This window comes from Chelmon rostratus, chromosome 6, assembly GCF_017976325.1.
Source record: "Chelmon rostratus isolate fCheRos1 chromosome 6, fCheRos1.pri, whole genome shotgun sequence".
Lineage (NCBI taxonomy): Eukaryota > Metazoa > Chordata > Actinopteri > Chaetodontiformes > Chaetodontidae > Chelmon > Chelmon rostratus.
The window spans coordinates 18,071,741-18,136,304 of record NC_055663.1 but is presented as its reverse complement, the minus strand read 5'-3'; the positions used below and the strand labels follow the sequence as shown (position 1 = coordinate 18,136,304).

At 42.5% G+C, this 64,564-nt stretch overlaps 4 protein-coding genes across 6 annotated transcripts; 2 read left to right on the top strand and 2 right to left on the bottom strand.

Moving 5' to 3' along the window:
* The first annotated feature begins 14,839 nt into the window (after positions 1–14,839).
* On the top strand, positions 14,840–17,843 carry ppp1r32 (protein phosphatase 1, regulatory subunit 32). The gene is given in 10 exon segments (XM_041939808.1): positions 14,840–14,952; positions 16,192–16,348; positions 16,444–16,489; positions 16,670–16,770; positions 16,907–16,972; positions 17,071–17,157; positions 17,232–17,297; positions 17,383–17,485; positions 17,598–17,688; positions 17,766–17,843. Coding segments are annotated over 10 exon segments (849 nt in total). The 3' UTR covers positions 17,785–17,843.
* A 2,716-nt stretch (positions 17,844–20,559) lies between these two features.
* On the bottom strand, positions 20,560–21,747 carry LOC121608523 (leucine-rich repeat-containing protein 10B). The gene has a single exon (XM_041939831.1). It carries the CDS (start codon positions 21,745–21,747, stop codon positions 20,560–20,562), a length of 1,188 nt encoding a protein of 395 aa, XP_041795765.1.
* Positions 21,748–36,823: 15,076 nt separating this feature from the next.
* Positions 36,824–41,971, top strand: fads2 (fatty acid desaturase 2). The gene is made up of 12 exons (XM_041939229.1): positions 36,824–37,075; positions 37,926–38,036; positions 38,399–38,596; positions 38,678–38,779; positions 38,988–39,113; positions 39,229–39,289; positions 39,370–39,446; positions 39,629–39,726; positions 40,420–40,516; positions 40,608–40,687; positions 41,549–41,674; positions 41,920–41,971. Exons 1-12 carry the CDS (start codon positions 36,866–36,868, stop codon positions 41,969–41,971), a joined length of 1,338 nt encoding a protein of 445 aa, XP_041795163.1. The 5' UTR covers positions 36,824–36,865.
* Positions 41,972–42,533: 562 nt separating this feature from the next.
* On the bottom strand, positions 42,534–64,243 carry eps8l2 (EPS8 like 2). Of its 3 annotated transcripts, none has more exons than XM_041938889.1 (21): positions 64,031–64,243; positions 60,493–60,543; positions 59,968–60,023; positions 54,648–54,712; positions 52,830–52,991; positions 51,740–51,889; positions 50,811–50,890; positions 50,530–50,630; positions 50,335–50,399; positions 50,099–50,225; positions 48,827–48,915; positions 48,655–48,729; positions 47,415–47,563; positions 47,060–47,234; positions 46,928–46,962; positions 46,735–46,840; positions 46,358–46,471; positions 45,379–45,454; positions 45,115–45,286; positions 44,311–44,443; positions 42,534–43,465 (listed from the first exon to the last, which is right to left on the bottom strand). In XM_041938889.1, exons 2-21 carry the CDS (start codon positions 60,525–60,527, stop codon positions 43,388–43,390), a joined length of 2,043 nt encoding a protein of 680 aa, XP_041794823.1. In that variant the 5' UTR covers positions 60,528–60,543; positions 64,031–64,243; the 3' UTR covers positions 42,534–43,387. The 3 variants fall into 3 exon arrangements, with proteins under 3 accessions (XP_041794823.1, XP_041794824.1, XP_041794825.1); XM_041938890.1 differs by lacking the exon at positions 64,031–64,243 and adding an exon at positions 62,279–62,307; XM_041938891.1 differs by lacking the exon at positions 64,031–64,243 and adding an exon at positions 61,891–61,915.
* Positions 64,244–64,564: the final 321 nt, after the last annotated feature.

Here is a 64,564-nt window from a genome sequence, read left to right as displayed (position 1 = left end):
AGCGAAAAAAACCCCCAAACAAATCCCCTGCGATACGATGATGTCATTTTTCACAGCATCACCAACTGAGGAAACCAATTGAAAATCTTCTTCCAATGTTAAGATGAAAACAGAAGCAAAAGGCAGAGTTTGTGCTGTTTGTGCACATGCATTCGGCTGTATGTGCACACTTCTGTCTGTTTATTGATGCTATGAATTCTCTGTGCTGCCCTGTGCTCTTGTTCTGTGCTGATGGGGGTCCAGCCCCACCAGCTTGGACTGTATGGTGTGCTGCGTTATAATGTGTGCCTGTTGCTGTGTGTGTGTGTGTGTGTGTGTGTGTGTGTGTGTGTGTGTGTGCGTGTGCGTGCGTGTGTGTGTGTTCACAGGAGCAACAAGATTCAGACTCGGCAGAAATCTTCTTCTCTTTTCTCTTTCTCATCTTGCGCTCTTCTTGCTCTTCTTACTGCCATTGTTTCCCCATCCTCCTTTACTGCCCTGCCTTCTGAACGAGGGCACGGGGAAGTTCTATCTGCACTTTTTGAAAATGTAATAACAATAATAATGATGATGATAGTTTTGATGATGATTATAGTACTGGTGAAAATTAAGGGAGGAGTATCTGAAGGGGTGAGCAGCAGCTGGGGAGAGGAGACGTCTGCTCTGTGATTTCAGGGTTTGGAGATGAAGTGGAGGACACGGAGGATGGATGCAGGGCTCTCATCCTCCTCTTCTTGTTCCTCTTTTCCCCTCATTTCCCTGTGTGTGTGTGTGTGTCAGCTACCAGGCTCCTGGTGGCAGGCTGCTCGTGTCTGAAATGTCAGGCGTGAATGGAGAGATCAGACTCGTCTGCTCGTCACATGGAGGCCGGCCAACACAACAGCGCTATCACACAGCGTGTTGATCAATAGCGAGCATGTTCAGCATATCTGGAAACACTGAGATGTGCATTTTGGCTTTGGCGCTCAAAGACAGAGAAGATAACAAGGTGGAGTTTTTGTTGTCGTTCACAGAATGAACGATGGTGTATCGCAGACAGTGGGCGTGATATTAGATGATGGCCTGATCTGCCACTGTGAGATATTGTAGAGGCAGATTAGACATTATCTCTTCCCTGAGTGCTTGAGAGCACCACAGAGTGTACTGGTAGCCGCCCCGCTTGTCAGGCACATTCAGCTCAGCTCGAGATTTCTCCAGCGTAAATAAAACAGTCATAAAGCAGCAACGTGAATACTGCCAGCCATTAAGAGTTGCTCACACAGACTCTTTCTCAGTGTACTCTCTACTGTACCTGCCTGCCTGCCTGCCTGCCTGTCTGTCTGTGTTTTTACATTCATAAAGTCCTGTGAAGCATAATCCCGTCAGCTACTCAGAGTTTGTTTTACTGGAGCTGCTTCTGAATGAGGATCCACCTTTTAAATATCGCTCCAGTTAGACGGACTTAGCAAGCAAATATGATCACTTGTTTGTTGTGTGGTTGAAGTCTCTCTTCTGTTAATGCAGCATTTTTAGTTCCTACTAACTCTGGCCCCTTAAAACCCATGCTTAACATGCTGTGGGCCTTATTGTGGATTTTATTTTCTCTTATCGTGCAGTAATTTGATAGTATCTCATGCTTTTGTTCATGTTTTGGTTTAAGATGACAATAACCTGATCACCGCGGGAAAGGCTGAAAGATTATTTAATTGTAGCCTAATCTGCACCAGGTTTGTCCTCGTCTAGCGTTTCTGTAAGCCGGTCTGGGCTGCACACTGCATGCTGCGAGTGTGTTCTGGGCAGTGTGCTTCGTGTGAGACTCGGTGCTGGCTGCTGTGATGCACTGATCCAGTCCAGCACCCTTCAGAACAATTGGCCAGCCGTGGAACAGGGCCCACTGTTTTGACAGCCACTGCCTGCAGTGTCACAGCACATTACACTCCCATTAGGTGGTCAGAAAGGAGCAATATCTGCTTCCTTGGACCAGTGGGAGTCACTGTTTGCAGAGGTAATGCTCGCTAAGAAGAATACAAAAACATGGAGCACTCTCGTTAGTAAGCACGAAGTCGACGGACAGGGATAAACGCTCGTCAGTCAAAATGAGGAAAATAATCAGGAGGCGATCCCCGCCGAAACGTGGCTTGAATGTGCAGGTGATGAGTCAACACAATACCTCTTCCAGTTCCTTTCACCAAGACTACATGTTGCTCAAGGAGTGATAAATTGCTGGGCTACACGGGTTTACAAAGCTTAGTCATCAGTGACCCTGTAAACTGGGGAATGTGGCTTTATTTTTAGCAACATGAGGCACAGAGTGATGCAGCTGATCCTCGACGGTAGACCGAGGAGGCCGGAGGGCTACAGGGTTAGGCTTTTAGATCTTAAAGCACTCAGTGCTTTTGAATACAGGCTACTTCTTAAAGTTAAATCCAATGCACGATATTTTCTACTTTTGAAAGTTACTTAAATATGTCATCAAATGATTAGCCAGTGACACAACCTTTAGGCAAAGGCCGGAGGTAACCTGAGCTAAATGTGCAGTGAAATGCTAGAAAACGTGTTCCTAATGTGTGTTTGTGTTCGTAATTTTAGTAGCCATTGTGTTTGGTTGGCATTGGCTTTACATCCTTGTTGTTTGGAACCTACTGCTGTGCATGTAAGAATAATAACAATTGCAAAAAATCTGAAAGCAGCTAATTGATTTTTTTTAAATGGAGCATTTAACAGCTAAATAGACTGATAATTTCTTCAGGGGTTGGTGGAGACCAAAACAGAGCTGAAAGGCCAAAGAGAATAGTGGACTTACACTCATCAGGTGACCAGAAACAGAAGTCCAAATGAATTATAATGTTGCTTATCAACCACCATATCAACTTGAACTGTGATTGGTTGTGTTGGTCAGTTGCAGTTTTGAATCTTTTCCTTTTCTTTGGCCTTAACAAAACCTATTATGTACAAGTAGTTAAATATTAAACTGGTCAGCCTTTCCTTTGAAATATTTTATGTTTTATATGTAATATTGGCTATACATAAAACATAATGTATCAATTTTGTTTGGCTGAAAAACAAAAACAAAGAAATATACAGTACATTATCCTCCATGCCATAGTGATGCTGAGAAGCTGAACACAAGTGATTCTGAAACATATTAGTCCAAAGTCATGATTATTAGTAATTCAGGATAAGTCAGAAAGTATTGAGCTGATTAAACAATGTTCAGTAGAGTATGTTTTTTTTAGCTGTTAAATAGGGCCCTGGCCCCTAAACAGAGCATCAGTGTTAAAGGAAGAATTGGCTACTTATGAGCTCTATGCAGAGATAAATTCAGCTAGCATTTACCTTAATTAATCTAAATTAAAAGAGACTAAGAGACTTTACATGCTCAAGGTCACAAACTTAACTATTACCTCTAAAAATGGCAGGAAAAAGGGACTCAAATATGATTGTAGTATTGCACTAAATTTAAATTATTTACTTTAGGAACCACAACACAGTGGCTTATAATTCGTCACAGAGTATCCAGACAGTTGCAAACATCGTAAAATAACCAGGAGCACCAAACATTATGTTCTGTCATCGCCGGCAGTCAAACAGCAGCACCATTAAAATGGATGGTAAGCTCAGAGCCAAGCAGTATAAAGGAGGAAGCAATTTCCAAATCCCAGTTTTATTACACTGCCACCTGTCTCACATCTCTAAAACGTATTGCATTCTGTTGGCGCAAGCACTGCCAGCAATGACCTTCAACTATCCTGAACTTATATGAATATAGCACTGCGGTGTTGCAGATGCTCCCAGTCAAGACTTTTTGCAGACTAACTCCACTCAGTGTAGCTGCTTTCCCTGTGTTCGGCCTCAGCTCTGTCTTTCATCAGTGCTTCATTCCCTGGCAAAGCCAACTGGTCGGTGCAGGTGTGGATAATTACTGTTTGATTAAAAAGGTTTAGTTCAAGACGACAGACGCAGCCAACACTGTCTCTTGAAAGTGACTTTTGAGTTATCCGAATAAAAAAATCTTACCATGTGTATTTTGATTTGATTTTGATTTTATTTGACAAACCAAAAATATTGTGTTTGACAGGTCATACACTAAGACAAATTCATTGGAGATGTCAAGAATAACAAAATAAAGTTAAAGGATATCTGATTTCCATTGTGGTTCTCTTTCCAGAAAGAAAACATTGCATGGATGATTTAGATATACAGTAAAATCAGGTTACATTAAAAACAATACATCCCTATATATAAATCCACTAAGTAAAAGAAACAGATTATATATGTATCTACCCATCAAAGCTGTGTTTGATGTGTTCTGTAGTTAGTTTTTGTCGTTAGTGATCAGTATGCAGGGTATTTGAATGCTTCTCTTTTCTTTAACATTAAGAACAGTCACACCACTGCAATTTCCCAGCATGGGATAAATAAAGTATACCTACCTACCTACCTACCTACCTACCTACCAGCATCGTGGCTCAAAGGAGGTCAGTCTGTCATTTGGTCCAGACTGAAACTGAGACGTTCATGTTCTCCTGAGGATGAGGTTTAATAACGTTTGTGATCCCCAGACTTCTCCTCTAGCGCCTCAGTGACATTGTTGGCTTTTAGTGAAATGTCTCGACTGGATAGATGTGAATTTTTGTACAGACGTTCGTGTCTTCTAGAGGATGAATTGTAATGACCTTGGGAAAGCAGAAAACTTCCTACCTGCAAAAACTTCTGACATTCCCATCAGCCTGAGCTACAGGCTGTTAGGTTTAGCAAATGTTAGCATGCTAATACTCTGAACTAATGTCCAAATTCATTCCTGCATTCACTGCTCCTTATATAACAAACAGTCAGTGGTTCACTCAGTGACTTTGGCTTGTCACAAACATGTGTTGTTGTTAGAAGATGCAGAGTATTGCACTGTGGCATTGTTAGCAAAAGAGTAGTGGATAAATGCAAACACTCAGAATTCAGACACAAATGGTGGAGGGTAAATACAGTTCGTCATGTCGTAAATACAGAGTAATTAATAAACATGATACGTGCTAAACATCAGCATGTTAGCATCATGACATTAGCATTTAGCTCAAAAACCTGCAGACAGCTGCCATCTTGGATGTTACGAGTCTGTCCAGCTGCGTATACAGAAGCAGGAGATCCTGGACTTTCATCGTCTCTAAGGTGTTTATTCATGGGCGTGTCCCCCCAAATTTATCATTGTCACCGGCAGCCTTCCCTTCTGTGTTTGCTTTCTAAATAACTCAAAAGCTTTATTGGCTGAAGGGGTCACACCTGTTTGCCAAGGGATTAGCGAGATATTCTTCCCAGCCTGATGATATTGTTTGTCCTTGTCATACTCGCAGCCCCTTCCTTACTCTGCGACACAAGTTTTCCTTGATGGATATGGCTTTCTTAAGATGAGCGTCAATGACTCACACTGTTGGAAAGGTGCCTGCTTTCCTGCGGTTTGTGCAATATTGAATTAAGGGCACATTTTGCTTTATGTCTTGGAGAACTTTAGGTGTGCGTGTGTGTGTGTGTGGATTAAAATCAGGCTGTAGTAAGCTCGTCCTGGAGGGACTGCAGCTGATGTTTTATTCTGCTGAATCATATTATGACGGCTGAGTCAGCCCGCAAGTCTTCTTGGTCACCTTTGTCATTTGTCCAGTCAGCCTGTGTGTGAGTCTCGCCCTGCGCAGACAGACCTCGCCTCCCCTAACTCACCCCTTCAATTGTTTTAAGCATCTGGTGAAAACCAATGTGACTTCTCCCAATCAGGGTTCAAGTAAGCATTATTTGAATGGTAACAAAATGAATATGAAAAACAATAATGAGTAATAATATCTTTTATCTTTCTGTTCACATGACTGTTGGTCAGTGTGTACGTATGTGCGTGCTTGGTGTTCTTGTGTTGGGTTTATTTCTTTACAAAAACGTGATAAGAAAATCCTTCTGTTTTTGAAAACTTTATGTAAATATCGTTGGTGAAAATTAACATTTGTTGTACGCCAAGTTTTCATTTGTCACTTGAAATGATGAAGAAAACAATGATATTCATGAATAACAGTGGTGATGTTGATGATGCTGAAGCTGATTATACCTGCCCTTCTTGAATAAGGGCTTTTGATGTCCGCTGTATTTTTGTTGGAGGTGTTGTGAGGTCGGGGCAAGAGAAACAAAGGGAAGGAGTGATACCCAACACATCCCAGGTCCACTGTAGCAACACTGCCGCATACCTTTTACCCCCCTACACCTCCAGGAAACACACTGAGCGATGTGTGGCACAAATTGTAGCCTGTGTTAATTATGCCATAAAACATCTTTTGTATTTTTATTACAAACATGAACAGAGTGCTTCTTGGCTGTGTGAGAGGACCGTTCACCTCCCTGTGGAGCCAGTCTGCCCCGGTCGCTTGGCATCAAATCTCACCCTGTCTGCTTATGGGCTTGGGGATTTACTGTAATACCATTGTGTTAGACGGGATTGGCCCTGTACTGACACTGATGATGCCTTCCTCATTGAATTTGGAGTCATTATTGCTCTGCTGGAGGCCATACATGAGGACGGGCATGTATGGAGGAGGGAGTGGATTCCAAGTGGAAGGATGTGCATCATCTGTCTGACCCTGTAAAGATAATTAGCATGCTTGTGATTCAGCCTCTTTATTTGGGGTTAGACTCATGCTTAAGCACAACTGACTGCCGTGAATTCGCCACATAATATGCCTGTCTCCTGCCTAGTCAGAAATTTGGAAGAACTCTGAAACTCCAGCAAGAAAACCCCAGGATTAGCGCAAAGTACAAGCAGCCTATGGCAGACGGAGTCGGAATAAGGAAGGGAGAATAAACTTGACCTTTCCAAATGTCCAAAATGTGCCCTGTGCCTTCTCAGCAGACATATATTCAGCCCACTGCTGAATCCAAAAAATAAAAAATGCACAGGCCTGTAGTCCAGTTAGTTTCTCTGCAGGTGCCTGTGAACCCATGTCCCTGTTTTCAATATGCCACAGCCTGAGCATGTGTCTGGCTGCGTCTGTGTGCAAAGTACAGGAATGGAGCTTATCAGTGCCATATTAGTTTTAGGACTGTCTCCGCCACAGACATGATATGGTACAGCAGATACTCCCAGCAGCAGCTGCAGGAAGGACAGTGGATACAGTCCTGCCTGCATTTGTAATACCATCCTTTGGAGAGAGTCCCACTGGGAGCTGGAACACACACACACACATACACACACACACACACACACACAATCTGCCGTTTATCGATGCGCTGAAAATAAATTCTGACTTTTTTCCCTAAACCCAGATCCTTCAGAGTCTGTGTATTTTCCTTTCCTCGCTGCTTGTAAATAGACTTTGTGATTCGGTTAGAGCAGCCTCTAACTCCTGCCATAACGTGGACATTTTAATCAGGTAGGTAATAAGCAATACACTCAATTGATCTAACGCCATACACTGAAATCTTGCTCGCCGAGTCTGACGGCGACTCCTTTGCTTTAAGGGATGTCGAGGGTAGCACTCCTGTTTCTTCTCCTCCTTTCTCAACTTGCCATGGCCCACCTCTTCAACAAAGAGTGCTCTAACTTAAAACACACAATTGTGATATGTACAATCTAATTTAATGTATTTATTTATGTATTTTTGCCAACTTTGTATAGTGTATAAATATCTATAAATATATGAAAAATGACAGTACTGTATAGATTTTAGCTGCCTGGTAAGGTTAATAGTATATACTTGGTAGACTAAAAGAAAAAGCGTAGAGCTGTTCAAAAGCCAGTCATCGAGAAAATGCTTTCTGTAAAACCTGGTGCCACTGGCTCTTTTTATATAATCTAGGTTTCGTTTCTGGTTTATTTTTTTATTATTGCCAGTGGGATCCAAAGTGTGTGTTGTTCTTCTTTTCGTCCGTTCGTTTGTTAATGGGTTCGTTTGTTGTTTTATTTTTTCTTGACAAGACACAGCGAGGTTCTGGCAGCCAGGAGAGTGCAGTGGAACGCAGACTGGGACCCTGTGCAGTAGTGTGTGTGTGCGTGTGTGTGTGTTAGGTGTGTGTCCGTCCATGGTAGTGCTAGTGCTCTCTGTGCAGTGCCTCCCCCCTCCCTCCCCTATCTCTGATGTAGTTTGTCATGTGATGCAGTGTATGTTAAGATGCAGGATGACTGTGTCCGCTGAAGCTGGCAGATGCCCTCTCTCTCTCTGTCTCTCTCTCCCTGTCTCTCTCTCTCTCTGTCTCTCTCTCCCTCTCTCTCTCTCTCTCTGTCTGTCTCTCTGTCTCTCTCTCTCTGTCTCCTCATGTCCACTCTGCTTCTTCATTACAACGATTCATTTTAATCCTCCACCAAGTATAGATTTCCACTTCCTCTGCCCGATTGTTCATTTACTCTCCCATTCAGCTGGTAATGCATACACCACCAGAGTCTAATTTCCCAGTAATCCATGCTTCCTCATCTATCTGTGATTCTTTGTCCATTAGCAGCTCTCATCAGTCACCCTCCACATTGCTTTCGAGCACCTTGTTTTTCCCCTCAGAGCTCTGTGGACCAGAGAACGATTTAACACTAAAAAAAGAGCAGATCCACGCACCTCATCCCTGTTTTTTTTTTTTTTTTTTTTTTTTTTGCTTTTCACAGCATTGGACTTCTAGCCTCCTCTGTGTACAGTCTTTGAGAAGAAGGGCAGCTGCTAGCTTGGCACGCAGAAACACAAAGCAGCCATATTCAGATGTCAAGCACAGACCTGTGACTCAAATCTATGTTGTGGCGGCTCCTCGGCCGCCCCGTTTGTAGCAAGAGCAAGAGAATAGCCTTAACGATTGGACCAACTACACAAAAAAAAGTAGTGGGATATGTGCATTTGTAGTGGACTATTATTACCTTCCCTTTCCCACACCAGATTTATTACTCAGTATTCCGATGTGTTGCTTGGTTGCTCTGTACATATCTGTGTAGTACTTCTGTTGATGTCCCTGTATTAGGATAGTAACGGGTTCTTACTGGGTGGCCTCTGCAGACGTCCTCTCCCTCCTGTCTCGCCCCATTTCCTCAAAAACTTCAAACATTCCATCTGAATCTCAAGTAAGCAACATTTTAAAGATGATTAGATTTTGCGTAGGCTGAAGGTGAAAACAGGAGAAAGACTGAACCGCAGACATTACAGCTGGAGCCATGATAATAACCAAGACGTCTTGTCTGTGTTCACGTCCCTCTGAGAACCACAAGCTGACAGCAGACTCGGCATAGAGACCATCGCACATGCCCTCTCTGCTCCTCCAAACCCGCCCCCCACGCTGACCTCACCTGGCTCGGACAGGTCAGAGGGTCTACGACTGGTTTGAGGAGCCACTGACCTCCAGGGGGTGAGAGGGGTGAGGCAGGGGAGGAGGTGGGAGAGCCCTGGGAGGCGGCAGAGAGGCCTGTCCGTGTGGTCACGTCCTGGGTCAGGAGGGAAGGGAGCGAGGGCGTCTTGAGGCCAAACCCGGTAGCACTTTGGTTTTGCGTTCCATGTTTTTTTAGCCTCTCCTGTTTTTTGGCCGAGCGGACTGTGATCTTACTGGTTGATTTTCTCGTTCTCCTCCACCCATCAGTGTTACAGAGTGTGTTGGGTGGATGGAGCCATGGAGCTGAGCTCTGATTTTGTTCCATATTAAAGAATCATTTTTACTACACCTGTGTCCAGCAGTTTAGTGGTCTTTCTTTCTATGATTCTTTTTGCAGTAATTTCAAGAGTGATCGCCACTGACACTGGAGACACAAGACATGGCCAAAAGTATGTGGACAGCTGTACATTACAATTGCATGTGACACCTACAGCATGCTGCTGTAACTAAAATGATTTGTTGACCAACGGGAAATTAATCTACAACAATTTTCATTGTCAGTTAATGGTTTAAGTCTGTTTTAGCGATGTAAGTGGCTCCTAACATGACTCCTGACCGAAATATCTTGACGGATATTTGATGGATTTCCATGAAATTAGCAATAGATATTCAAGGTCACTAAAGGGTGAATTCACATAACCTTGGTTGTTCTATAACTAGTCATTTATCATCACCTGTCAAAAATGTAATTGGTCCAGTGCTTTGGTTTATGACCTAACTTGCAAAACTAATGACATTCCCATCAGTTTAGACTGTACTTTAGTGCTAATTAGCAAGTGTTAGCATTGCTAGCACACTTGCATGCTAAACTGAGAACTGAGAACGCTATCCCTGCTTCACATCAGCGTTGTCATTGTGAGAATGTTAGCATGCTGATGTTAGCATTTCACAAACAAACGACTGCCATGCCTCACAGAGCTGCTAGCACAGCTCCAGGCTGTTAGTCCTGAGAAAGCAAAAATGCCAAAAAGCTTCTCATGGGAATATTTGCTGGGTTTCTTTGTTCACTTTAGTAGTAAACTGAATATTTGTGGTGTTATAACTATTGATCGTAACAAATCATTTAAATAGGTCAGTTTGCTGTTTGGAAAATTGTGATGGGCATGCATGGTGTTATTAAATTTTCTTGGCCAAACAATAAAGCAATTAAGTGAGAGAATAATCAGCAGAATAGTCAGTTATTAATTTCCTCTTATGAAAAGGCTTAACACATGATTTTTGAACGTGGGACCTTGTTCCCACTCAGTCATAAAAGCATTAGTGAAGTAGCATGCTGATGTCGGCTGATAAGGCTCACGGTCCACGTTCCACTTCATCCTAAAGATGCTCGATATGCTAGCCTTTAAATTTCCCATTAATTCCTCATTGAAAGTGAGGCTCGTAGCGTAGCCACCCAAAAGGGGAATAACAGCCCAACATCAGCATTGGTGTCCATATACTGCGTGGTGTATCATGGACACACATACACATATAGTGCAATTAAGTAGCAATTTAAATAATTAGAAACCGTAATGGCACCGTTCCAATTTAACATGTTCCACCATTTGCTGATGGAGGTGGCAATTTGCAAAGGTTGTTTTTGTCTTTGAGAGCAATTAAAAATGTATATTGCAGTTCCACTCTGAGCAGCACATTAGTCAGCATGAAGGTAAACGCGTTGCACAGCTTACATCCCATTTTTAAAGGATGATGACAGACTGTCTCATTAATTAGCTCCTGCATTGTTCAGACAGTTTGCTTCATTTCTGACATCCTGCATTTCAGCTCAACAGCTGTGTGTGTTTCAGGTTCAATCCATCAGACGTGTACAGTAATTGTATAAATATTCAAAGGCAAGTCTTGCAACATTAACATGATAGTGAGCTAGATTGTATTTTTTTATTTAATCAGCTTCTCATCGAGTTACAGAATAGCCTGTCTTGCACATGTCAGGAAATGTATGCATGTTGACTTTAAATGTCTTTTTTATGCCTGAACCCCCCCACCCTGCTCATCACTGTCTGCCTCCTTAGCATGACACGCACCAAAGCTGACTGGAAATGGAAAAAAGATGACAATGCAATTTACTCCAAACCATCCGTGCCAGATTTGCCTATTAAGTACAGAACTCAAAAAGGAAAGCAGGAAGGAGATAAAACTCAGAACAGTGAGGCGATGAAGCAGAGAGAGCACCTCTGAGACCTGACACACAAAGAAGGGTCTTAGCGCCTGAGCTGCCTCTTTATGTCTCTCTAAATATTAATTCCATGCTATTCTATGGCAGACACAGAAACATATTATTGAACTGACAGAGAAACCCAGAGCAGCAGAGTATCAGGAAGCAGAGTTGGGCAGGAAACGCAGACGAGCACTGAGCCAGCCGAGCTCCTGCAGACAGGGGCCGAGGTTTCGTCCCTCCCTGAACTACAACAGACGGCTGCAGGCAAGCCAAGCGCATCATCTCGACGGGAGACCCTTGCTTGCATCACCTCCATCTATTTTTAGAACCACTGCACCCACCTTTTTTCATCTTTTAAGCTCCCTCTGTATTCTAAGTGCTGTCTCTAGTGCAAACTGTTGCAATATTATTGTGATTTTGATTAAGAATCAGTGAACCTGGCTACAGCACAGTCATTTTATGTATGTGAATTAATCACTTTACTGTATTGCAGAGGGCTGAGAGTCTGCAGGTTTTCATTTCAGAGTACAGCAGGTGCATCCACTGATCAGTTCCTCCTCTCTGACTCTCTGGCTGAAGTTGCTCTAACAAGTGAAATCATCTGGCGTAATCTTTGGCTGGAATGAAAATAGGCGTGCGGCCTATTCCTGCTGTATGGATCCCTGTGAATTTATAATTAGAAATGCCAATAATGTGCACATTGTGTTTAAGAGAAAAGAAGCAGGAAATGAGACTGTCAGTTTCAATGATGCAGGCGTTTCCAGTAGTTATTTTTCGGAGAAGATAATGAACAGTTCCAGGCTTGGCAAGACAGCATGTCAAGCAAGAAAGACTGTGGAACGGCAACACAAGCAACAGCTTGGTAAAGATAGGCTCTGCCGACCGCCAGCGTTGGACAGATGGAGGGAAGAAAGGGAGGAAGAAGTGATGTGACAGAGGTGAAGATACAGTGTGAGTCCAAGGAAATGAGATGAAAAGCAGAGGAATGGGAAGTGAGAATTAAATGTGTGGGAATGATGTGACTGTTGTTGGTGATCCACAGGGTGAGCAGGTTGTCATGGAAAAACCCCATTTAGACTTTCTATTGTTATTCAGAGTCCCACTTAATACTGAGACAGAGAGGAAAATGACAGTGTTTGAAGGCTTCATGCTATACGTTTGAAGTGCATGTCGGATCTATGCTGTAAAGCAGAGGCTGTGAAGGATCCACCAGATGGAGATCAAACTGTTTTAAATCGTTACTTTAGCAGAAAAATCCTCCTGTTGGCGGTTAATCACTAAGAACATGTATTCATGTCTGCTTCCAGCTCAGGCAGTTTTTCCTGATGTCCTAAATACACCAGGAGGTGAATATCCTGCAGATTAAACTGAGATGCGTGTGTAGATATATGTGTGCAGCTTTATCGATGGTGTACGGACATTTTCCCCAGCTAAAAGCGCTGGATGATAACTCTCTGTCTGGGATGGACATTTTTATCAAGATGTCATGCAAATTTCAAGCCATCCATCATGTTTTTTTTTTTTACATAACCTTATATCTTTTCTGGGCTAGACTGAAGTCAGAGTCACTGTAGCATCGCACTGCCATCCAGTGGACACACGGGGAAACTGGTCCAGTCCAGTGAGGATGTTTTGTTATGAGAGCCCTGCAGATCGAGCAACCCCAATTACAAAAAAAGTTTGGATGCTTTACTTGAACTACTCCTTTTTAACATTTATAGCCTGTATATTAACATTTAATAAATTATATATAACACACTGTAATGTAGCTGTAAGCAGATATATGATCCTTTTAAATGTTTAACAATGTTGATGTCAACAAATCTAACTCCTCATGTCAAGCAGCTATTATTAGGCCTTCAGGTAATAATAATAATGATAATAATGATCATCATCATCACAACAATAACATTAAAAATGATAATACATCACATTCTTGAGGACTAGGTGCAGGTGGTGAAATAATGGGTCTGGGGTACTATAGCTGTTACTGCAGCAGGTACCAAAGGACACATGTAATAATGGAGCCGAGCAACTTTAGTTTAAACTTTAAACTTAAGTTTAAATTAAAAAACACAAATAATGATTTACTAAAAAATACATCAACATTTGTCTTTTGGAATAAATAGACTTGATATAGATTAGGAACTAGCATGAGGCTGATCTTGAGTATATCAGTTGTCACAATAACCATCTGCCAGCTGTGATACAGTAGGACACAACCCCCACCGACCTGACTCAGCTGCAACACCTGAACCCCAACTGCTGCCCTTGAGAGCAGCTGGCTAGCATGCGAGCAGAGAAGCTTAAACATAAAGCTAAAAGTGCTGATGAACGGTTGAATCATGCAGCTTGTAGTTGTCCAAATAGATACACATTCCAAGATTGCTGTCTCATATGAAAAGTATTGCAGCAACAATATCCACTTTTATGTGGCTTTAAATGCAAAAAACTTGTGAGAGTCTTACAGCATTTCCTGCTGCTACATTAAATAACCCAGAAGATGCAATCTTATTTTGAAACGATCAAATAACTTGCATATGACAGGTGTTAGAGATATAAAGATTAGGCTTGAAATCTAATACTTCTTCTCTTCTCAGGCCTATTCTTTATTTGACTGTAAGCAGCCAACCTTTCAATCAGGACTCACTCTACAGATGTAATGTTGCTGCCCTTGTGCTCAATCTCCTAGCAACAGAGACCTGTTTACCTACAAAACCACCACAAGACAGAGAGGTGAACAACCTAGAGCTGCAGGTACGTCTGGGGAGTAAGTGAAGCTTTCCTCTGCTGTGGCAGACACTTCTTTTTCTCAGGTAAATTATAACCAGTGTAAATAAAGATAGCTGTAAGTGACCTGCTGTTACTCTGAACTTGTCTCCTCACTCAAACAGCATGTGAAAAAGGGAGCACTTATTGTGTTATTTGCTACAGACTCTATAATCACCTTTTAGAGAGCTTTGAGTTCTGTACTGTTCTGATACTGTCCAAAAACAAAGGGGTAACACCTTGTTTGCTGCTTTTATTTGTGGTTACAGCACTGCGCACGTGTCCAGAGGATTTTTGCAATCCATCACTGTCATCAGTGAAGGTTTCCATTACAGCAGTCACAGATGGCTGAGCAGGGAAGGACGACTGCTGGGGCAACAGGCAGCAGGGGACGACTGACCAGCAACGCAGCCAAACTCTACTATACTTCTTACAGGGCTTCTTCTGGTAAGGGAGTGCATGGCGATTAATTTACATGTTAAATGACGTAGTTAGGAAGTCTCAGCATTAGCAGTGACAACTTTGATCACGCTGATTAGGATTCAGATTCTAATGGCCGGTGTTTGTACAACTGTTTAAGACCCAGGCAGGATGAACTTCTCTTCTTACCTCGGACATCCCAGTCGGACTGGCTTCACAGCAAACCAGAGACCAGCCATATATTACAGGCCCAGCCAGGACCACACTGACAACCCTCAGTTTGGGTGAGTGTCAGGGCAGGTGAGGCTCTACAGGCTTTGACTACAGAAAGCTGAAAACTAAAACTTGGACGCTTCCCAGTTGATTTCCAATCTGCTTTAAACGCCCCACACAGGTGTTTTCAATTACCCTGCCTGATAAGGTGGAAGCTGGATGGAGCTGTGCTGGGAAATGCCTGAATTACCAAACTCCATGTACAATTAAGCAAAAATAAAAGTGTAACATGTCCCAGAATAGCCAGGAAGCTGTCAATCAACCACAGTGTGTTCCCACCCACACAGTCTTGAGAGTGAAGCGTCAGTTCAGCCAAATCATAACTAAACATGTCTTCGTAGTATCTGAAGCTGAAGTTTTGTTTTTTCTTGGCCAGTTTTTACACCCACGCAGCTGTTTTCAGTTAATCTGCATGTTAAAACCAATGCAGTGAATCAAGCAAGGTCAAAATATCTTGAAACGTCACAGCAGGAACACCACAGGTGTAAATGATAAAATGAATGATGGTTTTAACCCAGTTTAGCTGCTGCAGTTTCAGGGTCCGGGTCTGCTGGTGGGCTGTCAGACCGTCACGGTTTACTGGGACACTTTAATAGAACAGAGCCGTCATTAATGTTATTTCTAACTCTAATCTTACATTTGCTGTAGAAATGAACAGGCTAACAGAGTCTTGAGAAGAGGTGCAATCAGGCACAATTATTAAACTCACCTGTGTCAGTGTTTCACAGGTGTGCATTGCTTGTAGGTGAATAAAGTGAATAAAGGTTCACTTGTGGTGCTCATTTTTTTGAAAAACAATTTAAGAAATCGATCAGATTTTGCTGTGAATGCTCAGGAATTACTCATTACCAAAGAAATAGTCCCTATAGCTACAGTTAATTTCTGCTTTTCCAATGTAAAGTGCACCACAAACAAACCTTGATTCAGCACTGTTTTATTGAACTGGAGGGAAATATATATATATATATATAAAAGCCAAAATGTTCAAGGAGATCATGTTGGCTGACTGGACGTCTTCTTATAAAGAAGGCAAGAATAAATGTATCGGCTGGATAACACTGAAGACAAGACAGCAAGTATATTTTTGTAATTCGGGTGAACTTTGGGTGACACTTTAAGTCTCTCAGCGATAAGAATTCATAAGATAACGCAGCTTCTTCTGTGTTTGCGTTCTGCAAACCAACTTCCTGAACCGATTCATTTCACTATGAATAGTCCGACTGAGATAAATGTGTTGTTCTTGTCTACAGGCTGCTGTTATCTGATAATTTCATGTCTCAAACTAAACGACACTACCAGCCTCACATCCGGCCTGACTGTTCTTTGCCAAACGTCATTAACAAACCCAGACAGAGCGGCTTCCATCAGCTGAGGAGTCATCTGAAAACAGTGACTGCAGAGGAGAAGGTAGGAGGAGAAACATAACAAGACTTTGGGGATGTTGAGAAGCAACACATGTGGTAAATTTCTCATCATCTGTCCTCATGAATGTGTCTCTTCAGACTGAATACCAAAGGTTGTTTGTGCCACATCGTCTGACGCCAACAGGTAAAATGAAGCCTGCACCTGCTGAAGACCCACGATTGTGTGAATTTAAACTTTAAAGACTAAAGAAGAGATGCAGGAAAGATAAAAACAAAATAGAATGCAGTACGGTTTTGGCGTCTGTCTTCTCATAACTTGTTGGTGTTTGTAAATGCTGCATTTGCACCGTTGCACCTCCTCCAGTTTCCCAGAACCACGTGACTGTGGGTCCAAAACAGGAGAGCGGTTTCACCGAGGGAACAGTCCTTCAACTGAACACATTTCAGGAGAGGAAAAGCTGCACGGTGAGTCTTCTAAATAGCCATTAAATCAGTCTGTATTTACATTTGTAATCAGTAGCTACACCAGTTATCTCTTATGTGTGGGCTGCCTTTCCCAGAGCAACATCTACTTTCACTCACTCGTCTTCTCTATGTTCAGGTTGAACCTCGCCAGACTCACAGCTCCGTGATGAAAAGTGACTTCCTGCCGCCGTCATTTCTGCAGGTTGACCCGCAGCACCTCTCTGATCTCTCCTCTGAAAGGATGTGATGTTATTTTCAGTCTGTGCGGTTTAACGCTGCGTTTCTGTGCTTGTGCTTGAGGGCACCGAGGCGAGACCGATCCTGTGCAGTTTTTCCTCGCGAGAAACAGGATTCACTCGAGGTGCCGTCGCTCCATTGGCCTGCCCGGTGAGTGCTGGCCCCCTCCCAGCCAGCTGTAGTAGATTTGAATGATTATCACTAACTTCCTTCTGCTCTTCTAGACCTCCCTTCTGTCATCACCCCCAAATAAAAGTAATGCACCAACTGAGAGGACCATTGGAAAAAAGGTTCTATATCTCATCTTATTGTTTTATGCGTGTCATCTGCTGATACTACTGAGTATTGTTTTTAGTCTGTTGTTGTGTTTTCCAGGAGCCAACAGGGTTTCTTCTCAATGCACCAAATAACCAGGCTTTCCCGAACACACCTTTCGACTGTTCGCACTTCATCACACATTATAAGAGCACGTAAGTGTGTTCAATATTTTCAGATAATATTTGGATTAACCAGCTGCACGGAAACATTACAGGATATCATCCAACCACCTGTTTAGCTGACAAATATCCAGTTAAAACATTATTTTGCAGGTGATGATGAAAAGCTGAAATCTGGCCACACCCGTGCAGGAATGATCGGCGCAAAAAGGGACAGCGGCTACAGTCGTCGAGACGTGGACAGGTGGGCAAATGGGCCCCACTCACAGTCCCATCATGCATACTTTCTCATGACTCACGTGACCTTTTTTCATTTCACAGGTTTATCTTCAGGGGCTAGACCTTCGCACACCTGTTATGGTGCGTGCAAACATTGGGGTTTTCTTGTCAACTCATGACTCCCTTTGCTTTCCAAGAGTCACTTATGCAGAAATAAAAACTGTGGATACGAGTAACAACTGTTGCTGTATTGCATTTCCTTCTAATCAAGCCCTGAAAACCTTAGTCATTACCCCGTCTGTGTTGTTTTACAATAGTGCTGTCAAAAATAACAGCTAATTTTCATCTCTTTGTGAAGTCCTTTATGTGCGAGTTGAAAAGCTGCCAGTCAGCCAGTTATGTAAAGTGGGTGGTTTGAAAGCCAAAGAGGGAGAGGAGGAAATGATGCATTGTCTTTGACCGCCTCACTGTCACTGACCTACAGAGAATGAGAGGAGTGTAAACTAATGAGCAAAATAATTACAGTCAGACTGAGAACGGCACCGATCCCAATCGACGTCTGCAGTGTGTCAAACTGTTTTGCCACACACAGCTGTGGAACGAGCAGCGGAGCGCGGGCCGAGGAGGTGGATTGAGTTTCCAAAAGCATGTGTCAGCGCCTGCTGCTCCGTTCCTCTCACCTACTGTGGGCAACTCTCTCTTTATCAAGTCAAATAAACACAAGATCGCTGCATCAAAGAGAGGCATTAAACCACACCAGGTGCAAAAAATTGTCGGCGTCAGAAATGTATGGATAGTCGATCATGTTAAATTAGCTTGGACAGTCGGTTAGTCCAGCACTTTGGTCCAGACCGAAACATCTCAGCAGCTGCTGGATGGATTCATGGTCCCCTGAAGATGAATCCCTCTAACTCTAAAGCTTTCATCATCGGGTCAACATATCACTGTCCAATCATTTATTTCACACCTGCACACTCGCTCACGACGTCAGCCTCACCTGTAAACTATGTTTAGTGCTATTAGCAGATGTTAACACGCTAACAAGCCTAACTAACATGGTTAACGTACATCTGCTAAACATGAGCATGCTAGCATTGTCACCATGAGATTGTTACCATGCTAGCATTAGCATTTAATTCAAGGCACCATCTCTCAAAGCTGCTAGCAAAAAGCCAAATATGCTCTGGTTCTCCAGCGTGAGGATTTTCTGTTTTTCTTTGTCTTATTTGATAATTACAGTATTTATCTTTGGTCAGCCAAAACATTTGAAGAGGTCACATTGTGATTTCTCACATTTCATAGATAAAATGATTTATCTATTAATCAAGAAAATAGCTGACGGATTTATTTAAAATGAAAATAATCATTAGCTGCAGGTCAACAAAAACTTGTTGAAAACTGTCTCATAGTTTTTAAGCAAAAATTGACTCGTTCCAGTTTCTCAAATGTGAAGATTTGCTGCTTTTTGTTTTCTATGATTGAAAAGTGAGTATCTTTGGACTGTTAGTCAAACAAAACAAGGAACCTGAAGGCATCGCTTTGCACGCTAGTAAATTGTAACAAGCTGTTTTCACTATTTTCTGATTTAAACCTGTAAACTGAGCAATTCATGAACTAAGAAAATAGTCAGAAGATTAACAGATAAACAAATAATACACAAATACTCTTATGAATATGTAAGAAAACCCCATAGTTTTACTGTATATGCAAAATGGGATTTGTGCATTTAATATTTCTAAATTTAAGAAAAGCATTCATTAGCTCTGTTCTGTTTCCCTGCACACAGACACAAGAGTCGAGACGCGCTGCCACACAAGTACGAGCATAAATATTTCAGCGCTGGAAATAAATATTTCACTCTTTCAATGAGATGTGAGAAAAAGATACGTGGAGGGAGAGAGGATTGCATTACATACGAGCCCCGCATGAATAATGAGTGCAGAGATGAGAGGAGAACAAGGGCCGCTCCTGCTTGTCTTAGAGACGGAGGTAGAAAAGGTGTAGTCACCGACAAAAAGGAGTATACAAAGATCATGACGGACATGACGGAGTCTCTGACCTGCAGTTTTTTTTTCTTTTTTTAATAAAAAATCTCCTGCTTGATTTTTTTGAGTCCGTCTCAGGTCTGGGGCCTCCCTATGGACTTACCTTTTATGGTGAGGCGCCCCAGCTATTCATCCCTTTAATAATCCTGCTTGTCTCCCTTTCTTTTCTTGGCACTGACATTCACAGGACTGCTTACACAACACTGACAACCGTTGGGGGGTTGTGTTTAGCGTGTCATAAATATTTTGTAAATCTAAATCCAATACACACATTTACATGCGCACGCGGCCCAGGTTTATAAAAATAGCAGTGAGGCGAACAGAGGTGCACTGGCAGGCACATTAAACAGACACTGGCCGCGATGTGTGGAAATACTACAGTGCGTCAGTCACATAAACAGTAGCTGCTTTCACTGGTCCCCAATTAAGACATACTTTCCCATAAATGATGGACAATGACTTCGTCAGCTGAGTTCATCTTTAATAATGGAAGACTTGGTCTCCTGTGTACACTCAGAAAACTACAAGAATGTAAAACAGCCATGCACGCTGCAAAAACACTCACTCACACACACACACACACACACACACACACACACACACACACACACAACCACACACACACACACCTGAGTCCTGCTCTGATTGGGTCATTTGCAGCTGATTGAGATGTCACACGTGCTGCCAGTTAAGTTTCGTAATGCCTCACTGCTCATTTATTTTCACAGTTAACGATAGATTAGGAATTAGCAGCACAGCTAAGAGAGTGCCACACCCGCCCTGTGTGGCTCATCCACCTCCACCTGCCTGCAGATCATCTGAGGCTGGATGTCTCCTCGTGGCCCTCCATCTCATCTCCCCGAGTCCTCCACCTCCTCATACTCATAGTCCATCTGAGCCCTCTCGTACTCCAGCTCCTCTCCCTCATACTCAAATCCCTCTCCCTCGCATATCAGTTCCTCTGTCTCATATTCAACCCCCTCCTCGTCATATTCAAGCTCAGCTCCGTCATACTCGATGACTGCCGGCTCTGTGTCCCCCTCCCCCTCTTTCGCCTCTTCCTCTTTGACGTCCGCGTCCCCTAAAGTCACCGTAGTTTCGCTGGCTGCTTGCTTGGAGTTGGAGCTGCTGTTCTTCAGGATGCCGTGAATCACCGGCTCCTCTCCTGCCAGAGCCAGCTCTTCGGCCTCCTTCTCCGCCGCCTTTCGACGTCTCTCTTTCCTGGCCTCGCGCTCATCCAAGAACTCGGCGGCGCCTTCCCCAACCACGAGCACCTCCTCGCACACCCTCGGAGGGGCGTCCACTGGGTTGTGGTCGTAGGAGAACAGGCGCAGGGCCGGGAGACGCTTCAGGCTGGGAAACTCTGATATCTTGTTGCGGTCCAGGTCTAGTATCTCTAAGTTCTCCATGCGCAGCAGGACTTTGGGGAAGGTTTCAAAGCGGTTCCCGTAGAGCCATAATCCCCTCAAAGCCTCCATACGCCAGAGGTCAGAGGGTAGCGTCTTCAGCCGGTTGTCTCCAATCTGAAGGGACTTGAGGTGGGGCAGGTCGTAGAGCTCCCGTGGAAACCTCTGGAAGTAGTTGCTCTCCATCCACAGGCAGCGCAGACTCTGCAGGTTCCTCAGCTCAGGCGGGAGGGTCATCAGCCGGTTGCTCCCCAGATAGAGGCGGGTTAGGTTGGTGAGCTGGCAGACGGCCGCAGGGACGTCTTCCATCTTGTTGAAGTCCAGGGCGAGTATCCGCAGTCCCTGCAGCTGGGTGATGCTGTCCGGCAGAGTGCGCAGGCTGTTTCCACAAACATACAGCTTCTCCAGATGCAGCAGTCCACAAACACGTGAAGGCAGACGCTTAAATTTACGGTAGCTCAAATCTAGCACGGGATCCCCACTCTCCAACATCTCCTCCACCCCCAGTGGAAGCTCTTCCTCCATCTCCACCTCCTCTTCTTTCTTCTTCTCTGTGATTTCTGCCTCCTCGCCATCCATTCCCCCCTCCTCTCCTTCTTCGCCTCCCGCTTCCTTCCTGGAGGAGTTGCCCATGCTGTGGCCTGCAGCCCCTGACTCCAATGTGAGTCAGGACAGAGTCATTTGATGAGGTAGCGTCTGTGACAAGTTAACCCTCAGTCTGGAAGCTGCTGCTCTTTTGTGGATCAACCCACCGGCTGCAAACAGCATCATGGTCCGGGCCAATTAACACTCTTGCAGCCATGGCACGGCAATTTGTCAGGTGGCTGCTCGTGCCTTCATCAGAAAACACGAGCAGAAAATATCTAACAAACTGTGGAGTAATAGTAATGGTAGTAGTAGTAATAATAATAGTAATAGTAGTAGTAATAGTAATAATAATAATAGTAATAGTGCTGGCGGGAGTTGAACTGAGCAAAGTACAGCTTAATTTTGAGCTGAAATTGAATTCTTGCAGTCCTTACCCTTTCCTCTCCTCTTTAACTTCCTGGAGGCTTTTAACAGAGAGATAACACGTCAGCTTCGAGGTCACCTGAGCACGTGATCCGGCCTCTCTATCAGAGCAGGAAAGAAATCGCGCCACTTTAGTCCACTAAATAGTCAGTTTTCCAGACCCTGTCCCTGCCGGGTGGCGCTGGATGAGCCCACAGTGTGCGCGCAGCTCAGTGACCTGGCCGCCGGCACAGAAAAAAAACAGTTAATGGAAGTCTGTCCACTAGTTCATGCAGCTGCTGCACATTAGAGGCCGAGGTCTCCCGGAGTTATAATCCGCGCTGGAGGAGGAAACTGCACATTTTGACGGTGAACCTGCGGACTGCAGACTGCGCACTGACGGAGTGACTCCGCTCCTGATGTTGGCCGCTTCTCTCCATCAGGGAGAAGGTTTACATTGTGTTGCTGCCTCCCTCCCTCCTCCCTCTGTAACCGGAGCAGAGGGCATTCACATCACATGGTCAGTATGTGTGTGTGTGTGTGTGTGTGTGTCTAGTTAAAGTAAAGTAGTCTAGTTAAAAAAAAAAAAAAAACTTTCTCTCCTGTCGCTCATGTTTTTTAACACGTTTAAAAACTGTTTCATAAGGAAACTGCAGAACTTTCAGGGTTAAACACAAAGGTTAAATGTTAAATACTAAACATTTCCCTCTTTTTGTTAAATTCAATTTGTTTGTTTATTCTGTTTACATACATACATACACACAACCCTTTTTCCATACTACAATATTTGTATTGCATGTCTCTATTATTATTATTGTTGTTGTTGTTGTTTATTATATTGTCTCATAAATGCATGTGCTGCAAATGTGTATGACTCATATATACACTGATTTCTCCTCATTGCTTTTTTCGATGCGCACAATTTGTTATACATGTGATTGTGTGAACCTTTTCTGTCATCTATTCCTATTGTCACGTTGTCTGTGTATTCTATCTGATCTCTGTCAAATCACCATGTACTGTACACTGCATGCACCAATATATGAAAAAGAAAGTTTTAAAGCCACTTGTCAAAAAAGTGCACACTGGTGGAAACTAAGTACATCTACTTAATTTTATCATTTGTGAGGTGCTTTTACTTGATTTGACTATTTTTATCTTAACTTTGGACATCCATCTCCATTATTTTGCAGATTAAGTTTTAATCTAAAAAACAAAATATTCGTTTCTAAAATATGAGTCACAGTTAGATTAAACTGTATATAGAAGGCAGAGTTATGAGCTACTCTTGCGAAAATTCATTTTTGTACAGACACATAAACCCCAAGTTATGTGTAAGTTGGATACCTTGCCCTTTATCCCTGCCATGCATCATTTTTTTATCATTACTGTACTGTATATGTATATGTATATGTTTATGCATATGTTTGTCCTTTGTAACTACAGTCTAAAGTCAATTAAAAATATATAACACGGACAGGAGTCATTATTCTGCATAATGAGTGCTTTTATTTTGACACTTAAAGTGCATGTTCGTGATGTTTACATACCTTTAACTTGTAACAGAGTATAACCACATCTTTTTTATTGTTGCATTGCTACTTTTTACCTAAGTAAAGGATCTGAACACTTCTTCCACTACTGCAAATACATGCTCATACGTAATACAATGCAAAAGGCCAGCAATCATCAGTGTCTTCTGGACACTCCAAAGATGGTAGCCCCAGTGCTGGTTTGTATCAAACAGACACAAGCTTCAGCAGGTTTTTATAGACCAATTAAAAAGCTGCACTGACAGACTTCATGTGACTTTCTGCTCTGACACAGAACAGACACAAAAATAACAAAAATAACCAGTAAAACTTAACACCCAACCCTCACTGTGCTCAACCTGAATTATTGATGCATTAGGATAAGCAGTATTTTGATGCCTTTTTATAGTTTTATTGTGGCATTTTATGAATTGTTGAATTTTTGATCTGCAAAGAGTCTTAAAATAAATTTAGTGGAATTAAAGTCTCACCAAATGGCAACAACCAACTTATAGATAGATAGATAGATAGATAGATAGATAGATAGATAGATAGATAGATAGATAGATAACAAAACCCACTCAGATGCAGGCCAGATTGAAATGAATGTGACATGACTAAAACATATTCATACACTGTGGCTCGAAATAGCTCCAAAATTTGGATGAGCCCAGAGCGAGTTTTAAATAAAAGGGCAGGGGCAGTTGCAGCCCAGGCTAACTATCCAGGAGGAATATTTACATCCTCTCCTGCTAACAACAGTGGAAAAGTACTCCATTACTAGTGAGTAGAGAACAACGGGTCAAATGTAATCAAGTACTGTACAAAAATAAACGTTTGAGGTGTTTTAATTTAGAATTTTAATTTTGTGCTTTAGTGTTCGATACTTCACAGAAATATTATACCTTTAATATTATACCCAAAACATATAATCAATTTATAAAAAAATGATGTAGGTTATTATTACAGACGTTGACCACCTCTACAACATTACAATGCCACTAAATTAAAGCATCAGTAATAAGAATGATATAAGAGTGCGGCAATAAAAATATATTAATACAACAGTAATATAACATGATAGGGGCCATTCCGCATTGTTCATTCAAGTTTTACTTCAATGCAGGAAGTTTTACTTGTAACGCAGTACTTTTACATTGTGATTATTGCTATTTTGAGCAAATGATCTGAATTCTTCTGACACTGTGTAGTACTGGCAGCAACATGTATTTACATATCTAAGGTCGAAGTACTCATTGTAGATGAGTGTCTCTTCTAAAATTATGAATGCATTAATGTGTTATCAGTATTATTGTTTGAGGAGCAGGTGCTGCTTAGGCTGACACCACTTGTGGGTTGTTTAATCTGCTGCAGTGCATCATATTTGATGAGACCCTCAAATGTTTTGAATGTAAAATCTTACTAGAAAGTCTCAGCCTTTAGATAAATCTAGTGGAGTAGAAAGTACTTGACATGCAGAAGAGTGGAAGGTTTCGAAATACTACCAAACCTCAAAATTATCCTAATTATTCTTAGTTACTCTCCGCCGCTGACTTTATTGGATACTTTACAATAGCAGACAGGTTTTCTGATTGACAGTCTGTTTTGCTGGATGTGATACTGAAGAAAAGCCTGGAAAAGCTGCTGGGGTCAGATGTGCAGTGCTTCTGTCAGCCTGATGAGCTGTGGCAGAAGAAGCAGACAAACAGGGAGACAGGCCGTACGCTGCTTGAGGATAATCCTGTCTGATATGCTGAGGACCAAAAGAGCTGATTTGCAAATTTCTGCATCGCATTGAAACGACCCTGAAATGACACAGTGGACTGTAAGCAGCAGACAGACAGACAGAGACCTCGGGCAGTGGATGGATGTGACTGCTGAGGTGAATGTGATGAATGCAGATGAAGCACTGCATGACCCGACTGGTGTGGGAAACATGTGGAAACACAGCTAACAATTCAAGAAAAACTGAAACACATGTACACATTACTGGCCATTTTTTATCATATACCAAGAGCAACGTAATAATGATGAAATCCCCCGTTTGGATTATATGACACTGTTGCAACAGAAGACTGTGGTGACATATCCTCTGGGTTGAATGAGGTCAAGGAAGGTGTCTGATTAAAGGAACACATCTGCACCATCTGCTGGTGATGGAGGGAACTGCAATAGTCCTATTTCATAATATGTTGGTTGATAGATGAGATGATACTCTGATACTTTAAATGCTTGCATGCATGTAGCTTGAAATACTGTAATGCTGCAATTTTGGCCAGGGCTCCCGTGAAAAGCAGGTTTTGTGTTCTCAGTGCGACTTACAACCCTAACCCTTATAATAATAAATAATAATAATGATGACACTAATAATGCACTTTAAAGATATATATAATTATTGAAAGAATCTAGATAAATCCTATTTTTCTACAGTAGGTGGCAGTAATGCACTTCATTTGGCTCCAATCCACCAATAAAATACAAAAGAAAAAAAAATGACCACCCAAGCCAGTAGCTAATCTAGTTAGCCTAGGCATGCTAGTTACCAGCCTCACCATGATGGTTACCAGCCTCACCGGTTCTCATCTCCCACCATGGCCTCGACGAGGACGCAGCCTTATTCTTGTATGAGTGTATACATTGTTTTGTTTTTTTTGGGGGAAAATCTGTCTCATTATGCCTTTAAGGTTGAATTTTACTGTGACAAAATGATATTCCACAATTAAAATCAACATATTTTTGGTAATGTGATTAACCTTAGCCACTTTCACTCAGTGCTTTTTTGAAATGTAGCTTATTTTTTTTAGGAAGACAGAAGAATGTTGTTTCCGCCTCAGTGATATGTTGCTAATGTTGCAATGTTCAACATATAAGACAACTCCTCCCTCGAACTATGCAGCTTAGAGGCTGCTGGCCTGTATGGGTGTTGTTTGATTGGCATCGCACTGCCAACATCAGCATCATGGACATCTAGAGACGTGTGTCCTGGGGGGAGAAGACTGCCACTGTGCTGATAGATGCACCAGTTGATCATCAAGCGACTTTGGAGCCTCAGAGTTCTTCAGGTTGGCCCAACAGTTTCCACCTGCATCCTCTTCAGATATCTGCCCCACAGCTGCACAGGTGACAGACGGGCCATGTGAATGACCCGGGCATTTCTTTAACAGGTTAGCATGTCACAATCTGGTTTTTCTCCTGCCCTCAGGAGTGCTGATCACGTCGTTTTTGCCCCCTTTTTTGGAAACAGTGTTGGGACCACAAAATGATGCAGTCAAGCCAGACGCTCGCCGTTTCACCTGGTACAGCCCACGGCTAATGCACCACGGCCTCTTCCCTGAACGCTTTAGGTCTTTAATATAGTTTTCAGAGTCTGCTCAAGAGCTCCTTGGGACTGGGGACGATATGCAAATGAAACTGCTTGTGAAAACCTCTCACATGACATCCTGAGATACTCCAGACACAAAATTGCTTCCCTGCTCATACTGCACTTGCTTTGGCAACCCAAACCAAGAAAATAAACCTGCTAGCGCCTCTATGTTGGCTCTAGCCTTAATGTTTAGAGGAATAGCCTCAGGAATATCAGCGGTAACATCCATTATGGTCAACAAAAACTTCCAACACAATCAATAATGATCACTTTGTGTGTGTGTGTGTGTGTGTGTGTTTGAATGTTCAATTGTTGATCTGTGACCTATGTTAATGTGGTCCAATTGTTCATTAAATTTGTTTTTTAATGTTGTAGCAAACCCACTTTGTGTTTTGCGCTTGCTGTTTCTCGTTTTGTCCACCAGAGGGCAGCTTGCACTGTTTATGAGTTCATTGGAGAGAAACAAATAGTATTTTGACATGATTCTTTATAAATATATTTCATGATTAGAGTTGTGCTAAAAAATGTAATTTCATCTATATGTATGTGTATATTTTGTTCATTTAAGAGCTAAAAGGGTTCATCTTAAGAGTGCAAGATTTTATTTTGAAAGCACTATATTGTACTTCCGGTTTAATAGTGTCGCCGGGAAAATTCAGCCATGAAAACGGTATGAACGATTTGACGGTAAAATTCTAAAGTTGATTGTAAGGTAAGCAAGGGTAAACACACGTGAAGCAGCAAAACAAAAACGTGACGGAAACAACGTATATTTTAGCAACCCCCCGAAGAGGCACAAGGTTGGTGTGTGATTGCAATTATATTTTTTAACAATGTGTATGTGTAGGAAATTTACGCTAGCTTGTTGCTCATATGTTTAGCGATCTTACGATATGTTGCTGAGTATTCAGTTACGCTTGCACTGTGATTGTTTACCAGTTGTTATATAGGAAATGGTATTAGAGATGTGATTTGTTGTTTTCTTTGTTTTCTTACAAGTTCTCACGTTGGTTTATTGTGAAATTTGAAGAAAGGAATAAACACTAAAAACCATCAGTCGAGTCTCTTACCATCTTTCGGAGGGTATGCTACAGTGAGAACTTCACCCAGCGAGGGACCAGTGACAACTTGTATGCAACATCAGCTGTTTGTGAGCTATACAATCGTCAAGACACGGAGCAGCGCTGCAGCATCGTCATGGGACGGTAAGGAAGACAACTACAGTCAAAATGGATGCCTTAAAGGAACGGATAAATAAACTAAAGGCAGAAATTGAGGAAAATAGAGGATTATTAAATCAAGGAGATGAAGAAGGCTTGTTGTCAAGGCAGGAATTAAAGGCGCTAACTGAGACTAAAAGAAAACAGTTAGTTGAGCTGGAACATGAAATGGAGGACACAGAGGAATTAAAGACATTACGTCATTCATCACGCAAAAGTGTACCCACAGAGAAATTTCTTGCCTACCAAAACGAAGAACAGAGTAAAAAGAGAAAAAGGCTGCTTAGTCTTTATGAACAATGGAAACTTCAAATCAGATCAACCAAAGAAAGTTTAAAGAAAACCACGTCAGATATGGAACTGGCTAAAATGGCAGACAACATTGAAAATGGAAAGGATAACATAATGAAAGTTTACCACGAAATAAGACAAGACACAACACCATCTACGGATCTAAGACGCAAAATAGATGCTTGTGATGCCGTCACCAGAGACATTATGAAAATAATAAATGAACGCTTATCTGGAATAGATGATGACTTTGATGCAGAGCGTGAAAGGCAGAAACTCCGTGAGCTACAGGCCCATGACTATGCCCACTCCATATATGGCACTGCTTCTCAGTCAACTAGCAGTCATTCTTCTGAATCAGTCATGGCCGCAAAAAGAGCTGAAGCAGCCGCAGAGCTTGCTGCAAAGGAGACTCAATGTAAACTAATGGAGGAAGAAAGAAAGCAGAAAGAAAAAATAAGGATGATGGAGTTTGAGTTAGAACGTTTACAAGCAGAAAGAGACATACAGGTGGCACGTGTCAGACTAGAGAGCTACGACAGAGAAATCAATCAGGAAGTCGACAGTCAGCCCTTGCAGCGACTAGACAGTCAACACATCAGACAAGACCCTGTTATTCCCTCTGTGCATGACCAAAGCCCTTTCATTGCCCCACCAAATCCCTCCAATGACATCTCCTCTCTAGCCCAAGCGATACAAGACAGCATAACCATTAACAGACTCCCCATGCCAATGCCCACTGTGTTTAGTGGCGACCCTATCCACTACATTGAATGGAGAGCTTCATTCATGTCATTGATAGACAGGAAAGGTATTTCGCCAGCCGACAAACTTTATTATTTAAAGAAATATGTCAGCGGCCCTGCACACAAATGTATTGAAGGCACCTTTTACCGAGACGATGATGAAGCATACAAAGATGCATGGAATAAGCTCAACCAGCGCTTCGGGCAGCCATTCGTCATCCAAAGGGCCTTCCGGGACAAGCTGTCAAAATGGCCAAAGGTGCAAAACAAAGACGCTGAAGGATTAAGGGCTTTCTCTGATTTCCTAAATGCCTGTCTCCAAGCCATGCCTCACGTAAAAGGTTTGGAAATCTTGAATGATTGTGAAGAGAACCAAAAGCTGACACAGAAAGTCCCAGATTGGCTAGCAGCACGCTGGAATCGCCAGGTCTCAATAGCCCTCATGGAAGGTGAAGACTTTCCCACTTTCGAAGTTTTTGCCACATTTGTGTCAGTTGAAGCGGAGATAGCATGTAACCCAATCACGTCCCTGCATGCTCTGCACTCATCTAACTCATCCCATGTCAAAAGAAGCACAAGTGAAACTAAGGGAAACAGAGTAAGTGTTTTCAGCACTCAAACAAACGCAAATACTGAAAATTCGAGGTCAAATGCTGGAAAAGAAAGGCCTCCCTGCATGTGGTGCAAAGACGACAAGCATCAACTACCCAAGTGTACGAGTTTCAAGGAAAATTCCCTCAATGAACGACGAGAGTTCATAAAAGACAATAAGCTGTGTTATGGATGTGTCAAACCTGGTCACAGTGCCAAAGAATGTCGTCACCGTCACACTTGTGAGCTGTGTAAAGGAAGGCATCCTACCTGTCTACATGATGAAAACTACAAAAGATATGAAGAAAAGGACAGACCTGTAGCCATGGACAGAAAGAAATCTACAGCTAATTTGATTGCAGCTTCAAACTGTGCAAATGAAATCGTGACTGCTAGCCCACTCTGTGTCACTAAAGAAGATCAGTCATGCAACACATCCATGATCGTACCTGTGTGGGTCTCCTCTGCTATGCAGCCATCCAAGGAGCAGCTAGTCTATGCACTGCTAGACACCCAAAGTGACAGCACCTTCATTGAGAGAGAAGTAAGTGATGAATTGCAACCAGTCACTTTTCCTGTACAACTGAGGCTTACTACGATGTTGGGAAAGAGCACGATTATGAAAAGTGAGAGAGTAGAGGGACTCCGCGTCAGAGGCTATAGTTCAAGTGTTTACATCGACCTTCCTCCTTCTTACACAAAAGACTGCATCCCCCTGAATCGTGATCACATACCTACCCATCAAACAGCGAAACAATGGCCTCACCTAGCAGCAATCGCAGATCAGATGCCACCTCTCCTGAGCTGTGATGTGGGACTCCTCATCGGGTACAACTGTCCCAGAGCAATAAAACCCAGACAAATGATTGATGGAATGGACAACGAGCCCTATGCCGTCCTCACAGACTTGGGGTGGAGTATTGTGGGCTGCTCCACACCTGGCCTCAATGAAAGTCAATCCAGTCTATGTCACAGAGTTGCAGTAAAAGAACTCCCTCCAGTAACGCCAATGGATGTGATAAGTGTACTGGAGTCAGACTTCAAGGACACTAAAGGAGATGACAAAATTGTCTCACAAGAGGATCTCATGTTCTTGAGCAAACTCAAAGATGGAATAAAGAAAAATGCCCTGGGTCACTACGAAATGCCTCTTCCTTTTAAAGAACGGCCATCTTTACCTGACAACAAAAGGCTCGCTGAAATCAGGCTCAACCATTTACAGCGAAAGTTCAGCAAAGATGAGAAATACAAAAGAGATTACACAACGTACATGAAGGAAATCATACAGAGAGGTGACGTGGAAGAGGTGCCGACAGATGGAGCTGAAGGTGAGCGGTGGTATATTCCACATCACGGCATATATCACCCTCAGAAGCCTGACAGACTGCGTGTCGTGTTCGATTGCTCTGCAAAATACTGTGGCACTAGCCTAAACGAACATCTACTCCCAGGGCCAGACATGATTAATAACTTGACAGGCATCCTCATACGGTTCAGACAGCATCCCATCGCTTTTCTATGTGATATAGAGAAAATGTTTCACCAGTTTCACGTCCAAGAGGAAGACCGCAACTACCTCCGGTTCCTCTGGTGGAAAGATGGAGATACCACCACACAACCTCAAGAGTACCGCATGAAAGTACATCTTTTCGGGGCGGTGTCATCGCCTGGGTGTGCGAACTATGGACTCCAATATTTAGCAAAAGAGCACAGCCACTCACACCCAGCAGGTGCCCAGTTTGTTGCAAAAGACTTTTATGTGGACGATGGGGTAACAAGTACCGACACTGTGGAAAAGGCCATTCAGTTGGCAAAGGAAGCAAGGGAGATATGCATTAAAGGGGGTCTCCGTCTCCACAAATTTGTGTCAAATAACCATGCTGTGTTGCAGAGCCTTCCCCCATCAGAATGTGCAGCAGAGGCAAAGACAAGGGATTTGACATTCAGTGACACACTGGAGCGAGCTTTAGGAATCCAATGGAGTGTAAAGGAGGACTGCTTCAGATTCAACAGCACCTTAAAGGACCAACCAGCCACACGTAGAGGCATATTATCAACTGTTGCTTCCATATATGATCCTCTCGGCTTTCTCGCACCATATGTCCTCAACGGGAAGAGAATCCTTCAAGAAATGTGCAACCAAGGCACTGGCTGGGATGAACCCCTGCCAGAAAGACTCAGACCACGGTGGGAGAGTTGGAAACATGACTTCATCAACTTGCAAAAGGTAAAAATAGCTCGCTGTTACTTACCTGCCAACTTTGGGGAAGTTGTTGAAACTGAGTTACACCACTTCTCAGATGCGAGCACCAGCGGATATGGCCAATGTTCTTATCTGAGAGTCAAGAACAAGAAAGGAGAGATTCACTGCTCACTGGTGATAGGAAAGGCTCGTGTTTCCCCCACGAAAGTGACTACAATACCACGGCTCGAATTAACCGCAGCAGTGATTTCCGTCTCCATCAGCAACATGCTCAGAGAAGAATTGAGAATTGTTGATGTGAAAGAATACTTTTGGACGGATTCAAAGGTGGTGTTAGGCTACATAAATAATGATGCTCGGAGATTTCACACCTTTGTCGCCAACCGAGTCCAGAAAATCCGCCACTCCACAAATCCCCAGCAGTGGTGCTACGTTCCTACGGATGAGAATCCAGCAGATGGAGCATCTCGAGGTAAAACTGTGAATGACCTACTTGCATCCAACTGGTTCACCGGCCCCATGTTCCTCTGGCAAAGGGAGATACCCAGAGTAAATGATGCAGTACCAGACCTCTCCATCGGGGATCCAGAAGTCAAAAGGGCACAAACCCTGCAAACAAAAACCACAGAAATAAAGAGTCTTGTTGACCGTCTGTCCAAGTTCTCATCATGGTCCCGAGCTACCAGAGCTGTAGCTCGTCTGCTTCGGAGAGCAAAAGGGATGACATCACAGACCCTTTCTACAGTGAGCGAAAGAGAAAGTGCCAAGCATGTCATCATCAGAGATCTGCAAAGACAAACGTATGAAGTGGAAATCAAGTTGTTGAGCAAAGGTAATCAACTACAGCGTCACAACAAATTACACCACCTTGATATTTTTCTCGACGCAGATGGTCTCGTTAAGGTGGGAGGACGACTCTGCCACTCGTCACTTACTGACTCTTTCAAGCATCCAATTGTCATTCCTAAAGAGCACCATGTGACAAAGTTAATAATCGCTCACAACCATGAAAGGACAAAACATCAGGGAAAAGGATTCACAATCAATGAAATCAGAGGCAGCGGATATTGGATTCCAGGAATGAATAGAGCAGTGGCATCATACATCCATCAGTGTGTAACTTGTCGTAAACTCAGAAGAGCTGCAGAGTGTCAAAGAATGAGTGACTTACCTGTTGAACGTGTCGAGCCCTCCCCTCCTTTCACATACTGTGGAATGGACTGCTTTGGCCCTTTCACGACTACACAGGGAAGGAAGCAGCATAAGCGATACGGACTGCTCTTTACTTGCTTTTGCTCACGAGCCATTCACATCGAGATGTTGGAAGATATGTCCACTGACACTTTCATCAACGCCCTGCGATGCTTTATTGCTCTTCGAGGTGCAGTTCGACAAATTCATTGTGACCAGGGCACTAACTTTGTCGGTGCTAAGAATGAATTCAAAACAGCATTGCAAGAGCTTGACACACAGAGACTGAACACATTCCTGTCACAAAAACAGTGTGACTTCATCATGAATGCACCCCATGCCAGTCACACTGGAGGCGTGTGGGAGCGCCAGATAAAGACTGTCAGAAGTGTCCTGAGCTCTACTCTGTCTCTTTCTCAAGGCAGGCTCAGTGATGCTTCATTAAGGACTGTATTGTACGAAGCTATGGCTATAGTCAACAGTCGACCCCTCACTGTTGATAACTTGAACTGCCCTGACAGCCTTGAACCACTAACCCCGAATCACCTGATTAACATGAAGTCCAGCGCAGCACTCCCTCCACCAGGCACATTCCCCAAAGAGGACTTATATGGAGCAAAAAGATGGCGTCGTGTGCAGTTTCTTGCAGACCAGTTCTGGAGCAGGTGGAAACGAGAATACCTGCACAATATCGCCACCAGACAGCGGTGGCACACGCCAAAGAGAAATTTAATGGTGGGTGATATAGTGATGGACAAAGATGAACTGTTACCCAGAAGTGAATGGAGACTCGCAAGAGTCATAGAGACTGTCAGTGGTAAGGATGGACTTGTGAGGAGGGTGAAAATCTCTGTAGGAGATAAGAGTCTGAACAGGAAAGGTGAGCGTCTTGCCAAACCTTCTATTTTAGAACGCCCAGTGCAGAAGTTAGTTCTGCTGTTTGAAGCTTCTTAAACTGTGGCTACATAAAGACAATGACACTCTTACTGAGAAAATTATTCTTTGTTCACATCATTTAATGTGAAGCATTCATAATTTTGGTGGGAGTGTAGCAAACCCACTTTGTGTTTTGCGCTTGCTGTTTCTCGTTTTGTCCACCAGAGGGCAGCTTGCACTGTTTATGAGTTCATTGGAGAGAAACAAATAGTATTTTGACATGATTCTTTATAAATATATTTCATGATTAGAGTTGTGCTAAAAAATGTAATTTCATCTATATGTATGTGTATATTTTGTTCATTTAAGAGCTAAAAGGGTTCATCTTAAGAGTGCAAGATTTTATTTTGAAAGCACTATATTGTACTTCCGGTTTAATAGTGTCGCCGGGAAAATTCAGCCATGAAAACGGTATGAACGATTTGACGGTAAAATTCTAAAGTTGATTGTAAGGTAAGCAAGGGTAAACACACGTGAAGCAGCAAAACAAAAACGTGACGGAAACAACGTATATTTTAGCAACCCCCCGAAGAGGCACAAGGTTGGTGTGTGATTGCAATTATATTTTTTAACAATGTGTATGTGTAGGAAATTTACGCTAGCTTGTTGCTCATATGTTTAGCGATCTTACGATATGTTGCTGAGTATTCAGTTACGCTTGCACTGTGATTGTTTACCAGTTGTTATATAGGAAATGGTATTAGAGATGTGATTTGTTGTTTTCTTTGTTTTCTTACAAGTTCTCACGTTGGTTTATTGTGAAATTTGAAGAAAGGAATAAACACTAAAAACCATCAGTCGAGTCTCTTACCATCTTTCGGAGGGTATGCTACAAATGTAATAACAAATAAATGCCAATAAAAATATTGGGGAAAAAAATAATGATCACTTTCATTAACATCTTTAAGAAGTGAGGCTTCATTGGCCAACCGCTGCCTACTTACAGCAACAGACAAAGGTGGGTACGTTTTTCTAGCTGTTGTTGTTGTTGGGGACTGAAGCGATCATAGATTCATGTGGAGCATTTCTGCTAAATGTGTGGTGTGCTCTGTATTTTCTACCTTTCAGATTACTACTCCAACATAAATCAGCTGATTGCTCTCATGGAGGCTTCCGGTCATTTGGGGCATAAAGGGTGACTCTGTGAGCAACAAAGCTATTAATGCTCAGTGATTCCAGTCAGATCGTGCAAACAAACCATGGTTCACCAGTAAAATACTTCAAACTATGACTTAAACAATATATAATATATAATATAGTTCTAAGTGGTGGAATGTAACTGAGTATATCTACTCAAGCACTGTACTACTTATTTGAGTATTTCCATTTTATGCTACTTTATACTTTTACTCCACCATGTTGTTCTTTTTAGTCCACTACATTTATCTGACAAAATGAATTACTAGTTGCTTTTCAGGTCACTAATAAATGCCATACATCATCTAATAAATTATGATATATTATTATAGATTAAACTCCTCTGTAGTGTATGAAGTAACTGAATTAGCTCTACCTGTACCAGCTGCAACATTAAAGAGATGTGCAGAACACAATAATGCACCAATACTGAGAATCCACTAATATACTGTTGTCCTGAAATGAGCCATTGTGCACAAGCAGGACTTGATGCAGACTTTGAATGCAGGACTTTTCCATGCAGCAGGGTATTTTTGCACGGTGGCATTGCTTCTCTCCCTCCTCCGCCGCTGTGCACAGTGAAGGAGCTGTAAGAGCAACGTGTTCCCGCAGACTCTTTCCGTCTGAGCGCGCAGACGACTCTGTCATATTCAGATGAGCTCTTTATTGAGCCTATTGCACATCAGCCAGTGGTCCAGGACATACTGTGCGCCGATTGGCCCAGAAACCCTCGAATGATCGGCTCGGAATTTGTACTGAACGAGTGGGTGAATGAGTCCGGGAGCATATTGTGGGAGACACGGGATGAATTTGGGGATGTCGACGGTTTAAAATGGATGTGAACGGAACCGGAGCGCACGAAGTGAGGCGGTGTGTTGCTGTGACTAAAACCCGAGGACAGTAGCCACAACCCGGAGACTGTAAGTCTGAAATATCTCTCATCTCCATGTAGCGGGCCTGCAGGCTGGACGGCCTGCCACCCGCTATCTGCCTCTCATGTTGAATTAATCGATACTCAGGCGATAAACGTTATTCCACAGACTCTTTGCGGCTTCATATGATCGCTTTGTGTCCTGTTTATACTCGTGAACCGCATATTATGACGGACTTATTGTCTCAATGCGCTGCTATGAAAATGAAAAGTCTAAAGCGCGCATGCAGGCTAAATATAGATTATGTGCAGAATTTATTTTTTTGATGATGTGCACTTTGCATTTGCATGCATAGTTTATATCGATAAATGCAAATTATGCCAACTCTATAGATGAAAATCCGCCCTGCCTCACCAAACTGCCTCCTGGTTGTCGGATTTCATCATCAATTATTAGTGAAGATGTTGCCCAGCTCTTTGTCTCACTTCACTTGTGTTACAATCAGCCGGGTGGTTAAAGTAAAGAGAGCAACAGGTTAAAAAGTGTACTGCTCCCTCTGCACAATCTGTGACAGCCGGAGTGACGTTAAACACGCCATATTCACACCCAGGTGTCAAACTCTGTGGCTGACTGGACCTTTAGTGTGCAGGTGGATCCAGGCCAGAGACGGCAGCGAGGATGGGGGGTGGAGGCCAGCTGACAGAGCCAGGAGAGCTGGGCAGCGGTCGAGCTGCTGGTGTTTACACCTGGGAGGAGGTGCAGAGCCACTGCAACAGGAATGACCAGTGGCTGGTCATCGATCGAAAGGTCTACAACATCACACAGTGGGCCAAAAGGCACCCAGGAGGGTTACGGGTCATCAGCCACTACGCTGGAGAGGATGCCACAGTAATATGGGTTTTTCATTGTCATTATAATTAACACATTTCCTGAGAATATAAGTGGTTTTTGTTGTGTTTTTTCCATAAATATCAGAGGTGCAATGTAAATGCATTTACTCAAAGGTACTTTACTTGAGTATTTCCATTTCATGCAGCTTCATACTTGCGGCACTAAACTACATTTATCTGACAGCTAAAGTGAACTGATTTAGATTTTAAAGGTTTGTAGCCTTTTTGATTTGTGACCTCTTACAAAAAATAGTGACTAGACGGGACCCCTTGTCACCTTTCAGTTGTCTTGTAAGCAGTTCAACAAAAGATACATTTTCTATTTAAATTCCTCAAATATTGTCATTTAGTTAACTGTTAAAGGTCAAAAAGTAGTAAAATGATCCAATATTTCACAAAAAATGTAATGTTGAAGAAAATATTGCACATTTGTGCAGCATTTTCCTCTCCCTCTGTGTCCCATCAATCATCTTAAGACAAGTCAGATTTATCACATGACCCACTGTAAGGACCCTGAGCCTTAGGTTGGAAACCACTGGACTAAACTACCCAACTGTATATAAAGTAGTGGAAAGTAGCTCTGACATAAAGTGCTGCTCACACATTGATGCATTAGTACTCACAAGTTCTGCAGAACCAGTACTTTTACTTTTGACATTGAAGTAAACTTTGCTGATAGTACTTCTGTTATCTTAAGAACAATGTTGAATGCAGTACTTTGTTTTTATATTGTTGCACTGGTAACGTCACTTTAAGTAAATGATCTGGGCACTTCTTCCACCGCTGATACATGTACATCTCTTTTATTTACTGCGTCACTGACCAGATTTTTCATTTCTGTGTTTCAGGAGGCGTTCACTTCTTTTCACCCGGATTTAAAGTTTGTGCAAAAGTTTCTGAAGCCCCTGCTGATTGGAGAGCTGGCATCGACAGAGCCCAGCCAGGACCGAAACAAAAATGTGAGATCCATCTCAGATTCTTCACATAAAACCTCACGTTGTTCGCGTGGCGGCTTTAGTGTCAGTGTGACAGCATGGCAGGATGAACACCGTGTACTGAAACACCTGAGGAAAAGGAGGTCACAACCGTTCACAGATCTGCTTTGTTATTCATGAGTCTTACAGTGTTCTGGCACATCTGAGATTCTGCACGCTCGTGTTTCGTTAGCTGTCTAATAACTCAAGCCACCAAAAACCTGCTGCGCATCCTCGAACGCTATTGGATGACAATGTTCTGGATGTTTTTCCAGAACAAATGTCACATCAGCGCGTCGTCTTTTGAGCTTAACAGAATGTGTATATTTCTTCTTCTCTGCTCTCAGGCAGCGATCATACAGGATTTCCACACTTTGCGCGCGCAGGCGGAGCGCGACGGTCTGTTCCGAGCTCGGCCGTTGTTCTTCTGCCTCCACCTGGGTCACATCCTGCTGCTGGAGGCCCTCGCCTGGCTCATCATCTGGCTCTGGGGAACCAGCTGGACGCTGACGTTCCTGTGCTCCATCATGCTGGCCGTCGCACAGGTGACGAGAACATTATTGTCTCAAAGTCAAATTCTGCTCCAAACAAATACTAAAACGCCGGCTTCTCTACTTCTTCTCCAGTCGCAGGCCGGATGGCTGCAGCATGACTTCGGCCACCTGTCAGTCTTCAAGAAGTCCAGCTGGAATCACATGTTGCAAAAGTTTGTCATCGGTCATTTAAAGGTAATTTGTATTCCTGGTTCTATATATATTTTTTCTTTTCCCAAAAATCATGTCTGTTCATCAAAATGACATTTCTAGAAGCAGTGTCAGGCTTCAATATAGGTTTTATGGCACACCTGTGATATGTCTTGCCACCGTAGCACCACCCTACTGGTTTGCCAATTATGGTTGGCGAGGTCGAAAACTTCAATCTTGATTGTTTTCTTAGGGAGCCTCTGCCAACTGGTGGAATCATCGCCATTTCCAGCATCACGCTAAACCCAACATCTTCAGCAAGGATCCCGATGTCAACATGCTGCACGTCTTTGTAGTTGGAACCACTCAGCCGGTGGAGGCAAGCTGCACAAAGCTGGCTGTTTTCTTAATAGAGCCCTTGAACATCCAATATTAACAAGTATTTAATCCTCCAGCAGCTGCTCAGTCTAACTCTGTATTCCTCTCTGTTACAGTACGGCATTAAAAAGATCAAATATATGCCCTATCATCACCAACACCAGTACTTCCTCCTTGGTATGTCCTCATGGAGTCATTTAAAAAGAATGAAACTGCAAAAACTTTACAGGATTAATTGTTGTTTTTTTCTCTTGTAGTCGGACCACCGCTTCTCATTCCGGTTTACTTCCACATTCAGATTATACGCACCATGATTTCCCGCCACGACTGGGTGGTAAGAAGCTGTCTTTGTGTTTGATGCCTATGTCAGGTCACACATAGGCTAATAGTCCCATTAACATTTCAATATTTTCAAGTTAAACAAACATTACAGTGAAAGTTCACAATGAGTTTCAGGGAGTCATGAGCCTTTATGATATATTACATAAATCATATTTACCCTCTCGTCTTGTGAAGGATCTGGCTTGGTCTATGTCTTACTACCTTCGCTACCTGTGCTGTTATGTACCGCTGTATGGCCTGTTTGGCTCGGTGGCGCTCATCAGCTTCGTCAGGTAACTCAAACTGTTTCTGCTGACACTTTCTAACAAGACGTAACTGTATGGAGTGTTAATATGTTGTATCTGATGGATCAGCTGAGAGCTTTTTTCAATGATGGATTAGTCGTTCTTGGGCTGGATGCTCTGCAGCACTTTTATTAAAGGTGAATTCTTAATTAAAAGGAATTTTGTGATATTACAGTTTTTCATCGTGCACAGGCATTCCTGTAAACCTCACATTTTCATGGTTTCAAGAGAAACTTTGGATGCTTATCGCTTGTCTTATCTTTAAACATGCACCATACACTTCTACACACTTAATAGAATAATAGCACACATACTGCCATCAAAACACACAAACACACACCTCCGATGTGAAGCATATCTTGCATCACATGCTCTGGATACTGAACAATTTAAGACCATCAAGGATACACATTTTTTATCACTAAAACTTCCAGTAAAGGGTGAGCTGAAAAAGACAGAATAAGTTATGCTGGAGGAGGATAAACACCAGTGAAAGGCAACCAGAAATAATTATTTTTATACAGTGATTTATTAATCATTACTGAATAACTTATCAACTCAAATAAACTTATTAGTTTCCTACAACTTACACTTTATAAAGAACGGCTTATGTGGAGGATACCTTGATCACCTGTTGTAACACATAATCCAGTGAGTGCTGTTGTGTTGTTATGAATGAAGGTTTTTGGAGAGCCACTGGTTTGTGTGGGTGACTCAGATGAATCATCTGCCGATGGACATCGACCACGAGAAGCACCACGACTGGCTGACCATGCAGGTACCTGGTTTATCATGAAACGCTCCCGGCAGTCACCTGTAGGTGCCGCCGATGTATTAACTGCACTCTCGGGTCTCATCCTCTACTTTAGTTACAAGCCACCTGTAACATTGAGAAGTCCCTCTTCAACGACTGGTTCAGCGGACACCTCAACTTTCAAATCGAACACCAGTAAGTCAGTGATCGAGTCTGAAGAGCATTGAACAAACTCTGTGTTCTGAGTGCTATTTAGCCACATAATACCACCATAAATCATAATACAAACAATTCAGCCCTTTGTAAAGCAGCAGCCAGCCGTTACAAACTCGAACTGCGCAGCCAAACATACTGAAGTTTGGTTTAAAATTCCAGTGGAGAACCCAAAGCTTTCAAAAATACTTTATGTCAGCCTGAGTTTTGGAGAAATGTGTCTAAAATTATTTGAATATTAGCTTAACGCTTCAGTAAAGAGTTGGAACAAGCTGCTGTGGAATATCCTGACATGACAGTGTGGAAGAAGATGATTTTAACAAACTAAAAACGACTTAAAACCCCTGAAACTATCTAGTATTTCTGATCACATTACAAATTCATGACTAAGTGTGGAACAACCAAAGTCTACTTTCTTGTTTGATTATTTATTAAAAACAGTCACAACCCGAGATCATCTGCATCATCAGGAAGAAAAAAAATACAAAATATGAAAATATTCATGTTGGACACCATCACTCATAGTAAGAAGCTGGTTGAGAAAAAACAGTTTTCAGGGTGTTTAAGGGGAAACAGAACAAAACACAACATGATCCATCTGAAGACATGAAGCCGACATCTCGTGCTTGTAGAAATGAGTAAATATGACCCTGCTCTGTAGTTTGGAAAAGTAAAAAACCTTCTGACTGCAGTCATTTTTATTTCCTGTGAATCTGCTTTAAATGAGAATCATTTCATGGTGAACTACAGCTTCAATTATTGACCAGCAAACAGAGTAAAAAGTAGATTACATAAAATCCAGTTCAGATGCTGTCTTCTCATCTTTTCCTCTTGTGTCTCAAGTTTGTTTCCTACGATGCCGCGCCACAACTACCACCTGGTGGCCCCGCTGGTCCACGCTCTGTGTGAGAAACATGGGATTCCTTACCAGGTGAAAACCATGTGGCAAGGCCTCGCTGATGTTATCAGGTGAGTCGTAGTTGTACATCATTTACTGGCAGGATGAGACACATTGAGTTTGACAAAAGCCAAAATTTTGTATTAACAAATTTCCTAAATGAAGGAATGAATTGTAAAGACTAATTCTCAGGTGTTTCATAAAATATAAATTCTTTCAGGACTCTTTTTCCTGTCGGACAAAGGGTGATCAGCCACTTACCTGATATTCTTTCTATTGATTAACTGATGTTTTGTGTTGGATTTTTCTTCTCCAGGTCACTGAAAAACTCAGGAGACCTCTGGCTTGATGCATATCTTCATAAATGATCTTCTTCTGTATACGGTACCTGACAGGAGTGACCTCTTTCTCCTCTTCTGCGTCATGCATTGATTGTATCTGGTTTTATAAGCTGGATGGCATCTTGTTCTGGTTTTCTAATAATAGTGTGGGAATGAGATTTTCTTATCTGGTGTCATAATTCAGTCTTTTCACATCCTGTGCAGGATTTTTTTTAGTGCTTTCAGGATTTTTCTCTACATTGCCTTACAGTATCTTGATGGTATGGTGTTATAAATACAATTGTGAAAACTGATTGTGAGTTATTTAAAGTGATGTTTTTTTTTCTTTATTCATCGTGTGATAAAGTTTGAATAATAAAACATGACAATTGCGCAGAACAATGACAAATCCTGTTTAACTGAGGATTAAAATGTTCTGCACTTAATTTAATTTTCTCTGTTGACCTTCTTTACTCACAGCTCTTGTTCTGTTCTTACAGTAAACAATAAAGAAACTCTCTTGACTGTTTCTCCACCTCTGGTGTTATTAATCCACACACAAACGCACACACACACAAAAAAAGATGTGATATCAAATATTTATCAAGTTGTATTTATTTTAGTATTCTTTAATTACATCCTTTTTAAACAGTGTGCCCTGTAATATTTACAACCCTCTTGAATGCTTTCTCAAAATCTTCATTTGATCACTCATATCAGAACAACATAATTCTCATATATTCCTTAATATTCCCGTGTGTCTGCAGGTCGCACTGCAAAATATGCTGCATGAAAACACATTAAATGACAGCATCTCACAATTATCAACAATATCTTCATGCAGGGTTATTGACAGTTCCTCTATGAAGCTTTGCAGAATGTCTGATTATGAACAGCAACAATAAACATATTAATACCGACTGCTGATCTCCAGGATGAGACTGCATCTGTCAGTCCTCCTGCTGGGATGACTAACAGAGAGCCGCTTTTATTATTTATTACACCTGTAAACAGTAATGTGAAAATAATTGGCTGTATATCAGAAAATGTGTCATACATTCTGGCACAGATTTAGATATGCAATAGCTAAGATCTACTTCTCTAGCAAGTTATTCAGTAAACAGCTGCAATATTGACAATGAGCACAAACATCGACCACATTGCCCGTACACGTATGTACGCCGCACGCTTCTTGTGCATACACACGTGCACGCACACACAAAACTGTACATAGATTCATATGTTCCTCTTTTCATACAACAACAAAATCTAGTCAGTGAAAACAGAGGCAACATAATTAGAAAAGAAAACACCTGAAAACATACACATCAGGCCATACAAAATAAATATGCACATAAAAATGTGTACAACATTTGGGTGTGTTGTTTTGTAGGTTGATTTGAGAAGCTGCTGCAGTTAGAGAGCGATGAGGGACCGAAAGCGTCTGGGTGGGTTCACGCTGGTTCAGTCATTGCCGCCGGAGTCGATCCTCTCCTGCCTCCGCTTCATGATCTCCTGCAGCTCTGAGTCTCCGCTGCTCTTCTGTGAAGGAAAGACAACAAGATTCAGCTTTATTTATTGCCCTGTGTATTTATTTATTTATTTATTTTTACTTCCCCCCCCCCCTTTCCTTATTCAAAATACTGCCATTAAAAGATGTTAGCTGGAACAGAAGACACTAAGGACCTGCACTGTACCTGCACTGTAAAGACATAAAGTTGAGCAATCAGTGACAACAGACTGGTTTTCTTATCTATATAACAGATTTCAAGGTTCTTTGGATTAAAGGACATGAATCATAATTTCCTGTTTTCAATGAATCGAAATCAACACCTTCAGTCTTCAGTGGATGGGACAACAAACTAACATAGTTTTTATCAGGCCATATTATATAATTGGTTTTACTATAATCAGCTCTATATGCACAATGGACAAGGATACACAAAAAAGTAAGGAAACAACTAGATTAAGTAAAAGTTCTTTAAAAACTTGTCATCTCAAACGTGAAAACCAGGAGATAAAAGAGCAAGTGAGGAGCATCAACTTCAACCTTTAACCATCTTGGTCTAAAAGAGGCGAAACATTTCTCTTTGTAGCGTCTCTGCTTTACTGAGTCAGCACTTATCGCTTCATCTCTTTTTTTTTTTATGAGTTTTTACCCTTTCTAGGCTGACAACATTCTGACAACTGCCCCCAGTCTTTACATACCTGAGTGTTATTACTTGCACTCCCACTTAAACACTGAAAGTTGACATGTGTACACATATCATATCTCACCTTTTGTGCCTTTGAACTTTTTCTTTCTGTCTAACCGTGAATTAAACAACTTTGTTTGTCACAGGTGTGCGAGCCGTTGGCGTGCAAGCTCACTCGAGCGTGTGACCGACCTCCAGTTGTGCTTTCTGCACGGTGATCTGACAGTAGACACGAGCGCCTTCGTCCCCACACACCGCCTTCAGTTCTTCTTTGTTCAGGGAAAACAGCTGGGCTCCAGTCAGGATCCCCAAACAGTTAACCGTCCTGCACACAAGACAACACATTGACCTATTGTTGCATATAAATTGACTATATTTCTTAATTTTACATTGTTTCCAGTAGCGAGTGCACTGATGCTGTAGATCCAAGTAGAAGTCTTTGTGGCACTTCGACATGTTAGAGCAGGAAAATGTTTAGAAAATTAACTGGATTAATTTGGGGTGTGTCCATCCTGATATTGAGCATGTTTGATCGTTATTAATCACAGCTGTTCTTCCCTATGACACATAAAAATGCTGTTTAACACACCAGACATCAACACAAGTAATTTTTTTAGGATTTTGCGCACATAGTATCAAAATATCTTTAAACAAACATTAAAGCTATTTGAGCTAAATGCTAACATCTACAGGGTCTAAGGATAGAAGGTGTCGTATGCTGTACAGACTGTAAAAACAAACAAAGGCAAATTTGTGTGGCAACATGCTGATGTTTAGCAGAATATTGACCATATTCACCATCTTAGTTTAGCTTGTTAGCACTAAACTGCTGAGGCTGATGACAATTTGTTAGTGTTGATGAAAAGTCAGGCAATCAACATTGCAGTGTCAAATTTCATGGCAATCTATCCAATATTTGAGATATTTCACTCAACATCACAAATGACAACCTCATGGGGGAGGAAGGGTCATCGATGAGCATCATGGGTGACTTACGGTTTTGAGAAACCTTTCGAGCTGAGCCATTCGGTCACCTGCTCTGACTTTGAGTCGAAGGTGAGTGGTACTTGGCTGGCAGTCGATCGCTCCACGCGGAACTTCCTGACGGGCGGCTGGCTTTTATTAGCAGTGATCATCATCAATAACTCGTTGTTGACCTCATCCATCACTGCGGCACAGAAACAGGACGGCAGCAGACGTCAGAGCAACGTGTGAGAGTTGCTTTTTTTGATAACAACAAACGTGTTTGTGTTCACTCACATTTGTCTTTGGTCCTCCCCTTGCTGAAGTTGTCTCCATGGCTCAGAGAACCAGACGGTGACGTTCTGTAGCCTTGCTGCACACACACACACACGCACGCATGCACACACACACACACACACACACACACGAGACACCGACACAAAGACATATCATGAGAAAGCAACTGCAGCCAGTATTATTCCAAAAACAGGTTTGTCTTTCATCTCATTCTGGCCAATGCATTTTTGCCTGGGAGCCAAAAGCAAAATGTGTGTGAAAGTATTTCACACCAGGTAGAACAACTGCATGCAGCACAGTAGCTGCTGCAGGGTGTTGATGAACCTGCATGCAATGTGAACACACGCAGTGCATGTCATTTGGAATGTAAGCCTTCAGTAAGGGTGGGAACATACTGCAGCATAATGTGTGGGGGCAGACAGAAAGCTGTCTCAGACTGGTGTTCAGATGATACGACTGTGTCACATTTGTGTTATGTCTTTCTGTCCTAATCCTCTTTTGTGCTCTTAACTCAGAAACAACAATTAATAGCAACAAAACAATTTTTTCTACAAGCAGTGATGAAGAAACCTTGAGCCATCTTCGCTTAGCCATTGCCTCCATATCCAAAAATTAATTCTGACACCTGACAACATGCCTGAGCTTGTGTAGTTTAGAAGGGATTGTGGATGTGGGAGAAGCAAGTGAAAGTGATACTGACACATATTGTGTAATGAAAGATGAAAAAAAATTCTATTCAAGTCTATTCGAAACACAACATGTCCTTTGGCTGCATTGCATTCTGGTCTGCTGAGCAGACAAACTGGTGTCTTTACACTGGAAATGCTGGAAACTTTCTGCCACGTCATCACATTATCCCTGGGAACGCTAAAAAAATCAGAACAGGTTCAGAAATGAGTTTTTATCAGTGCTGTCGGAAAAGTCTCACAGGTGCAAGAACGTATGGTTAATGCACCGCACGTGCAGCACAGTGGGTCACCTGCTTGTAGGCGGCGTCGTCTATCTTCACCACGTCCAGGATGTTAAATGGGACGTAGCCGGCCTGGCCGCTGCGATTCCGTAGTTTCCACCACTGTTTGTCATCCTCTATCACCTGCGAGACACATTTCACACCTCACTCCACAGCACTGAAAACTGTAATTAAACTCAAGTCTTGTAGAATGCACTCATGAGCGGGAGGCAGCTGAAACAGCTTCAGCGACGGCACTGACTTGTCATTTTCACAATTTGTTCACAGCGGACATGAGCTCATTTGGCTTTAGCTGAGATGTTTGCAGGGTTTGCCTCAATGCACATCTGAGTTCTATTCAAAAGTCTATAAACTATGTTTCAATCTTTGCATCAGTGGTTTTTTACCTCGAGGATTTCATCCTGCAGCACCGACAGCTCGTTGGCATTCCGTGCTACGAAGTGGTAGCGAATTTTGGCATATTTGCGAGTGCTGGACATCCCATCGTAAGACCTGTTAACACACATGGTATCCTCTCATCACGATTTGTTTTTGTGGGTGAAAGAGACAGCAAAGTGTGTGAAGGACTTAATTACTTACCCATTTGATGAGGTTGGGGACTGTCTGTCATAAAACTGAAAAAACAGAAAGACGGATTGTTACATTTCCAGGTGTTTGGACCTGTAATGGTCAGTACATTCAGAGCCGGTGGCTCACAAACAAAACTCATACTTCATCAGCTGGTGATGCTGGTTTTTTGTAATTGGGGCTGGTGGGAGAAGGCAGTGGCCCTGTGGGTCCCTCTGTTTCCCAGGGGGCCGTCCTGAAGAGCTCCACCGGCGGCTCCCAGCCATTCCGAAACTTTGGATAATAAGGTGGAGCACACTGATCCCTAGGCCACTCTGCTCTGCAAGAGGAGGAGGAGGAAAAGGAGGAGGAAGTCAGTTTCATCTACACATGCATACAGACGGAGGCGGCAGTAATAGTGCGCCCCTGTGTCCAGTTGCTGCTGATGGTCAGAGCAGCCCCTTGCAGGGTAGCAGAGAGTGTGTATGTGTGCGCTGTATAAATGTAGCTGTTTATCCACCTGGGTTTGGTCCATCCATCCCCCAGCAGCTCGAAGATGGTCATCTCTTTGGGGGTTAGGTGTCCTCGCAGGAAGTCCACAGCGTCTTTGGAAAGGTGAGGGGCGATTACTGAACGCACCAATTCAGGACTTCCACAGCTCTGCAGCACCTGTGGACGCATTCAAGTTTACTGACTGGCTGGTTTTTAGGTTTTGTGAAGAAAATACTCATATCTTTTATATCTACATATTACCTGCAGATGTTTATCATTTCACATTTTTTCAATATTGGTAGCAATATGATACCTGTATTATGTTGTTTGACTTAAGGAATATATAAATTACATAAAATATAAAAATGTTTTCCTACAAAACTCTTTTTTTCATTCAACAATATGACAAAAAAAAGCCCAGTGCATCAGTCTTGATGTCGTCTAAACACGAACACTGAGTAAAACTAGCATATTTTCTAATTTCTTAATTTGAATCATGAAATTAAACAGGATGACAGATCTGACCAAACATTCACTGCCTGTTTCAAAGCTCTGGACGCGTTTGGCTAATCCTCAAAACAGTTTGACATCCAGCCAAGGCATTCACAGAAAAAATGAAATTCGACAGTGTTTTATAGACGGCATGAATAATAAATGAGCAGCAGCAGCATCCTGGATAAAATACTGTCAGTTAACTGCATCAGAAATCTTGTGTGGGTTGGGCCTGATTGTTGTGAACAGCTAATGACCGCAGGGGCCCCACTTTGAATATTATTGCCCTGGCGTTATCTCGATCCTATCAAGCAAATCTAACATGTCCAGAGGTTAACGCGCCATATCAGCGCAGGGCCTAATCACAGCTCTGTGATCTTCTATCCAGCAATACTGAAGGTGTGGCCGAACACTGCGGCTTGGGAAACCAACATTATGCAACCGTGGCTTCACCTGAGTCACAGCTGAAAGCCACGTCACTCCAGTCGGGTGAGAGTTTAGCAGACAGCAGTGGGTGTGGCGCCATAAAAGCCAAAACAAATGTCTAATGGTAACAAAGCAAATGCTCAACTGTTTTCATCTGTGCAGTAAAAGAGGCTTGGTGAATTTCTGTTAGATGTGCATGTGGGCTCAGTCAACACTGAGCGTATCCAATGACATGGAGAACGTAGTTAGTGTAACATGGATTTATGCTGTTGGCGTCCAAGTGTTCAGGATGATGGCATCCCCTGTAAGACAGCCACCATCCATATCAGCATCAGATTTATAGCTCTTACCAGCTCCAGTGGGCTGAACAGGAAATGAACCAGCTCAGACGCGCTTGGATTCTGTATGTGTTTCTTCAGTTTGGCCTGCAGGGGGCGCAGCGACAGACACACAGTCAGAAGGCGACGAAGGACAAACAATGGATGTGATGAGCAAGGGAGGTTAGGAGCTGCGATATCTCACCAAGAGGTTGAAGGCCAGCTTCATTTTCTGCAGGCTATCAATGAACTCTGCTTCGGTGGGGGGCTTGGCTCGCAGGGTCAGCATGCCCTCTGTAAACAAACAGAGCAACAATGACCACACGCAGGCTCCAGAATTACCAGGCCAGTTACCAGACAGGACACAGGTTTCACTCTCTGGCCAGGCTTCTTAAACCCAAATGATGGTTTTCACCTCCACTGAAGCTTACAACTCATGTCTCCAGTGAAAATAAAGGTTAGCATTACAATCGTGGTTAGTTAATAAACAGCTTCACAGCTGAAGTTCACCTTGGCCAAAGAGTACAAGACAAATGTGCTACATCAGGGTTTCTCAACTCAAAATTCTCACAACCCCAGAAGTCAGAGTTCTATAACGTAGATTTGAGTATGATGTTCCTTTAGATTTTTAAATTAGAAATATATTTTAAAAACATTGCAATCAATACACCAGTCTTCAAATCATTTGATCGACATGTGACCCCGAATGGGATTCTGACCAAAGTTGAGAAACTGATTCTCTACATAGAGAATTACTCACTTTCAGCACATCTGTCTCTGTAGTCAGGGGCAACACACGTTTGTGCTACTTTTACTTTGCTATTACCAAATGAAGTGTGGAAAACTACACTCAGTGTGTGTGTGTGTGTGTGTTTGCCCCTGACACAGTCAGTCACATGTGCAGTGTATGTCGCTGCACAGGGAACGAGGTGTGTTAAAACATTACTCAGCAACATTTTACAGTAATATTATTACTTTGCACAGTCATGATTAGAGAAAACAACTGCTAATATACTTTTGGCCCATTAATTGATCGACTGACACCTCCTGTTTTAATCTCCTTAAATATCCAAATAGTTTGAACTCATTTATTCTGCTTCTTGTCCCAGCCTCCAGGCACAGTTACACTGATTTTTGGCCCATTTTGACTTCATCAGGCAAAACCACATCAATAACACTGTTTTTCAGACTCATAATAATGACTAAAAAATTCTGTGGGTGTAACATTAGAGAAATACACCAGATCAGCACTCAGAGGATGTGACTAAGTAATAATATCACATCAGCAATGATGATTGAGTAATGAGCTCTGTGTTACTTAAGACAAACCCAAACTGGCCTCTACTACCACACATGCACCACTGGAGGAGAGTCCCGGGTCACAGGACACAAAAAGACACAAACATGGATAACGTGAGCAATATGACCATATTGTCACTGCATTTGTTCCACCACATCAGAAGAAAGGGAGACAGACCTGCTGGTCCTTTCTTCTTATTCTTCTTACTCTTGTTGCGATGGTTGAGCTGAGAAAAGGCCTCCGCTGCCTTTTGCAGCCGCGACACAAAGATCTCTATGTCGTCCAGGGTGCAGTTGAGGATTTGCTGAGGGAGACAAATCCAGAGGTTTAGCGAAGCGCACGTAGCGTTATGAGACGGTGAAAGGAGCTGTGCAGTGTAATGACAGGTGCCACTGTGGATGAAAAACGCTCACCACATCCTTCTCAATGCGCTGGGCCAGCTTTTCAGGTGACTCTGCCTCACCAGAGGCTTGTCTTTCTACATCCAAACACAAAAACACTCAAGTGGTGAAAACCAAAAACACACTGATGGGAACGCAGCTACTGTAAGAACATAGTTTTGAATAAAATGTGATAAAAAGTCCCATCTTTTGCGAGTGTATCCTCACCTAGCGTGTTCAGGGCTGCCACTCGTCCCTTTGCAGCCGATGAGGGGGCCTGGGGGGGGAGGATTGTTTCTCTGTGACGTTTCATTTTCTCCTGGTTCACCCTGGAGGGAGAGGAGGAGGCATTGAAACCTTCAGCACCCTAACCTGAAGTTAGCTCACTAGCAATTGCAGGTCATTGTCACTTTCTTCAATAAGTATTTGACTGCAATAACATCTGTGTGTTTGTGTGTGTGTGTGTGTGTGTGTGTGTGTGTGTGTATCTGCTCCAGCACTGCTCTCACTTCAGAGTCTGAAGCCTCATTTTCTTCCCGTGCTTGTTGTCTCCAATGGCACTGTCTACATCTGCATGAACCATCTCAGCCTGGGGAAAGTGAGGTGAGACACACAGACTCAAACTCAACACACGTTTATACAGATTCACAGTTGACACCGTAGTGAAACGTTCCTGCCTCCACCTTCCATTGCCTCAGACCCTACTGCAATATTACCATGTAAAACTGAATGCTGAATGTCTTCACTAATATCTCATTTTAAACTGACGATAAAATCCACCTCAAGATGGATTCGACTTATATTAAAGGTCTATTTGAATAGGAATGCTATTAGCAGGCACAGTGACAATTTGTTTATTTCCTCCTCCTGATATTCTATTACTAGGATTGCAAATTTTCAACCAAATGCATTGAGTTACTTATAATCGATTCCTGCAGACATTAGACATTAGCATTGTGAACGTTTTTAAACCTACAAACAGGCTTTGCGTTGACAATTTAATGTTGTTTTAGTTTGTCCATTTGTTTGTTTGTATTGACCTGGGATGCTTGTGTGAAATAAATCCAATTTATGTACATCATTGTGTACATCAATGTATCATAAACTCATTTCAGCATTTCTCCCAGCTGTCATTCATACTCCAACTGTCATCAATGCCAAATTATTAGGACTGTCAGCTTCTTGTAAGCTTTCTTTGAACTTACTGGTAGTATTTCTGAATTGTAAACAGATGCTGTTTTACAGAATGTTACAGTATTACAGATCTTCCCCCAAGCAAAAAAAAGGAAAAAGCTACACACAAGCACACAAACGGCAGTGAAATCCAATAACAGCAGCTTGGATTTATGACCGCCACGACACACAAAGCTGACCGCACACATACAATAAAACATAATAAAAAGTGAGCCGAGCCGGCCACATTCGCTCTGAGACTCACCTCCACCTCGTCACAGTGGAAGAAGTGGATGTCGGGTCTGTGCTGCTCCTTGTCCTGACACACCAGCAGCAGCACGGAGGGGTAACGCGTCTGATTCAGGACCGTCTGACACAGGTGGATGGTGGAGAGAGGGAAGTTCTCCAGCTCCTCCTGCAGGAGCACAACAGAGGAACGGTTAGAGAGAAGTAGCAAGATGCAATCTGAGCAGGCGAAGTCCTCAGTAAGATACAACAAATATCTTCCAAAAGTTAGGGGAGAACATGTAGTGACTGGCTAGCTTAGCTTAGCAGAAAGACTGTAAGCATGCAAACAGCTAGCCCGGCTCTGTCCAACAGAGTTGTGTGTGATTTTGCTATAGTTTGACAAAGCCAGGCTACCCATTTCCCCCTGCCTCCAGTCTTTATGCTAAGCTAAGGGAAGTGACTGGTGGTTGTAGCTTTCAGACACAAGCGTGGAAACAATTCTCAAAAAAGAAAAAGCAAATAAAAGCGAATTCCCTAAAATGTCAAACTACTCCATTGGGCGAATGGACACAGTCATAATCCTGTAGGCCATTATGATACGTATGTAAAAGATAAATTTTCAGTAAAAAGTATATTATAGTAAAGTATATAACTTTATTTAACTATACCACATTAAATTAAAACTTACAGAGGCACCTGAGCACTTCAGTAATACACTTCCATAAATTTTGGGGACTTGCGACAGACAGATTAAAGAAAGAACAGTCAAAATCGTCCCACTGACAGCTGAGACATCCTGACATTTAACTCTAAAAATGCTGGTTTGGCAAGTCATACAGACGATATTGCTTGAATTTAACCAGACTCGACAAAGTTTCTCCAAAATCACAGAGGACATTATGTTTTCACAGGATGAGCAGTTCTCCCAGTGACTCCCAGTGGAAAAACACACTTGTCTGGTCTACTTTCTTTTGCATGTCTTTGAGCACAAATCAAATTCAAACACTTCCTCTGAAGAATACTTTATGCCGTAGATCACACAAAATAATAACTGTAAATGTTACATTTGTTGCACGTTAGCATAATTAGATTTTGTGCATGATGTGCAGACAGATGTGGAGCCGTACCTGTGTGTCACAGTCCAGCAGCCTGACCGCCTTGTCAGTGACCTGCAGGAGCATCTCTTGGGTCCAGATTTTGTCTTTTGAGTCTAGAAGGACCAGTTTCTTGATGGCATCGTCCACGGTGGCAATGGACTCTGTCTTGTCCATAATGAATGTGGAGAGATGCTAAGGAGGGAACAGTGGGTTGGTAAATGAAGGTTTTTTTGCTGTGTGGGGACAATGTAAACTAAAATAAATACCTGTATGGAAGGTAGGATTGAGGATGATGATGGATTGAAATGTCAATTATTTCTAGTCATCTGGTTGTATTAAAGTAATAGATTGACATTTCTGCAAATATACATGCTTTCTTGCAGAGAATTAGAAAGAAAAATTCAATGTGAAGCTGGAGCCAGCAGCCGATTAGCTTAGCTTAGCAAAAAGACTGGAAACTGTGGGAAACAGCCTGGTGCTGTCCGAAGCTGATAGAAAATCAACATACAATGAAGTCTAAAGCTTTGTTAACACATTATATCCTTGTTTAATCCATACAAAAACAGCGGTGTAAAGACAGCCACAACCATAACTTCATTTTAAACTTTGTTTTAAAAAAATAAAAAACATTAAAAATGGTTAGAAACATTTGCAAAATGACTTAGTATCGCCAAATAATGAGAAATCCCCTTGTTTACAGTCTGCATGCTAAGCTAAGCTAACTGGTTACTGGCTCCACCTTCATACTGAACATAAGGGGATGACACTGGTACCAATCTTCTCATCTAACCCTCAGCAACTATTCCTTTAACTGTAACAGCAAAAATACTTATTTATCTCAATCCTTTCAGAGTTTTGTCGGCAGAGTTATTATCCGTGTGAGCTACTGTTGTGTTTTATTAATATCAAAACTGTAATATTGCTGCTTCCACAGCTCTGCATGCAACTGAGGCCTGCCTGGCAGTTATCTGTGATTACCTGCCGGTGTGTGATAATGGGCAGGCAGTTACAGAAATCCTATCTGCACGGACACGGGTTATGGTTCAATGCCTTCTATGACCTGGCGCACGTCTCTGACTCCCAATGACAGCTCCCCACTGCTGTAATCAAAGGCCTGATTGCTTTACTGTGACAAAATTCCCGTAGATGATAATGAAGAGATTAACATATATACCATAACCTTTACGGTCAGCAAAGGGTCTTACTTTTATCTTGTTTTCCACAGGAGGTTCGTGACCTCTTTAAAATTGTAAATCCAGAGATAAGACTTCCTTTCCTTTTTTAAAGCCTTTTCTTTTATAATTAGTTTACAATAAAGTATAACAAGAAACGCTGAGAAAAAAAAGAGAGGAAGGTCATCAGCTGGATGTAATGGTTATGGGGTTTAAAACTACAGGGTTATCAGAATGCCCCAATTATTACACATTCCATTTGAATTTCTTGTTTTTATGCACATTTTAAAATTTGCTATCTATCTATTTACCTCCTCATAGACAAGGCAGTTGAGCAGGTACCACATGCATTAGAAACAAAACAATAGTAATACATTTAATTATGTGGAAAAGTAAATAATATATTAAAATAATATAAAATGATGATACACAGTACAATGCACAGGAAACTGCAAATGTCTGGGATCATTCATAGTGAGCTTTACTGTAAAAGGAAACTAGTAACCATTAACTTTTTTTAGTACTTAAGTGGGTACTAAAATGATCTTTAACCTAATGGCTGGGTTTCAAATCGTCTGACAAGCTTTCTATATATCAGTTGAAAACTTTTTAAAATACACAAACAGTCAAAATTATAGCGCACAACTTTAATTTTATATAGAAACAGAGATCTTACCTCGACATGGTACTGCGACGTCTCATGCATGATATAATTGGAGTTGGAGTATTTTTTCCTCTGTTCTGTTAATAAGAAACAGCAATATTGTGAAATCAAAAGTGAGAAACTAAGAAACCACCAAGTCCTGCCAGTGATCTTACTGTTTATCCTACTACACAAAACGCCAGCAGTGACACAGACCTGAAGACCACATGCTTCAACAGAGGGAACAGACGAACTGAAACACTAATATGTAAGCTGAGAAGACCAACAGGGCAATAAGGAAGTGACAAGCACACGTACTTCTGTTTCGTGGGGTATATGACAGTATATTTTACTACAGTGCAGTAAAAGCTACAGGAGCTTTTCTCTGAAAGAAATGTAATCATGGTCAAACTATACTTATATTATAATATTTAAATATTCCATATTTTAGTATAATTTTGTGTCCGAAAGTGTTGCTCCATCTGGACCAATTAGAAGCAAGGAGTCATTTATTGCGAGTCAAAGATCAGTGACGCTACTTCTCGACAGCGACATGCTCACTTCCTCATCTCTGGCACGCTATTATAAATCGACAGGTGTAAACTTCTAGTAGGTCAAAACTCAGTAAAGATAATTCCTGAAAAGTCGATTCTCAGTGTGTACACATTGGAGGCTTCAAGTTTCTGTGCAGGTTGCATACTGGACCCTGATTGGCCTCACTGTGATTAAAACATCATGATTGCCTCTTCATGACCTCTCAAATTTAAAGTGAGCATGGAAGAACTTTCCCTTTAGCAAAAAAGGCCAACACATTTTCGATTTGATGCAGACTTTAAACCTGCGATTATAATTTCATTGTATGATACCATAAGCAAATCATGGACTATGAAATTGATTAGGTGTACTTCTGACACACCCAGCAGTTATTGAGCAACACCATCATTCATTTGGAGTTATGTACCAGGTGACCTGGTTAATGTAAGTCCAATATTCACTCACTTTCTTTGCTCTGTTTTTTGTCTCTACCAACTCCCGACAGAAATATCTGGCTCTTTAGTCGCTAAATGCTCCACTGTGTTCACCAGCTAGACTCTGTGACTGTTTGGTACTGCAGCTAAAAGACACTATGAAAGTGAACCAAAACAGTAAAACCATGACCTGAAAATCACTGAACAGCTCTGTAAAGCTGAGGGGAGCTGCAGATTCAGGTCATATTTCTCTGCAGCTTCACCACTATGAGCCACCACTTTCACATTGTGTTCACTTTTGATACACTGTTATAGCAAAAACATTGGTTAAGGAGGCTTTAAGTAGTTGTTTTTAATCGTGAACAACAGTAATATAAAAAGGCAATGGTTAACACTTTATGCAAACTGTATTATATAATCAAACACTGAAGCATAACGTATATGGTATGCTGCTGCTTATATTTATATTAAGTTTTATTGCTGACAACTCAAAGAAAACAGTTATGTAAGTTGATCACTGTGTGGGGAAGATGTTAACATTGAAGGGAGGTAACAGGTGCACAGTTAATTGAGTGGACACACCGCATGTCAGACGACACTGTGGAGGTAGGATTTAAGGTGAGACAATAATCACAGCAGCTGGCGGCGTAATGGACAGAACTGTTACAAAAAACAAGTGGATACAAATCTACCTGGAGACACACTCTGTTCACACTGTCATTTATCCCACTGATATTCTAAAAATATTGATCATAGCTACTTTAAAGTTTGAGAAAGATTTAAGAACGCATTACAATTTCAAAACTACCTTGAGATATCAAAAAATGATTTAGACCAATAAAGTTCAAATGTGGTGACCTGTTAAAAGTCTGAATGACATTCATGAACACCGGAGCTCACTTAGTGAAATTCCATTGTCAAGACGACACTGTTGACAGGATTGCGTGTGCTGTTGGCTGGACCATTTGTCTTTGAACTGGCTAATGTTGAATGAGTGTGCCAGTGTGCTCACTGACCTATTTACCAGGTGAATAGTCTGCAGGTAACAATTACGGTTAAATGAGAGCATGTTGCTATCAACTCCACTGCCAGTCCTCATATCAGATCTCTTTCTGTCCCCCACCCAGTAGAGTCAACATGTTGATGCCACACCTGCTTTCCCTTCGTACAGACATTCAGTCGCAATTTGCTTTATGGTGAATGTGACACAAAAACCGTGCTGTTTGCTTAACACTTAATAAAATGCTAAAGTGCACTCTCATGTTTGATATCCTGTTTTCGATGGTTGGTTGTGATGTAAACGTCTTTGACAGAGCTTTGACTCTATTCTCATATCTATGCAACCGCCATCCAAATGACGCAAGCACGCGCCTTTCCTGTTTCTGCCGTTTCCTCTCTGCTGATCCCTTCCTGCTCGGCTCCCCACAGGCCAAACACAAGCGTCAGGTGTCGTTCTGAAAGTGGAGCTCGCCCCATGTCTTATTAATGGCTGACATTTATGCCAATCAATTCACAGCGCTGTGACAGCTTGCAATAAGAGCCACTTAGCAGGCAGATGGGCAGATCCTCAGGGCTCTCCAGAGTCAGTGACCAGTGATGAACATGGCTGCTTGGCAGATCATCAAACCAATCCAGATCAATCAGACAATCTGACCTTCCTAATAGCTGCCCATTGAATAGTGATATTTAACCCGACTCAACCCGAATCCATGATCAAATTTTTTTCATACAGTGTCACGAAACTGTTTGAATTTGAGCCAATTTTTTCAAATTTAGACTGATCAGTAAAAGAATAAAAGCCTGTATTGCACCATCAAAAGGCTGAATGAATCCAACCACCCACATCACTCAGTGAGTGATTGTGTTGGCACAAGCTCACACCTGAATTTTCTCCTGTTTCTAACTGCAGGCTACCTGTCGGACACTGTGCTGTCGACAAAGACTTGGCCACATGTCCTCGGAGGTTATCACAAAACCACAGCTCACGGCCTGATTCACCACAGAGTCAATAACGTCAAACAAATGAATACAGGTTTACACTGAGCATTTCTTTTATCGAGAACAGTAAGAGAACAAACATGTACCATTATTTTGTTAAGTTCGGCCACTGATAAGACTGCTTTACGACAAATAGACACGCGTGGAACTGCATAAACAAGGCAGACTGACAGAAATGAAGTAGTGGATCTATGGCAGACAATAAACTGAACTGCATACATAAGCAGACATTCAAAAGAAACAACAGAGCAGAACAAAATCAAAGTCTTTCAGTTTGAATTTCCAGCTGCTGATTTGCTCTCTCAGCCCGAACACAATTTACCTGACAGGGACATGCTCCTCAAACTCAAGCAAGCTGCTGGATGCTCTGAAGTCCAGGGAAGATGAGCCTGATGTGGCACCTCTCTGCTCTGCCTAAAAGGTGCTGATAACAGATCAGGCCGGAGGGCCTGCGCGTCATTTGCATCACTTGTGGGCTGCCCTGCACTGTGTGGATAACGAGGGGTTTTGCATACGAGAGATTGAGCTTGGACTTTTGCTGCATGTTTATTCAGCAAGTAGCCAGCTACAGTCCTTAACGTATCAATCCAAATATGCCTTGTTGTTGTGGATGGTGCACAATGCTCTCTTGCCTCTCTGGTTCAGGAGGACAGGCATGCCGCTGCCGTCCTGCAGTGAGAAGGTAGTGGTGACCATCTGCCTCACAAGGTGAGGCGTGCCAACGAAAAACAGCACAGCCTCGTCACACATACAGTGGGATATTTCACAGAGATCACAGGAGCGGGTGCGACCCGTGGATATTTGGATGACTTGCGGCACAGAAATATTTCACAGACAACGAGGTGCACAGTCAGATGGTTTGGGAACATCTTGCATCCCCTCAATACCATCATCTGTCATTTGAAGCCATTCTAAATTGGGAACAGTGCAGCGAAGCATGAGAGCAGGTTGTCCTGTCATACCTGGGTGTAGGTTTCTATCTTTTCCTATGGCATGTTGTACAATGTTCCTCTATGTTGCCAGTGTGGAAGGAGGCGCCAGCAGGGACCAGTGAGCTAATGTCTGAGGCAGCTCAGGGAGGACCTGATGTGAACGCAAGTCCGCCTCTTCCTTTCCACTTTTCAATGCGCCTTTTATTCACCTGCAGGACATGGGTATCCCCGCCCTGTTCCAACCACACATTAAAAACAGGCACACCCTGAACTCCCTGCTAATATAACACAGCATATTTCAGTCACAGACACACACCCAAGTGCAAGTATGCCGTGGCTGAAATGTCATGTCATGTCATAACTGTATTACTGAGGTTCACCTCAGTCATGGAAGATCAGTGATCCAGCCCGGCATATATAAATGGAGCCCTACACACAAACATATCCTTCAGTTGAAAGTTTGCACTAAAGACTAGAAAGTCATGCAACATAAATATACATCGCACAACATGACCACAAAGTGCAGGCACACAACAAAAAGCCTGATGCATCCAACAAAAATCCCAGCATGCCGTGTAGGCCCGGCACAGAGCTGGAAACTCATGTTCCCTTCAGGAGCCCAGCCTCCCTGCCATGTCCCTCAGTGTCTGACAGAGGCGTCAGCAGCCTGAGCACGACGGGGCCCCTCTGCAGGACCTTGGCCCCCTCTTATCACGATGTGTGTGTTCTGGAGCGAGGACTGTGATAGATCAGCGAGGCTGTGCAGCAACATGCAGCAGAGTGAGAGTGCTGGATTTCCTCTACATTTGCATAGCAAATTGATTATTGTCCTGATATGAGTCAGTTACAGCGCTGAACCACACACCTCGACGTCTTAGATTGAGAGAGATATCAAATTATAAAGCTGGCGTTGTATACTGTATTCCATCTGTGATTTGTTCCTACTGAAGGACTATTTTCAGCTGCGCATTAATACACATTTCGTGCACTGGAGAGAATTCACTGCAGCAGGACGGTGTATGTGGGACTCACTCAAAATAAACTACAGTGCCTTTGTTCATCATAATGAAGTAACATGTCACACAGTGCAACAGTGTGGTTCATCTATGTGTTTTAAATAGTTTATGGACCGCAACAATGGAAAACAACAATCAGGCTCTGGCTACACATGTAATAAATATAAATTGGATAAATCAAGATTTTGTTTTTTGACAATAGGGCAAGAACACAAATAATAATAATGCATAATGAATACCAGTGAGCATGCTTTCATCAAAGTATTCCTTGACAAGTAAGAGTGTTCAATTTCCTAAATTACAAGTTGGAAGCTGTAAACAGTGTGCAGTGGCTCATGCCAAGGAAATAACGGCAGGTGTAATTATATGTGAAGGGCATGTAAAGGCAAAGTCTTGAACCAAGCCAACAACAAACTACTCCTTTCATTCAGACACTTACCGTAGAGGGCCTTGGCGCTCATCTTGCTGTCCAACTTCCCACTATCTGCCACTCCACTGCAATGACAAGAAGAGGAGACGGGGTTACGCTGCATGCCCTTCATCTTCTCCCCTGCACCTCTGGACGTCAGCGTCACAAACCCTCTGAAACTCCCAAACTTCTCATGAACGCAAGCCCACAAACTAGGAGCGATATACGGAGAGCAGACTGGAAAGCACTAGAAGAGATTAGCCTGAGATTCTGAGCATATGGACCAGCCAGGGAGAGAGAGGGAGAGTGGAACAGGGTGAGAGGGGGAAGGGAGCGAAGGGTTGTGGGACACGGAGGGAGGCTAGAGCCAGGAACCCATGCAAAGCAAACAATCCTCAACAGAGCCGCTCTGTGCCCGAGGTCCCTGACCCACACCACCTTCTGCATACTGGGTTAGTGATTCTGTGTTGCCTGTGCGACAGTAACTCTGCATCACGTGATTCACGCAGGAAGGTAAATGTGCGAGGGGAAAGCAGGAATGTGTGCGACACTCACTTGGCTTGCCTCGACTGAGGTTCCAGGGCACTCATGATTTACGGCATCAACCTGAAGAAAGAAGACGACAATCAGAGAAAGGGAGTCGGTGCTAATGAAAGAGACGCCAGCGGCTGGTGGTGGAGTGAAAACCACTCAAACAAACATGCATTATTCATCTAAAAAGGACGTTTTAAATACCTGCTGCAGCAGGTTTGATGCTTTGATGAGCTCTCATACGCTGTCCATGGTGTTAAAGACTAAAAAGCTATAGGTACCTCATTAAGGTTGTAGGTATGGTATGCAAAGTTAAGTTGCAGTCAATGTAACAGGCTGTTCTTCGACTGTGCAGGGCCAGGTGTCGGGCCTGTACTGCTGGCAGTTGGGGGGTTGATCTGAGACAAAGGCAGACAGCAGGTTGATATGCACTATGTAATTAGATCCACGCTGCTGATGTCTATATCTACAATTAATTAATGTGATTGGGTTTTACACCCAGCCACACTACTATTTAATAATTAGGATGGCCAAAAAAAAAAGGGACAAACCAATGTGTAACAGGGTGCTACATCTAAATCTGAGAGGTTAACAGGGGCAGGACATGAGAGAACCAAACTCTCCCACACCTTTCCCTTTGGGCCCAGAGACTCCTATTTGTCAGTCATGGCATGTACTGATGAGGTTATGTAATATATACAGACCTACATCCTACTATGGCTAAACACCTAGTAACCCTAATGAGATGTTACACAACAGTGGGCTTGGTTTTATGATTATTAATGGATTTTATCACCGCATTATATATAGCCAGTGATAAGCATTTATAAGCCAATGGGTTAAATAAATGGTATTTAACAATGGATATGACAGTCATCTTTTTCCTTCTGTGGCTTCTAGACGCCAAGGAGCCATGTATCACTTTGCCAGCCATTCAGGTTGTATTATTAATTGGTGGCGAGAGGTCTGGATACGGTGTCACCAGCAAGCATTTTAGGTGTTCTGCAAGAACAATCCAACCTAAGATAACACACTGACCTTACTAAGGTACGACACTGATCTCGTGTCACGTTGTGGCACTGGACGTGCTTCACACAATAGCTACGAACATTTCAGTATCATCAACAGCATGGTGAGACAGACATTTCCTCATGACATGCCTTCCTCTCTCAATTACAGAGCTGCACTTGCCTAATGAGCAGCGGTAAACTACACATGCACAAGGTAAATACACAACAGTTAACAGGTGTAGTCGCTCCGGCTTATCTCGCAGCAGATCATAAGCATACAGCGATCGCACTCAACAGATAATCTGCTGAAATCTTCTGCAGCAAAGCACGGCTGAATCACAACAACTCTCACAGCTAAACTTAATGTCGCTGTGTTCCTGCAGACAAAGAATGATTCTGTTCAGATACACACCTCCAACAGGCAGCGTCCACAACAAAGTCTGACTGAGAAATGAACAAAGAAAACTAGTTGCATTACTTAAGCAAGTCAAGTGTGCACAAAAGGTAGACTTCCTCTCTCTGCCCTTATCTCTCTGGTCGCCTTCTCTCTACGCTATTGTTCTCAGCCTTGGTCCTCCGCCAGGTTTCAGTAGGGAGACGAAGCTGAAGCAGAACGGGCTGGGTGTCATGTGTTGTCGACCTCATGGCGAGAGGCCCTCTGCACACCTCTCCTCCACCCAGCCTAAGGTTCTTATTGTTCAATAATGACAAGCTCTTATTCGCAGGTAATTACACGGCATTAGGACAACAATTACACAAAAATAGAAGCAAAGAGTGCAGGACGCTTTTCTTGGGCTTACCTTTAAAGTTGAGTACGTCTCATATCTGCTTGCGCCCTCTCTGAAAATGACTGATAATGTCACTCTCTTTTGATTTTCATTTTAATGGAATGAGGTTAGACAAGTGTTGTCATACAGCTTTCCGCGACAGTCAATCATTTGAGAGCGATGACAGTAACAAAGAGGCCTGGCGTGGCTGAGCCCTCCCTTATAGAGTGTCATATTTTAAACTTGTGGTGTCAGTCATGTGGTCTACAGTGATTCTTATTCTTATGTTCTGTCTCATTTTGGAGGGAAATGTGCTTAAAATTAAAAAAAAAACACACACACAAGAAGCCCTGAGATCCTCATCAAACAGGTACAAAATCTGTCAGGTGCTGTTTTGCCTGACAACAGTCTGACTTTACGACCAAGTGTAAACAAAAGAACAGATTTTTAGCAGCTAAAGTCTGAAACACATTTAATGCCACAGCATCATAACTCAGCACTCAGCGTTTGTTCCCCCTAAAAACAGCTGAACAACTATGCGAACACACACCCCATAACACACCTGAAGCTTAAACAAACAACAACTTGAGCCTGATAATAAAAGTGTGCCGTGATGTCAGCAATCTCATTCTCATTCATTCTTCCTTCAATATGACAAAACACGTGTTCACATGAGGTCACATCAGTCTAATTACAACAGAAATGACACTTTTTGACATTGTCACGCTGTAAAATTAGAAAATACAGCTGGCACCTTGTAATGTGTCTGAAAGGGAATAAAAGCCTGCTCGGATATGCGCAGTCTGGACTTTGCTCCATTCTCCTGATTAAGCATTTTGTAAGAGATAACAGCTATCTGATTTAATGCATGTCAAGCCATGCCACCATCTGGCTGACTCACACTACGCTGTTATCTGGTGTTACAGGTGTATTCTGGGTATACAGGTGCACCATGTGTCTCTGAATCAGGCTCACAGAGAACTGACACAAGACAAAATCAGGTCAGATTTCACTGGCACGATCCCTATTAGTTCACATAGTAAATAACCCTACAAACACGCGGAGAACACCAACCTCAGCCTGCCAAAAACACTGATTCTCACTATTAGCAATCAGTGTTTCTCTTTTGGTTGCTACTGTGCCGCATGTCGTGAGGTTATTCACGTTGACCCCAAATGAAAGCACGCTCCTCTCAGCTAAACGCTGTAATTGTGGGTGACATCACATTTAAATGCATGGTCCCAACATGTGGTTTTCTGCTCTCTTGCAACTTGAATCCAGCAGGACGTCAGTCTGACAGAATCCAATTGCAGTGTGTGACTTGCTCCATGGATTAAATGCTGCACATCTTCAGGAGCAATTATTCCAGCAAGTATCAATATCACTGCATAAACATTAATTATGTGCTGACAATAAATATGTATTAGGAGACATTTCACTTATCACTTGTTGTATGTCTGTGTTATGATTATAACTGGAGGACTGGAGGCACATCCATGTGGCTCTAATGGGGACCCTTAAATAAACATAATAACTCAATAAAACAGCAATAATAAATACTCACTATTAACAAGACATGAAACCAATCTAAACTTTAAACCAATTCATAAAAGAGCTCATATCAGGTTTAACAACCATAAGACCATTTAATGGATGGAGAGCTGCAGAGCAGTCCCTCAGCGCACCTGGAGGGATTTGTCAAGTTGTACTAGGTTCCCTGTGAGTCTGTGCTCGCTGTGAAGACAAAAAAGAAGGAAACAACACAAAAGAAAACATGAAACTCACAGTGTTGTTGTTTTTTTCCGGACGGGATGCTCAAGGTGACAAACGTGGTCGAGACGGTGCCTGAGGTGTCAGCCTGCCATCACAGCCTGCAGCCGGTCAGGACGACGAACCCACGTCGGTGCTCGAAGCCTGCTTGTTTTGAGGTGAAACAGCTGAAATCCGAGGCTGTAAACTTCAACAGTTGTCGTCCAGCACAGAGACGTTCAGGGCTTCGCTGAGGAGGTACCGCAGGTGAGCAATAGGTGAGCCCGTAGGTAACTCAATCCGGCAGGGGAGGAGCTCCGCGGACACCTCACTGGGGGTGGGTCGAGCTTTTCGCACCCGATTTTAAAGTTAAGGTTCCATGCTGAGAGTTTGGATGCACCTCACTCATCTGATTCAAGATTCAAGATTCAAGAGTCTTTATTGTCATTGAACATGTCAATGAAATTTTCATTGCAACCCCCATGTTAGGAACAGATAGAAGAAAGATAAGAAGATTAGAAAGAATAAAATTAAGATAACTACAATAAAATTAAATAAACATGCAGTAAA

Excerpts from the sequence above, each read along its gene's own strand:
- LOC121608523 (XM_041939831.1), bottom strand. The coding sequence starts at position 21,747 with ATGGGCAACTCCTCCAGGAAGGAAGCGGGAGGCGAAGAAGGAGAGGAG.
- fads2 (XM_041939229.1), top strand. The coding sequence starts at position 36,866 with ATGGGGGGTGGAGGCCAGCTGACAGAGCCAGGAGAGCTGGGCAGCGGT. Across the intron at positions 38,037-38,398 it reads GCCAGGACCGAAACAAAAAT|GCAGCGATCATACAGGATTT; the intron begins GTGAGATCCATC and ends CTCTGCTCTCAG. Across the intron at positions 39,290-39,369 it reads ACACCAGTACTTCCTCCTTG|TCGGACCACCGCTTCTCATT; the intron begins GTATGTCCTCAT and ends TTTCTCTTGTAG.
- eps8l2 (XM_041938889.1), bottom strand. The coding sequence starts at position 60,527 with ATGAGTGCCCTGGAACCTCAGTCGAGGCAAGCCAA. Across the intron at positions 50,226-50,334 it reads AGCGCATTGAGAAGGATGTG|CAAATCCTCAACTGCACCCT; the intron begins GTGAGCGTTTTT and ends TGTCTCCCTCAG. Across the intron at positions 46,963-47,059 it reads CAGCATCACCAGCTGATGAA|TTTTATGACAGACAGTCCCC; the intron begins GTATGAGTTTTG and ends CTGTTTTTTCAG.